The sequence below is a fragment of the Trichomycterus rosablanca genome, chromosome 22 (genome assembly GCF_030014385.1).
Source record: "Trichomycterus rosablanca isolate fTriRos1 chromosome 22, fTriRos1.hap1, whole genome shotgun sequence".
NCBI lineage: Eukaryota > Metazoa > Chordata > Actinopteri > Siluriformes > Trichomycteridae > Trichomycterus > Trichomycterus rosablanca.
Genome location: NC_086009.1, coordinates 13,102,888 through 13,174,976, shown reverse-complemented (window position 1 = coordinate 13,174,976; position 72,089 = coordinate 13,102,888). Strand labels below are relative to the sequence as shown.

Sequence of the window (72,089 nt, the reverse complement as noted above, 5' to 3'; positions counted from 1 at the left end):
ACAGGCCTTACTAGACCTTAACAGACCTTACTAGTTTTTTACAGGCCTTACTGGACCATAACAGACTTTACTGGACATTAAAATACCTTACTAGACCCTAACAGACCTTACTGGACCTAAACAGACATTACTGGGCCTTAACAGACCTTAAAAAACCTTAGTGGACTTTAACAGACCTTACTGGACCATAAAAGACCTTACTGGACATTAAAAGACCTTACTGCACCTTATCAGACCTTACTAAACCTTAAAAAACCTTACTGAACTTTAACAGACCTTACTAGACCTTAACAGACCTTACTGGACCTTATCAGGCCTTACTGGACCTTAAAATACCTTACTAGACTTTAACAGGCCTTACTAGACCATAACAGACCTTACTGGACCTTAAAATAACTTCTTAACAGACCTTAGTAGACCTTAACAGACCTGACTGGACCTTAACAGACCAGACGTTAACAGACCTTACTGGACGTTAACAGATCTTACTGGACCTTAACAGACCTTAATGGACCTTAACAGACCTTACTGGACCTTAACAAACCTTACTGGTTTTTAACAGACCTTACTGGACGTTAACAGATCTTACTGGACCTTATCAGGCCTTACTGGACCTTAAAATACCTTACTAGACTTTAACAGGCCTTACTGGACCTTAAAAGACCTTACTAGTTTTAACAGGCCTTACTGGACCATAACAGACTTTACTGGACCTTAAAATAACTTCTTAACAGACCTTAGTAGACCTTAACAGACCTGACTGGACCTTAACAGACCAGACGTTAACAGACCTTACTGGACGTTAACAGATCTTACTGGACCTTAACAGACCTTAATGGACCTTAACAGACCTTACTGGACCTTAACAAACCTTACTGGTTTTTAACAGACCTTACTGGACGTTAACAGATCTTACTGGACCTTATCAGGCCTTACTGGACCTTAACATACCTTACTAGACCTTAACAGACCTTACTAGACCTTAACAGACATTTACATACCTTACTAGACCTTAACAGACCTTACTGGACCTTAACAAACCTTACTGGTTTTTAACAGACCTTACTGGACGTTAACAGATCTTACTGGACCTTATCAGGCCTTACTGGACCTTAACATACCTTACTAGATCTTAATAGACCTTAAAAGACGGTACTGGACCTTAACAGACTTGACTAGACTTTTACAGACTTTACTGGACCTTAACAGGCCTTACTGGACATTAACAGACCTTACTGGATCTTAACAGACCTTACTGGACCTTAACAGACCTTACTAGACCTTAACAGACCTTACTGGACGTTAACAGACCTTACTGGACGTTAACAGACCTTACTGGATCTTAACAGACCTTACTGGACCTTAACAGACCTTACTAGACCTTAACAGACCTTACTGGACGTTAACAGACCTTAATGGACTTTAACAGACTTTACTAGACGTTAACAAACCTTAATGGACCTAACCGACTTTACTGGGCCTTACCAGACCTTAACAGACCTTACTGGACCTTAACAGACCTTATTTGACCTTAAAAGACCTTAATGGACCTTAACAGACCTTACTGGGCCTTAAAAGACTTTAATAGACCTTAACAGACCTTACTGGACCTTAATGGACCTTAACAGACCTTAGAAGACCTTAAAAGACCTTACTAAAACTTAACAGGCCTTAATTAACTTTAACAGACCTTACTGGACATTCTTAAGAAACCTACACTAGACACTACAGACATTAACAACTACAGACCTGTCTCACTCCTCTCTTTTCTATCCAAAATTCTTGAACGTGCTGTCTATAACCAACTATCTGCCTTTCTCAGATAAAAAACTTTAAGAAATAAAATGTTCACTATAGAAGCACTTCTGTAAGTCGCTCTGGATAAGAGCGTCTGCTAAATGCTGAAAATGTAATAGTAAAAACAAACCTTACTGGATTTTAACAGACCTTACTGGACGTTAACAGACCTTAACAGACATTACAAAACCTTAACAGACTTTATTTGACCTTAACAGACCTTATTTGACCTTAACGGACCTAAACAATCCTTACTGGGGCTTAAAAGACCATAACAGATCATTCAAGACCTTAAAATACCTTACTGGACCTTAACAGACCTTACAGGACCTTAACAGACCTTAATGGACCTTAACGGACCTTAATAGACCTTAACAAACCTTACTAGACCTTAACAGACCTTACTAGGCCTTAACAGACCTTAACAGACCTTAGTAGACTTTAACAGAAGTTACTGGACCTTCACAGACTTTACTGGACAATAAAAGACCTTACTGGACTTTAACAGACCTTACTAAACTTTAACAGGCCTTACTGAACTTTAACAGACCTTACTAGACCTTAACAAACCTTAGTAGACGTTACCAGACCTTACTGGACCTTAACAAACCTTATTGGACGTTAACAAACCCTACTGGATCTTAAGAGACCTTACTTGACGTTAAGAGACCTTACTGGACCTTAACAAACCTTAACAAAGCTTAAAAGACCTTCATGGACCTTAACAAATCTTACTGCACCTTAACAGACCTTACTGGAGCTTAACAGACCTTACTGCACCTTAACAGACCTTACTGAACCTTAAAAGACCATACTAGACCTTAACATACTTTACTGGACCTTAACAGGCCTTACTAGACCTTATCAGGCCTTACTGGACCTTAAAATACCTTACTAGACCTCAACAGACCTTACTGAACTTCAACAGACCTTACTAGACCTTAACAGACCTTAACAGACCTTAATAGAACTTAACAGACCTTAGTGGACCTTAACAGACCTTAATGGACCTTAACAGGCCTTAGTGGGCCTTAACAGACCTTAGTAGATGTTAACAGACCTTACTGTACCTTAACATACCTTACGGGATGTTAAAAGACCTTACTGGACCTTAACAGACCTTACTGGACCTTAAAAGGCCTTACTAGACCTTAAATGAACTTACTGGACCTTAACAGACCTTACTGTACCTTAACAGACCTTAATAGATCTTAACAGACCTTACTAGACCTTAACAGGCCTTACTGGACCTTAAAAGACCATGCTAGACCTTAAAAGGTTTTACTGGAACTTAAAAGGCCTTACTGGACCTTAACAGACCTTACTGGACCTTAAAAGGCCTTACTAGACCTTAAATGAACTTACTGGACCTTAACAGACCTTACTGTACCTTAACAGACCTTAATAGATCTTAACAGACCTTACTAGACCTTAAAAGACCTTAATGGACCTTAAAATACCTTACTAGACCTTATCAGGCTTTACTGGACCTTAACAGGCCTTACTGGATGTTAACAGACCTTATTGGACCTTAACAGACCTTACTGGACCTTAAAAGACCTTACTAAACCTTAAAAGACCTTACTGGGCCTTAACAGACCTTACAGGACCTTAACAGACCTTAATAGACCTTACTGGACCTTAAGAGACCTTAGTAAACCTTAACAGACCTTAATGGACCTTTACAGACCTTAAGAGACCTTAAAGGACCTTTACAGACCTTACTAGACCTTAACAAACATTTACAGACCTTACTAGACCTTAAAAGACCTTACTGAATCTTAACAGACCTTACTGTACCTTAAAATACCTTACTAGACCTTAACAGACCTTACTAGACCTTAAAAGACTTTAATAGTCTATAACAGGCCTTACTGGACCTTAACAGACCATACTAGACCTTAAAAAGACTTAATGGAACTTAAAAGGCCTTACTGGACCTTAACAAACCTTACTGGACCTTAACAGGTCTTACTAAACCTTAATAGACCTTACTAGTTTGAACAGGCCTTACTGGACCATAAAAGACCTGACTGGACTTTAAAATACCTTACTAGACCTTAACAGGCCTTACTGGACCTTAACAGACATTTACAGACTTTACTAGACCTTAAAGCATCTCACTAGACCTTAACAGACCTTACTGGATATTAACAGACCTTACAAGTTTTAAACAGATATTACTAGACCTTAAAAGACTTTACTGGACTTTAAAAGACCTTAGAAGACCTTTACAGACCTTACTGGATCCTTACAGACCTTACTGGGCCTTAACAGACCTTAGTAGACATTAACAGACCTCACTGGACCTTAACAGACCTTAATGGACCTTAACAGACCTTACTGGGCCTTAACAGACCTTAGTAGACGTTAACAGACCTTACTGGGCCTTAAAAGACCTTACAGGATTTTAAAAGACCTTACTGGACCTTAACAGACCTTACTGGACTTTAACAGACCTTAATGGACCCTAACAGACCTTAATGGACCTTAACAGACCTTACTAGACATTAAAAAAACTTACTGGACCTTAGCAGACCTTACTGTACCTTAACAGACCTTACTAGACCTTACTAGACCTTTACAGGCCTTACTGGACCTTAACAAACCATGCTAGACCTTAACAGGCTTTACTGGACCTTAACAGGCCTTACTGGACGTTAACAGACCTTACTGGACCTTAAAATACCTTACTAGACCTTACCAAGCTTTACTGGACCTTAACAGACCTTACTGGACGTTAACAGACCTTACTGGACCTTAACAGACCTTACTGGACCTTAAAAGACCTTACTGGACCTTAAAAGACCTTACTGGGCCTTAACAGACCTTACAGGACCTTAACAGAACTTAATAGACCTTACTGGACCTTAACAGACCTTAACAGATCTTAGTAGACCTTAAAAGACCTTAATGGACCTTAATGGACCTTAACAGATTTTACTAGACCTTTACAGACCTTACTAGACCTTAACAAACATTTACAGACCTTACTAGACCTTAAAATACCCTACTAAACCTTAACAGACCTTACTTGGTCTTAACAGACCTTAACAGATCTTAGTAGACCTTAGCAGACCTTAATGGACCTTAAAAGACCTTAACAGATTTTACTAGACCTTTACAGACCCTACTAGACCTTAACAAACATTTACAGACCTTACTAGACCTTAACAGGCCTTATTGAACCTTAACATACCTTACTGGACCTTAACAGGCCTTACTGGACCTTAAAAGACCTTAATGAACCTTAACAAGCTTTACTGGACCTTAACAGGCCTTACTGGACGTTAACAGACCTTAATGGATAATAAAATACCTTACTAGACCTTACCAGGCTTTACTGGAGCTTAACAGGCCTTATTGAACCTTAACAGGCCTTACTGGACCTTAACAGACCTTACTGGACCTTAAAAGACCTTACTGGACCTTAATAGACCTTACTAGAACTTAAGAGACCTAGTTCTGTACCTAAACAGACCTTACTAGCCCTTAAAAGACCTTAACAGATTTTAGTAGTCCTTAACAGGCCTTACTGGACCTTAACAGACTATACTAGACTTTAAAAGGTCTTACTGGAACTTAAAAGGCTTTACTGGACCTTAACAGGCCTTACTGGACCTTAACAGGCCTTACTGGACCTTAACAAACCTTACTATTTTGAACAGGCCTTAATGAACCATAAAAAAAACCTTACTGGACGTTAAAATACTTTACTAGACCTTAACAGGCCTTACTGGACCTTAAAAGGCCATACTGGACCTTAACAAGCCTTACTGGACGTTAACAGACCTTACTGGAACTTAAAAAACCTTACAGAGCCTTAACAGACCTCAATGGACCTTAAAATACTTTTCTGGAACTTAACAGACATTTACAGACTTAACAAAAACTTAAAAGACCTTACTGGACCTTAACAGACCTTACAAGTTCTTAACAGATATTACTAGTCCATAATAGACCTTACTGGAACTTAACAGACCTTACAAAACCTTTACAGACCTTACTGGACCTTAACAGACTTTGCTGGGCCTTAACAGACCTTAGTAGACATTAACAGACCTTACTGGACCTTAACAGACCTTACTGGACCTTAACAGACCTTACTGGACCTTATTAGACCTTAACAGATCTTACTGGACATTAAGAAATCTTATTGGGCCTTAACAGACCTTAACAGACCTTAATAGACCTTAAAAGACCTTACTGGACCTTAATGGACCTTAACGGACTTTACTAGACCTTAACAGACCGTACTGGACCTTAAAAGACCTTAACAGACCTTACTGGACATTAACAGATCTTACTGGCCTTAAAAGACCTTAATAGACCTTACTAAACCCTAAAAGACCTTACTGGACCTTAACATACCTTACTAGACCTTAACAGGACTTACTGGACCTTAACAGACCTTACTGGACCTTAACAGACCTTACTGGACCTTATTAGACCTTAACAGATCTTACTGGACATTAAGAGATCTTATTGGGCCTTAACAGACCTTAACAGACCTTACTGGGCCTTAACAGACCTTAGTAGACATTAACAGACCTTACTGGACCTTAACAGACCTTACTTGGCCTTAACAAACCTTATTGGACCTTAAAAGACCTTAATAAAACTTACCAGGCTATACTGAACTTTAACAGACCTTACTAGACCTTAACAGACCTTACTGGAAATTAACAGACCTTACTGGGCCTTAACAGACCTTAACAGACCTTAACGGACCTTAATGGACCTTACTAGAACTTAAAAGACCTAAACAGACACTTCTGGACATTAACAGATCTTACTGGGCCTTAACAGACCTTAAAAAACCTTATTAGACCTTAACAAACCTTACTGGGTCTTAACAGACCTTAGTGGACGTTAACAGACCTTACTGGACCTTAACAGACTTTACTGGACCTTAACAGACTTTACTGGACCTTAACAGACATTTACAGACCTTACTAGACCTTAAAAGACTTTACTGGACCTAAAAAGACCTTACAAATTCTTAACAGACCTTACTGGACCTTAACAGACCTTACAAGACCTTTACAGACCTTACTGGACCTTAACAGACCTTAGTAGACATTAACAGACCATACTGGACCTTAAAAGACGTTACTGGACCTTAACAGACCTTTCTAGACCTTAACTGACCTTAACAGACCTTAATAAACATTAACAGATCTTACTGGGCCTTAACAGACCTTAACAGACCTTAATAGACCTTAACAGACCTTATTGGGCCTTAACAGACCTTACTGGACCTAAACAGACCTTACTGGACCTTAAAAGACCTTAATAAACCTTAACAGGCCTTACTGAACTTTAACAGACCTTATTAGACCTTAACAGACCTTATTGGAAATTAATAGACGTTACTGGGCCTTAACAAACCTTAACAGACCTTAAAAGACCTTACTGGACCTTAATGGACCTTAACGGACTTTACTAGACCTTAACAGACCGTACTGGACCTTAAAAGACCTTAACAGACCTTACTGGACATTAACAGATCTTACTGGCCTTAAAAGACCTTAATAGACCTTACTAAACCCTAAAAGACCTTACTGGACCTTAACATACCTTACTAGACCTTAACAGGACTTACTGGACCTTAACAGGCCTTACTGGACGTTAACAGAACTTACTGGACCTTTACAGACCTTACTAGTTTTAAAAGGCCTTACTGTATTATGACAGATTTAACTGGACCTTAAAATACCTTACAAGACCTTACCAGGCTTTACTGGACCTTAACAGGCCTTACTGGACGTTAACAGAACTTACTGGACCTTAACAGACCTTACTGGACCTTAAAAGACCTTACTAAACCTTAAAAGACCATACTGGGTTTTAAAAGACCTTACAGGACCTTAACAGACCTTATTGAACCTGAACAGACCTAACTGGGCCTTAACAGATCTTAACAGACCTTACTGGACCTTAACAGACCTTACTAAACCTTAAATGGCCTTACTGAACTTTAACAGACCTTAATAGACCTTAAAAAACCTTAATTGACATTAACAGACCTTACTGGGCCTTAACAGACCTTAACAGACCTAAACAGACCTTAAAAGACCTTAACAAACCTTAATGGACCTTAACAGACCTTAGTGGACCTTAACAGACCTTACTGGACGTTAACAGGCCTTACTGGACTTTAACAGGCCTTACTGGAAATTAACAGACTTTACTGGACGTTAAAAGACGGTACTGGACTGTAACAGACCTTACTAGACGTTAACAGACCTTACTAGACCTTAAAAGACTTTACTGGACCTTATTAGACTTTACTGGGCCTTAAAAGACCTTAACAGACATTACAAGACCTTAAAAGACATTACAAGACCTTAAAAGACCTTACTGGACCTTAACAGACCTTACAGGACCTTAACAGAACTTAATAGTTCTTACTGGACCTTAACAGACCTTAACAGACCTTACTAGACCTTAAAAGACCTTAACAGACCTTACTAGACCTTAACAGGTCTTACTAGACCTTAACAGGCCTTACTGGACCTTAACGTACCTTACTGGTTGTTAAGAGACCTTAATGGACCTTAACAGACCTTAGTGGACCTTAACAGACCTTACTGGACGTTAACAGGCCTTACTGGACTTTAACAGGCCTTACTGGACTTTAACAGACCTTACTGGACCTTAACAAACCTTAATGGACCTTAACAGGCCTTAACAGACTTTACTGGACCTTACCAGACCTTACTTGACCTTAACAAACTTTAATGGGCTTTAACAGACCTTAACAAACATTACTAGACCTTAACAGACTTTAATGGGCCTTAACAGACCCTAACAGACCTTACTGGACCTTAACAGACCTTTCTGGACCTTAACAGACCTTACTGGACCTTAACAGACCTTACTGGACCTTAACAGACCAGATCAGATGGTGTCCAGCATGTGTGGCGGCGCCCTGGTGAGAAGTACCAAGACAACTGTATCTTGCCTACAGTCAAGCATGGTGGTGGTAGCATCATGGTCTTGGGCTGCATGAGTGTTGCTGGCACTGGGGAGCTGCAGTTCATTGAGGGAAACATGAATTCCAACATGTACTGTGACATTCTGAAACAGAGCATGATCCCCTCCCTTCGAAAACTGGGCCTCATGGCAGTTTTCCAACAGGATAACGACCCCAAACACAACCTTCAAGGTGACAACTTCCTTGCTGAGAAAGCTGAAGGTAAAGGTGATGGACTAAACCCAATTGAGCACCTGTGGCGCATCCTCAAGTGGAAGGTGGAGGAGTTCAAGGTGTCTAACATCCACCAGCTCCGTGATGTCATCATGGAGTGGAAGAAGATTCCAGTAGCAACCTGTGCAGCTCTGGTGAATTCCATGCCCAGGAGGGTTAAGGCAGTGCTGGATAATAATGGTGGTCACACAAAATATTGACACTTTGGGCACAATTTGGACATGTTCACTGTGGGGTGTACTCACTTATGTTGCCAGCCATTTAGACATTAATGGCTGTGTGTTGAGTTATTTTCAGAAGACAGAAAAACTACACCGCTAAACAAGTTGTACACTGACTACTCTAACTTATATCCAAGTTTTATTTCTATAGTGTTGTCCCATGAAAAGATATAATAAAATATTTGCAGAAATGTGAGGGGTGTACTCACTTTTGTGATACACTGTATATATATACAGTGTATCACAAAAGTGAGTACACCCCTCACATTTCTGCAGATATTTAAGTATATCTTTTAATGGGACAACACTGACAAAATGACACTTTGACACAATGAAAAGTAGTCTGTGTGCAGCTTATATAACAGTGTAAATTTATTCTTCCCTCAAAATAACTCAATATACAGCCATTAATGTCTAAACCACCGGCAACAAAAGTGAGTACACCCCTTAGTGAAAGTTCCTGAAGTGTCAATATTTTGTGTGGCCACCATTATTTCCCAGAACTGCCTTAACTCTCCTGGGCATGGAGTTTACCAGAGCTTCACAGGTTGCCACTGGAATGCTTTTCCACTCCTCCATGACGACATCACGGAGCTGGCGGATATTCGAGACTTTGCGCTCCTCCACCTTCCGCTTGAGGATGCCCCAAAGATGTTCTATTGGGTTTAGGTCTGGAGACATGCTTGGCCAGTCCATCACCTTTACCCTCAGCCTCTTCAATAAAGCAGTGGTCGTCTTAGAGGTGTGTTTGGGGTCATTATCATGCTGGAACACTGCCCTGCGACCCAGTTTCCGGAGGGAGGGGATCATGCTCTGCTTCAATATTTCACAGTACATATTGGAGTTCATGTGTCCCTCAATGAAATGTAACTCCCCAACACCTGCTGCACTCATGCAGCCCCAGACCATGGCATTCCCACCACCATGCTTGACTGTAGGCATGACACACTTATCTTTGTACTCCTCACCTGATTGCCGCCACACATGCTTGAGACCATCTGAACCAAACAAATTAATCTTGGTCTCATCAGACCATAGGACATGGTTCCAGTAATCCATGTCCTTTGTTGACATGTCTTCAGCAAACTGTTTGCGGGCTTTCTTGTGTAGAGACTTCAGAAGAGGCTTCCTTCTGGGGTGACAGCCATGCAGACCAATTTGATGTAGTGTGCGGCGTATGGTCTGAGCACTGACAGGCTGACCCCCCACCTTTTCAATCTCTGCAGCAATGCTGACAGCACTCCTGCGCCTATCTTTCAAAGACAGCAGTTGCATGTGACGCTGAGCACGTGCACTCAGCTTCTTTGGACGACCAACGCGAGGTCTGTTCTGAGTGGACCCTGCTCTTTTAAAACGCTGGATGATCTTGGCCACTGTGCTGCAGCTCAGTTTCAGGGTGTTGGCAATCTTCTTGTAGCCTTGGCCATCTTCATGTAGCGCAACAATTCGTCTTTTAAGATCCTCAGAGAGTTCTTTGCCATGAGGTGCCATGTTGGAACTTTCAGTGACCAGTATGAGAGAGTGTGAGAGCTGTACTACTAAATTGAACACACCTGCTCCCTATGCACACCTGAGACCTAGTAACACTAACAAATCACATGACATTTTGGAGGGAAAATGACAAGCAGTGCTCAATTTGGACATTTAGGGGTGTAGTCTCTTAGGGGTGTACTCACTTTTGTTGCCGGTGGTTTAGACATTAATGGCTGTATATTGAGTTATTTTGAGGGAAGAATAAATTTACACTGTTATATAAGCTGCACACAGACTACTTTTCATTGTGTCAAAGTGTCATTTTGTCAGTGTTGTCCCATGAAAAGATATACTTAAATATCTGCAGAAATGTGAGGGGTGTACTCACTTCTGTGATACACTGTATATATATATATATATATACAAATAATTATATACATAAAATCTTATGTATAAGATGTATAAGTATGGACCTTAACAGACCTTACCGGACCTTAACAGACCTTGCTGGACCTTAAAAGACCTTACTGGACCTTAAAAGACCTTACTAGACCTTAACAGGCTTTATTGAACCTTAACAGGCCTTAATGGACCTTAACATACCTTACTAAACCTTAACAGGCCTTACTGGACCTTAACAAGCCTTATTGGACCTTAACATACCTTACTAACTTTTAACAGGCCTTACTGGACCTTAACAGGTCTTACTGGACCTTACCATACCTTACTAGACCTTAACAGTTCTTACTGGACCTTAACAGACCTTACTGAAACTAAACAGACCTTACAAGACTTTAACAAGCCTTACAGGACCTTAATAAGCCTTACTAGACCTTAAATGGCCTTACTAGACCTTAACAGGCCTTACTGGACCTTAACGTACCTTACTGGATGTTAAGAGACCTTACTGGACCTTAACAGACCTTAGTGGACCTTAACAGACCTTACTGGATGTTAACAGGCCTTACTGGACTTTAACAGACCTTACTCGACCTTAACAAGCCTTAATGGACCTTAACAGGCCTTAACAGAACTTAAAAGATTTTAATACTTCTTAAGAGACCTTACTAGACCTTAACAGGCATTACTGGACCTTAACAGACCTTACTGGACGTTAACAGACCTTACTGGACTTCAACATACCTTCCTGGACCTTAACATACCTTACTAGACTTTAACAAGCCTTACAAGACCTTAACAGACCTTACTAAACCTTAGCAGAACTTACTGGACCTTAAAAGACCTTACAGGACCTTAACAGACCTTACTAAACCTTAGCAGACCTTACTGGACCTTAACAGACCTTACTGGGCTTTAACAGACCCTAACAGACTTTACCAGACCTTACAAAACCTTAAAAGGCCTTACTGGACGGTAACAGGTCTTACTGGACCTTAACATACCTTACTAGACCTTAACAGGCCTTACTTGACCTTAACAGACCTTAGTAAATTTTAAAAGACCTTGCTGGACCTTAAAAGACCTTACTGGACCTTAACGGATCTAATTGGCCTTTAACAGACCTTAACAGACTTTAACAAACTTTACAAAACCTTAACAAACCTCACTGGACGTTAACAGGTCTTACTGGACCTTAACATACATTACTAGACCTTAACAGGCCTTACTGAACCTTAAAAGACCTTACGAAATTTTAACAGACCTTGCTGGACCTTAAAAGACCCTAGAGGACCTTAACAAGCCTTACTAGACCTTAACAGGCCTTACTAGACCTTAACAGGCCTTACTAGACCTTAACAGGCCTTACTGGACCTTAAAGTACCTTACTGGATGTTAAGAGACCTTACTAGACCCTAAAAGACGTTTCTAGGCCTTAACAGACCTTAACATACTTAAGAAGAGCTTAACAAGCCTTACAGGACCTTAACAGACCTTACTAGATCTTAACAGGCCTTACTGGACCTTATCATACCTTACTGGACGTTTACAGACCTTACTGGAACTTAACAAACCTTACTGGACCTTAAAAGACCTTACTGGACTTTAACAGACCTTACAAGGATTTAACAGACCTTACAGCGCCTTAACAGACCTTACAGGGCCTTAACAGTCCTTACTAGACCTTAACAGACCTTACTGAACCTTCACAGGCCTTAATGGACCTTAACATACCTTACTAAACCTTAACAGGCCTTATTGGAGCTTACCATACCTTACTAGACTTTAACAGGTCTTACTGGACCTTACCATACCTTACTAGACCTTAACAGTTCTAACTGGACCTTAACAGACCTTACTGGAACTTAACAGACCTTACAAGACTTTAACAGGCCTGACAGGACCTTAATAAGCCTTACTAGACCTTAACAAGCCTTAATAGACCTTAATAGGCCTTACTAGACCTTAACAAGCCTCACTGGACCTTAACGTACCTTACTGGACCTTAACAGACCTTAGTGGACCTTAACAGACCTTACAGGACGTTATCAAGCCTTTCTGGACTTTAACAGACCTAACTGGACCTTAACAAGTCTTAATGGACCTTAACAGGCCTTACTGGACCTTAACAGATTTTACTACTCCTTAAGAGACCTTAATAGTTCTTAACAGACCTTACTGGACCTTATCAGACCTTAACAGATCTTACTGGACCTTAACATACTTTACTAGACTTTAACAAGCCTTACAGGACCTTAAGAGACCTTACCAAACCTTTGCAGACCTTACTGGACCTTAAAAGACCTTACATGACCTCAACAGACCTTAGTAAACCTTAGCAGACCTTACTGGACCTTAAAAGACCTTATTGGACCTTAACAGACCTCACTGGGCTTTAACAGATCTTACTAGACCTTAACAGGCCTTACTGGACCTTATCATACCTAATGGACATTTACAGACCTTACTGGACCTTAACAGACCCTACTAGACCTTAAAAGACCTTAACAAACTTTACAAGAGCTTAACAGGCCTTACTGGACCTTAACAGACCTTACTGGACATTATCAGACCTTAATAGACCTTAACAGGCCTTACTGGACCTTAACATATCTTACTGGACGTTTACAAACCTAACTGGACCTTAACAGACCTTACTGGACCTTAACATACCTTACTAGACTTTAACAGGCCTTATTGGACCTTAAAAGGCCTTTCTTGAAACTAACAGACCTTACTAGACGTTAACAGACCTTACTGGACCTTAACAGACCTTACTGAAACTTAACAGACCTTACAAGATTTTAAAAGACCTTAGAGGACCTTAACAAGCCTTACTAGACCTTAAAAGGCCTTACTGGACCTTAACGTACCTTACTGGATGTTAAGAGACCTTACTAGACCCTAAAAGACGTTTCTAGGCCTTAACAGACCTTAACATACTTTACAAGAGCTTAACAAGCATTACGGGACCTTAACAGGCCTTACTGGACTTTAACAGACCTTAATAGATCTTAACAGGCCTTATTGGACCTTATCATACCTTACTGGACGTTTACAGACCTTACTGGAACTTAACAAACCTTACTGGACCTTAAGAGACCTTACTGGACTTTAACAGACCTTACAAGGACTTAACAGACCTTAAAGCGCCTTAACAGACCTTACTGGACCTTAACAGACCTTACTGTACTTTAACAAGCCCTACTAGACCTTAACAGACCTTAAAAGACCTTACTGGACCTTAACAAACTTTACTGGATCTTAAAATTCCTTACTGGACCTTAAAATAACTTATTGGTTCTTAAAAGACCTAACTGGACCTTAACAGACCTTACTGGACCTTAACAGACCCTACTAGACCTTAACAGACCTTACTGGACATTAACAAACCTTACAGGATCTTAAAAGTCCATACTGGACCTTTAAAGACCTTACTGGACCTTAACGAACCTTACTGGGTCTTAACAGACCTTAACAGACCTTACTGGACCTTAAAAGACCTAACAAAACCTTAACAGATTTCACTGAACTTTAACAGACCTTACTAGACCTTAAAAGGCCTTACTGGACCTTAACAGGACTAACTGGACTTTAACAGACATTACAAGACCTTAACAGGCCTTACTGGACCTTAACAGGCCTTACTGGACCTTAACAGGCCTTAATGGACCTTAACAGGCCTTACTGGACCATAACAGACTTTACTAAACCTTAACAGACCTTACTAGACCTTAATAGGCCTTACTGGACCTTAGCAGACGTTACTGGACCTTAACAGACCTTTCTACACCTTAACAGGCCTTACTGGACCTTAACAAGCCTTACTATAGCTTAACAGACCTTACTGGACCTCAACAGACCTTACTGAACCTTAACAGACCTTACTGGACCTTAACAGACCTTACTAGACTTTAACAGGCCTTACTGGACGTTAACAGGCATTTCTGGACCTTAACCGACCTTACTGTACCTTAAAAGATTTTACTATTTCTTAACAGACCTTAACAGGCTTTACTAGACCTTAACAGGTCTTACTAGACCTAAACAGACCTTAATGGACTTAAACATACTTTACTGGACGTTAACAGACCTGACTGGACCTTAAAAGACTTTACAGGTCCTTATCAGACCTTACTGGACGTTAACAGACATTTACAGAACTTAATAGACTTTAAAAGACCTTACTGGACTTTAACAGACCTTACTAGCACTTAAAAGGCCTTACTAAACCTTAACAGGCCTTAATGGACCTTACCATACCTTACTTGACCTTAACAACCCTTACTGGACCTTAACAGACCTTCCTAAACTTTAAAAGGCCTTACTGGACCGTAACAGGACTTACTGAACTTAAAAAGCCTTACTGGACATAAAAGACCTTACTGGACAATAACAGACCTTACTGGACCTTAACAGACCTTACTGGATCTTAAAAAACCTTACTGAACGTTAACAGACCTTACTGGACTTTGACAGACCTTAATGGACCTTAAAAGACTTTACTGGTCCTTAACAGACATTACTGGACCTTAAAAGACCTTACTGGACCTAAACAGACTTTACTTGGCCTTAAAAGACCTTACTGGACCTTAACAGACCTTATTTGACCTTAAAAGACTTTACTGGACCTTAAAAGACCTTACTGGGCCTTAAAATACCTTAACAGACCTTACTACACCTTAAAAGATTTTACTGGACCTTAACAGACTTTACAGGACCTTAACAGACCTTAAAAGACTTTACTGGACCTTCATGGACCTTAACAGACTTTAATAGACCTTAACAGACCTTACTAAACCTTAACAGATCTTACTAGACCCTAACAGACCTTACTGGACCTTAACAGACCATAGTAGACTTTAACAGACCTTACTAGACCTTAACAGACCTAACTGGACATTAAAAGACTTTACTGGACCCTAACAGACCTTACTAAAACCTTAACAGGCCTTACTGAACTTTAACAGACCTTACTAAACCTTAACAGACTTTACTGGACCTTAACAGACATTAATGGACATTAACAGTTCTTACTGGACCTTAACAGACCATACTAGACCTTAAAAGGTCTTACTGGAACTTAACAGGCCTTACTGGACCTTAACAGGCCTTACTGGACCTTATCAGGCCTTACTGGACCTTAACAGGCCTTAATAGTTTAAACAGGCCTTACTGGACCACAACAGACCTTACTGGACCTTAAAATACCTTACTAGACCTTAACAGGCTTTACTGGACCTTAACAGGCCTTACTGGACGTTAACAAATCTTACTGGACCTTAACACACCTTACAGGACCTTAACAGAACTTACTGGACCCTAACAGACCTCAAGTTCTTAACAGAACTTTCTATACCTTAACAGACCTTACTGGACCTTAACAGACCTTTACAGACCTTACTAGACCTTAAAAGGCCTTACTGTACCTTAACAGACCTTAGTAGACCTTAACAGACCTTACTGGACCTTAACAGACCTTACTGGACCTTAACAGACCTTACTGGACCTTAACAGACCTTACTGGATGTTAACAGATCTTACTGGATCTTAACAGACCTTACTGGACGTTAGCAGACCTTACTGGTTCTTAAAAGACCTTATTGGACCTAAACAAACCTTAATGGACCTTAACAGACTCTATTGGGCCTTAACAGACCTTACTGGACCTTAACAGACCTTATTTGACCTTAAAATACGTTACTGGACCTTAACAGACCTTACTGGGCCTTAAAAGACCTTAACAGACCTTAACAGACCTTACTGGACCTTAATTGACTTTAACAGACCTTACTAGACCTTAAAAGACTTTAATAAACCCTAACAGGCCTTAGTTAACTTTAACAGACCTTGCAAGATTTTAACAGACTTTACTGGACATTAACATACCTTACTGGGCTTTAACATACCTTAGTAGACCTTAAAAGACCTTACTAGACCTTAACAGACCTTAGTAAACGTTAACAGACTTTATTGGACCTTAACAGATTTTACTGGACGTTAACAGACCTTACTGGACCTTAACAAACCTTACAAGACCTTAACAGACCTTAACAGACCTTAATAGACCTTAATAGACCTTAATAGACCTTAATAGACCTTACTGAACCTTAATAGACTTTAACAGATTTTACTAGACCTTAAAAGACCTTATTAAACCTAAACAGGCCTTAATGAACTTTAACAGACCTTAGTAGACCTTAACAGACCTTACTGGGCCTTAACAGACCTTAAAAGACCTAAGTAGACTTTACAGACCTTACTGGACCTTAACAGACCACAAGTTAACAGACCTTACTGGACCTTAAAAGACCTTACTGGACGTTAACAGATCTTACTGGACCTTAACAGACGTTACTGGACATTAAAAGACCCCACTGGACATTAACAGACCTTACTAGACCTAAACAGACCTTACTAGACTTTAACAGACCTTACTGGATGTTAACAGACCTTAAAAGACCTTATTTGACCTTAACAGACCTTATTTGACCTTAACGGACCTAAACAGACCTTACTGGGCATTAAAAGACCTTACCAGATCATTTTAGACCTTAAAAAACCTTACTGGACCTTAACAGACCTTACAGGACCATAAAAGACCTTACTGAACCCTAATGGACCATAACAGACTTTACTAGACCTTAACAGATCTTAATAGACTTTAACAGAACTTACTAGACTTTAACAGACCTTACTGGGCCTTAACAAACCTTAACAGACCTTAGTAGACTTTAACAGAAGTTACTGGACCTAAACAGACATTACTGGAAATTAAAAGACCTTACAGGACCTTAATAAACCTTAATAAACCTTAACAGGCCTTACTAAACTGTAAAAGACCTTACTAGACCTTAACAGACCTTAATGGGCCTTAACAGACCTTACTGAGCCTTAACAGACCTTAGTAGACGTTAACAGACCTTACTGGACCCTAACAAAACTTACTGGACGTTAACAGACCTTACTGGACCTTAAGAGACCTTACTAGACCTTAACAGACCTTAATGGGCCTTAACAGACCTTACGGAGCCTTAACAGACCTTAGTAGACGTTAACAGACCTTACTGGACCCTAACAAAACTTACTGGACGTTAACAGACCGTACTGGACCTTAACAGACCTTACAAGACCTTAACAGACCTTACTGGACCTTAACAGACCTTACTGGACCATAACAGGACTTACTGGACCTTAACAGACCTTAACAGGTCCTACTGAACCTTAACATACCTTACTGGATGTTAACATACCTTACTGGACTTTAAAAGACATTTACAGATCTTACTAGACCCTAAAATACCTTACTGGACCTTAACAGACCTTACTAGATCTTAAAAGATCTTAATAGACCTTACTAGACCTTAAAAGACCTTACAACACCTTACAAGACCTTAAGAGACCTTACTAGACTTTTACAGACCTTACTAGACCTTAACAGGCCTTAATAGACCTTAACATACCTTACTGGATGTTAACATACATTATTGGACTTTAACAGACATTTACAGATCTTACTAGACCTTAAAAGACCTTACTAGACCTTAAAAGACCTTACTAGACCTTAAAAGACCTTACTGGACCTTAACAGACCTTAATAGACTTTTACAGACCTTACTAGACCTTACCAGGCCTTACTAGACCTTAACAGGTCTTACTGGACCTTAACAAACCTTACTGGACCTTAACACACCTTACTAGACTTTTACAGACCTTACAGGACCTTAACAAACCTTAATAGACCTTAACAGACCTTAATAGACCTTAACAGACCTTAATAGACCTTAACAGACCTTAACAGACTTTACTAGACCTTAACAGGTCTTACTGGACCTTAACATACCTTACTGGATGTTAACATACCTTACTGGACTTTAACATACCTTACTAGCACTTAAAAGGCCTTAGTAAACCTTAACAGGCCTTAATGGACCTTACCATACCTTACTAGACCTTAACAATCCTTACTGGACCTTAACAGACCTTCCTAAACTTTAAAAGGCCTTACTGGACCGTAACAGGACTTACTGAACTTAAAAAGCCTTACTGGACATAAAAGACCTTACTGGACCTTATCAGACCTTACTGGACCTTAAAAAACCTTACTGAACGTTAACAGACCTTACTGGACTTTAACAGACCTTAATGGACCTCAAAAGACTTTACTGGTCCTTAACAGACCTTACTGGATCTTAAAAGACCTTACTGGACCTAAACAGACTTTACTTGGCCTTAAAAGACCTTACTGGACCTTAACAGACCTTATTTGACCTTAAAAGACTTTACTGGACCTTAAAAGACCTTACTGGGCCTTAAAATACCTTAACAGACCTTAACAGACCTTAAAAGACTTTACTGGACCTTCATGGACCTTAACAGACTTTAACAGACCCTAACAGACCTTACTGGACCTTAACAGACCATAGCAGACCTTACTAGACCTTAACAGACCTAACTGGACATTAAAATACTTTACTGGACCCTAACAGACCTTACTAAAACCTTAACAGGCCTTACTGAACTTTAACAGACCTTACTAAACCTTAACAGACTTTACTGGACCTTAACAGGCCTTAATGGACATTAACATACCTTACTGGACCTTAACATACCTTACTGGACCTTAACAGGCCTTACTGGACCTTAACAGGCCTTACTGGACCTTATCAGGCCTTACTGGACCTTAACAGGCCTTAATAGTTTAAACAGGCCTTACTGGACCACAACAGACCTTACTGGACCTTAAAATACCTTACTAGACCTTAACAGGCTTTACTGGACCTTAACAGGCCTTACTGGACGTTAAAAAATCTTACTGGACCTTAACACACCTTACAGGACTTTAACAGAACAAACTGGATCTTAAAAAACCTTACAGGACCTTAACAGAACTTACTGGACCCTAACAGACCTCACAAGTTCTTAACAGAACTTTCTATATTTTAATAGACCTTACTGGACCTTAACAGACCGTACTAGACCTTTACAGACCTTACTAGACCTTAAAAGGCCTTACTGTACCTTAACAGACCTTACTAGACCTTACTAGACCTTAACAGACCTTACTGGACCTTAACAGACCTTACTGGACCTTAACAGACCTTACTGGATGTTAACAGATCTTACTGGATCTTAACAGACCTTACTGGACGTTAACAAACCTTACTGGTTCTTAAAAGACCTTATTGGACCTAAACAAACCTTAATGGACCTTAAAAGACTCTATTGGGCCTTAACAGACCTTACTGGACCATAACAGGACTTACTGGACCTTAACAGACCTTACTAGACCTTAACGGGTCTTACTGGACCTTAACATACCTTACTGGATGTTAACATACCTTACTGGACTTTAAAAGACATTTACAGATCTTACTAGACCCTAAAAGACCTTACTGGACCTTAACAGACCTTACTAGATCTTAAAAGATCTTAATAGACCTCACTAGACCTCACTAGACCTTAAAAGACCTTACAAGACCTTAACAGACCTTACTAGACTTTTACAGACCTTACTAGACCTTAACAGGCCTTACCTAGACCTTAACAGGCCTTACTAGACCTTAACATACCTTACTGGATGTAAACATACCTTATTGGACTTTAACAGACATTTACAAATCTTATTAGACCTTAAAAGACCTTACTGGACCTTAACAGACCTTACTAGATCCTAAAAGATCTTAATAGACCTTACTGGACCTTAACAGACCTTACTAGACTTTTACAGACCTTATTAGACCTTAACAGGCCTTACTAGAACTTAACAGGTCTTACTGGACCTTAACAAACCTTGCTGGACCTTAAAACACCTTACTAGACTTTTACAGACCTTACAGGACCTTAATAGACCTTAATAAACCTTAACAGACCTTAATAGACCTTAATAGACCTTAACAGACCTTAATAGACCTTAACAGACCTTAATAGACCTTAACAGACCTTACTAGACCTTAACAGGTCTTACTGGACCTTAACATACTTTACTGGATGTTAACATACCTTACTGGACTTTAACAGACATTTACAGATCTTACTAGACCTTAAAAGACCTTACTGGACCTTAACAGACCTTACTAGATCCTAAAAGATCTTAATAGACCTTAATAGACCTTAAAAGACCTTACTGGACCTTACTAGACTTTTACAGACCTTATTAGACCTTAACAGGCCTTACTAGAACTTAACAGGTCTTACTGGACCTTAACAAACCTTGCTGGACCTTAAAACACCTTACTAGACTTTTACAGACCTTACAGGACCTTAATAGACCTTAATAAACCTTAACAGACCTTAATAGACCTTAATAGACCTTAACAGACCTTACTAGACCTTACTAGACCTTAACAGGTCTTACTGGACCTTAACATACCTTACTGGATGTTAACATACCTTACTGGACTTTAACAGACATTTACAGATCTTACTAGACCTTAAAAGACCTTACTGGACCTTAACAGACCTTACTAGATCTTAATAGACCTTACTAGACCTTAAAAGACCTTACTGGACCTTAACAGACCTTACTAGACTTTTACAGACCTTACTAGACCTTAAATGGCCTTACTAGACCTTAACAGGCCTTACTAGACCTTAACAAGTCTTACTGGACCTTAACAAACCTTGCTGGACCTTAACAGACCTTACTAGACTTTTACAGACCTTACAGGACCTTAACAGACCTTAAAAGACCTTAAAAGACCTTAAAAGACCTTAAAAGACCTTAATAGACCATAACAGACTTTACTGGACCTTAATGGACCTTAGCAGACCTTACTATACCTTAACAGACCTTACGAAACCTTAACAGGTGTTACTGAACTTTTAAAGACCTTAGTAGACCTTAACAGACCTTACTGGACATTAACAGACCTTACTGGGCCTTAACAGACCTTAACAAACCTTAACAGACCTCATTGGACCTTAACAGACCTTAGTAGACGTTAACAGACCTTACCGGACTTTAACAGACTTTACTGGACGTTAACAAACCTTACTGGTCCTTACCAGACCATACCGGACCTTAACAGACCTTAATGGACCTTTACAGACTTTACTGGGCCTTAACAGACCTTACAAGACCTTAACAGACCTTACTGGACCTTAAAAGATCTTATTAGACCTTAAAAGACCTTACTGGACCTTAACAGACCTTACTAGATCCTAAAAGATCTTAATAGACCTTACTAGACCTTAAAAGACCTTACTGGACCTTAACAGACCTTACTAGACTTTTACAGACCTTATTAGACCTTAACAGGCCTTACTAGAACTTAACAGGTCTTACTGGACCTTAACAAACCTTGCTGGACCTTAAAACACCTTACTAGACTTTTACAGACCTTACAGGACCTTAATAGACCTTAATAAACCTTAACAGACCTTAATAGACCTTAATAGACCTTAACAGACCTTAATAGACCTTAACAGACCTTACTAGACCTTAACAGGTCTTACTGGACCTTAACATACTTTACTGGATGTTAACATACCTTACTGGACTTTAACAGACATTTACAGATCTTACTAGACCTTAAAAGACCTTACTGGACCTTAACAGACCTTACTAGATCCTAAAAGATCTTAATAGACCTTACTAGACCTTAAAAGACCTTACTGGACCTTAACAGACCTTACTAGACTTTTACAGACCTTATTAGACCTTAACAGGCCTTACTAGAACTTAACAGGTCTTACTGGACCTTAACAAACCTTGCTGGACCTTAAAACACCTTACTAGACTTTTACAGACCTTACAGGACCTTAATAGACCTTAATAAACCTTAACAGACCTTAATAGACCTTAATAGACCTTAACAGACCTTACTAGACCTTAACAGGTCTTACTGGACCTTAACATACCTTACTGGATGTTAACATACCTTACTGGACTTTAACAGACATTTACAGATCTTACTAGACCTTAACAGACCTTACTAGATCTTAATAGACCTTACTAGACCTTAAAAGACCTTACTGGACCTTAACAGACCTTACTAGACTTTTACAGACCTTACTAGACCTTAAATGGCCTTACTAGACCTTAAATGGCCTTACTAGACCTTAACAGGCCTTACTAGACCTTAACAAGTCTTACTGGACCTTAACAAACCTTGCTGGACCTTAACAGACCTTACTAGACTTTTACAGACCTTACAGGACCTTAACAGACCTTAAAAGACCTTAAAAGACCTTAAAAGACCTTAATAGACCATAACAGACTTTACTGGACCTTAATGGACCTTAGCAGACCTTACTATACCTTAACAGACCTTACGAAACCTTAACAGGTGTTACTGAACTTTTAAAGACCTTAGTAGACCTTAACAGACCTTACTGGACATTAACAGACCTTACTGGGCCTTAACAGACCTTAACAAACCTTAACAGACCTCATTGGACCTTAACAGACCTTAGTAGACGTTAACAGACCTTACCGGACTTTAACAGACTTTACTGGACGTTAACAAACCTTACTGGTCCTTACCAGACCATACCGGACCTTAACAGACCTTAATGGACCTTTACAGACTTTACTGGGCCTTAACAGACTTTACTGGGCCTTAACAGACCTTACAAGACCTTAACAGACCTTACTGGACCTTAAAAGACCTTATTTGACCTTAACAGACCTTACTGGACCTTAACAGACCTTACTGGGCCTTAAAAGACCTTAACAGACCTTACTGGACCTTAAAAAACTTTACTGGACCTTAACAGACCTTACAGGACCTTAACAGACCTTACTTGACCTTATCAGATCTTACTATACCTTACCAGGCCTTATTGAAACTTAAAAGATCTTACTAGATTTTAACACACCTTAAGGTCTAGTAAGTTCTAGTAGGCTCTAGTAGGTTCTAGTAAGGTCTACAAAGGTCTAATAAGGTTTAGTAAAGTCTAGTAGGGTCTAGTACGGTCTAGTACGGTCTAGTAGGGTCTAGTAGGGTCTAGTAGCAGCTCACATCAGACAACAACAACTTATTGTATACATATAACATTAACTTACAGTGTAAAGCAAGCAATAAGAATAAAAATGTACAGTATGGTACTATATACATGTAAACTTTTTATGGTGTATGCATAGCATACAAAATTAGTATTTATTGAGGTATGTAACCATTGGTTTAATGGTGCATGCAGCATACAGAAGTAGGTATTTCTTATAAATGATTTATTTGGATTATTATGAATTGTTAAACAGTCTGATAGCAGTTATAAGAAAAGATTTTCTGTAGCGTTCAGTTCTGCATTTAGGAGGAATGAGTCTGTGACTGAAGGTGCTCTGTCGAAACACCTCCAGGGTATGAAGTGGGTGTGAATTGTTTTTGATAATCGAGTTAAGCTTTGTGAGCATTCTTAACTCTGCTACCTGCTGAACTGAGTCCTGTTCAGACCCCACTATGGAGCTGGCCTTTTTGATCTGTTTGTTTATTCGGTTTGTGTCCATTGTTCTAGCACTCTCACCCCAGCAAACCACTCCAAAGAAAAGAGCACTGGCCACCACAGACTGATAGAAGGTGCACAAAAGGGGCCTGCTGATGTTAAAAGAGTTTAGCCTTCTTTAGAAGTACAGTCTGCTCTGCCCCTTTTTGTACACAGTCTTCATGTGTGTAGACCAGTCCAGCTTGTTGTCCAGCTGAACTCCAAGGTACCTGTAGCTGGGTACAAGTTCCACCTCAGTGCCTAGGATAGTAACTGGCTCAGGGTCACTCCTCCTTCTAAAGTCCACCACCATCTCTTTGGTTTTTGTGATGTTAAGTTGTAGGTGGTTGTTGCTACACCAGTCCACAAAGTCCTTAACCATGCCCCTGTATTCCTGCTCACATCCTGCCCTAATACAACTGACTGCTGAATCATCTGAAAACTTCTGAAGAAAACAGTTGTCGGAGTTATACTGAAAGTCCGATGTATACAGCGTAAACAGGAAAGGGGACTGGACTGTTCAAGGTTTTTACAGAGACACAGTTTTTAAGTCGCACAAACTGTGGTCTAGAAGATAGATAGTCCAAAACCCAGAAGACTAGAGCTGTTTCCACATTCATCTTCAACATCTTTTCACCTAGCAGTGCAAAATACAAACAATGTAGTAGGGTCTAGTAAGGTCTAGTAAGGTCTAATAAGGTCTAGTAAGGTCTAGTAAGGTACAGCAGAGTCTAGAAAGGTCTAATAAGGTCTAGTAGGGTCTAGTAGGGTCTAGTAGAGTAGTAATATCTAGTAGGGTCTAGTAGGTTCTAGTAAGGTCTAGTAGGGTCTAGTACAGTCTAGTAACGTCTAGTAGGGTCTAGTAAAGTCTAGTAAGTTCTAGTAGGGTCTGCTAAGGTTTTGTAAGGTCTAGTAATGTCTATTAGAGTCTAGTAGGGTCTAGTAGGGTCTAGTAAGGTCTAGTAAGGTCTAATAAAGTCTAGTAAAGTCTAGTAGGGTCTAGTAAGGTCTAGTAGGGTCTAGTAGGGTCTAGTAGGGTCTAGTAGGGTCTAGTAGGGTAGTAATGTCTAGTAGGGTCTAGTAGAGTAGTAATATCTAGTAGGGTCTAGTAGATTCTAGTAAGGTCTAGTAGGTTCTAGTAAGGTCTAGTAGGGTCTAGTAAGGTCTAGTAGAGTCTAGTAAGGTCTAGTAGGTTCTAGTAAGGTCTAATAAGGTCTAACAAGGTCTAGTAAGTTCTAGTAGGGTCTAGTAAGGTCTAGTAGGTTCTAGTAAGGTCTAGTAGGTTCTAGTAAGGTCTAGTAAGGTCTAGTAAAATCTAGTAGGGTCTAGTAAGATCTAGTAGGGTCTAGTAAGGTCTAGTAGGTTCTAGTAAGGGCCAGTGATAGCTCAGTGGTTAAGGTACTGGACTAGTAAACAGAAGGTTGCCGGTTCAAGCCCCGCCACCACCAAGTTGCCACTGTTGGGTCCCTGAGCAAGGCCCTTAACCCTCAATTGCTCATTGTGTAAGTCGCTTTGGATAAAAGCGTCTGCTAAATGCTGAAAATGTAAATGTAAATGTAGTAAGGTCTAGTAGGTTCTAGTAAGGTCTAGTAGAGTCTAGTAAGGTCTAGTAGGTTCTAGTAGGGTCTATTAAGGTCTAATAAGGTTTACTAAAGTCTAGTAAGGTCTAGTAAGGTCTAGCAGAGTCTAGTAAGGTCTAATAGGTTCTAGTAGGGTCTAGTAAGTTCTAGTAGGGTCTGCTAAGGTTTAGTAAGGTCTAGTAATGTCTATTAGAATCTAGTAGGGTCTAGTAGGGTCTAGTAAAGTCTAGTAAGGTCTAGTAAGGTCTAATAAGGTCTAGTAAGGTACAGCAGGGTCTAGAAAGGTCTAATAAGGTCTAGTAAAGTCTAGTAGGGTCTAGTAAGGTCTAGTAGGGTCTAGTAGAGTAGTAATATCTAATAGGGTCTAGTAGATTCTAGTAAGGTCTAGGAGGTTCTAGAAAGGTCTAGTAGGATCTAGTAAGGTCTAGTAGGTTCTAGTAAGGTCTAATCAGGTCTAATAAGGTCTAGTAAGATCTAGTAGGGTCTACTAAGGTCCTGTAGGTTCTAGTAAGGTCTAGTAGGCTCTAGTAAGGTCTAGTAAGGTCTAGTAAGATCTAGTAGGGTCTAGTAAGATCTAGTAGGGTCTAGTAAGGTCTAGTAGGTTCTAGTAAGGTCTAGTAGGTTCTAGTAAGGTCTAGTAAGGTCTAGAAGGGCCTAGTAAGGTCTAATAAGGTCTACTAAAATCTAGTAGGGCTAAGTAGGGTCTAGTAGTGTCTAGTAGGGTCTAGTAAGGTCTGGTAAGATCAATGAAGGTTGAGTAAGGTCTAGTATTGTCTTGTAGTTTCTAGTAAGATCATGTAGGGTGTAGTAAAGTCTAGTAAAGTCTATTAAGGTCTAGTAAAGTCTATTAGGGTCTAGTAAGGTCCTGTAGGGTCTATTAAGGTCTAGTAAGATCTAGTAAGATCTAGTAGGGTCTAGTAGGGTCTAGTAAGATCTAGTAGGGTCTAGTAAGATCTAGTAGGGTCTAGTAAGGTCTAGTAGGTTCTAGTAAGGTCTAGTAGGGTCTAGTAGAGTATTAATGTCTAGTAGGGTCTAGTAGAGTATTAATATCTAATAGGGTCTAGTAGCATATAGTAATGTCTAGTATGGTCTAGTTGGGTCTAGTAGGGTCTACTAAGATCTAGTATGGTCTAGTAAGGTCAACTAACGTCTTTTTACGGTGTATTGATGTCTTAAGGTCTAGTAAGGTGTAGTATGGTCTGTTAAGGTTTACTAAGGTCTTTTAAAGTCTAGTAAAGTCTACTAAGGTCTACAAAGGTCTAGTAAGGTCTTGTAAGGTCTACTAATGTCTGTTTTGGTCTTTTAAGGTCTAGTTAGGTCTGTTAAGGTCTAGTAAGGTCTGTTAAGTTATTTTAAGGTCTTTTAAGGTCTCTTAAAGTCTAGTAAGGTCTGTTAAGGTCTAGTAAGGTCTCTTAAGGTCTAGTAAGGTCTGTTTAGGTTTAATAAGGTCTAGTAAAGTCTGTTAAGATTTAGTAAGGTTTGTTAAGGTGTATTAAGGTCTGTTAGGGTGTAGTAAGGTCTGTTAAGGTCTGTTAAATTCTAGTAGGTACTTTTAAGGTCTGTTAAGTTCTAGTGAGGTCTGTTTGAATTTAGTAAGGTCTAGTAAGGTCTGTTAAGGTCTGTTAAGGTCTATTAAAGTCTGTTAAGGTGTAGTAAGGTCTGTTCATTTCTAGTAATGCCTGTTAAGGTCTAGTAAGGTCTGTTAAAGTCTGGTATTGTCTGTTAAGGTTTGCAAAGTTCTGTTAAGGTCTAGAAAGTTCTGTTAAGGTCTGGTAAGGTCTGTTAAAGTCTAATAGGTTTTGGTAAGGTCTAATTAGGTCTTTTAAGGTCTAGTAAGGTCTGTTAAGGTGTAGTAAGGTCTGCAAATGTCTAGTAAGGTCTGTTAAGGTGTGTTAAGGTCTGTTTAAATTTAGTAAGGTCTAGTACGGTCTGTTAAGGTCTAGTACGGTTTGTTAAGTTCTGTAAAGGTCTGTTAAGGTGTAGTAAAGTCTGTTAATGTTTAATAAGGTCTGTTAAGGTGTAGTAAAGTCTTTTAAGATCTAGAAAGGTCTGTTAAGGTCCAGTAAGGTCTATTAAGGTCTGTTAAGGTCCTGTAAGGTCTGTTAACGTTCAGTAAGGCCTGTTAAGGTCCAGTAAAGCCTGGTAAGGTCTAGTAAGGTATTGTAAGGTCCAGTAAGGTCTGTTAACGTCCAGTAAGGCCTGTTAAGGTCCAGTAAAGCCTGTTAAGGTCCAGTAGGTATGTTAAGGTCCAGTAAGGCCTGTTAAGGGCTAGTAAGGTCTGTTAAGGTCTAGTAAGGTCTATTAAGGTCTAGTAAGGTCTGTTAAGGTCCAGTAAGATGTTTTAAGGTCTAGTAAGGTCTGTAAAGGTCTGTAAAGGTCTAGAAAGGTCTTTTAAGGTCCAGTAAGGACTGTTAAGGTCTAGTAAGGTCTGTTAAGAATTTGTAAGGTCTGTTAAGAATTTGTAAGGTCTGTTAAGGTCCAGCAAGGTCTTTTAAAGTCTAGTAAGGTCTGTAAATTTCTGTTAAGGACCAGTAAGGTCTGTTAAGGTCCATTACGGTCTGTTTAGGTCCAGTTAGGTATTTTAAGGTCCAGTAAGGTCTGTTATGGTCCAGTAAGGCCTGTTAAAACTAGTAAGGTCTGTTAAGGAACAATAAGGTCTGTTAAGGCCCAGTAAGTTTTTTTAAGATCTAGTAAGGTCTGTTAAGGTCTGTTAAGGTCCAGTAAGGTCTGTTAAGGTCCATTAAGGTCTTTTAAGTTCCAGTAAGGTCTGTTAAGGTCCACTAAGGTCTGTTAAGGTCCAGTAAGGTCTGTTAAGGTCTGTTAAGGTCCAGTAAGGTCTGTTAAGGTCCAGTAAGGTCTGTTAAGGTCCAGTAAGGTCTGTTAAGGCCCAGTAAGGTCTTTTAAGGTCCAGTAAGGTCTGTTAAGGTCCAGTAAGGTCTACTAAGGTCTGTTAACGTCTGTTAAGGCCCAGTAAGGTCTGTTAAAGTCCAGTAAGGTGTGTTAAAATCTAGTAAGATCTTTTAAGTTTCAGTAAGGCCTGGTAAGGTTTATTAAGATCTGATAAGGTCTATTAAGGTCTGTTAAGGTCCTGTAAAGTCTGTTAAGGTCTTGTAAGGTCGGTTAAGGTCCAGTAAAGTCTTTTAAGGCCCAGTAAGGTCTGTTAAGGTCCAGTAATGTCTGTTAAGGTCAAATAAGGTATTTTAAGGTCCAGTAAGGTGTGTTAAGGTTTTGTAAGGTCTGTTAAGGCCCAGTAAAGTCTGTAAAGGTCCATTAAGGTCTTTTAAGTTCCAGTAAGGTGTGTTAAGGTCTTGTAAAGTCTGTAAAGGCCCAGTAAAGTCTGTAAAGGTCCATTAAGGTCTTTTAAGTTCCGGTATGGTCTGTTAAAGTCCAGTAAGGTCTGTTAGATCCAGTATGGTCTGTTAACGTCCAGCAAAGTCTGTTAAGGTCCATTAAGGTCTGTTAAGGTCCATTAAGGTCTGTTAAGGTACAGTAAGGCCTTTTAAGGTCTAGTAAGGTCTGTAAAGGTCTAGTAAGGTCTGTTAAGGTCCAGTAAGGTCTGTTAAGGTCCAGTAAGGTCTGTTAAGGTATAGAAAGTTCTGTTAAGAACTTGTGACGTCTGTTAGGGTCCAGTAAGGTCTTTTAAGGTCCTGTAAGGTCTTTTAAGATCCAGTTTATTCTGTTAAATTCCTGTAAGGTGTGTTAAGGTCCAGTACGATCTTTTAACGTCCAGTAAGGCCTGTTAAGGTCCAGTAAAGCCTGTTAAGGTCTAGTAAGGTATTTTAGGGTCTAGTATGGTCTGTTGTGGTCCAGTAAGGCCTGTTAAGGTTTCGTATGGTCTGTCAAGGTTTAGTAAGGTCTGCTAAGGTCCATTAAGGTCCAGTAAAGTCTTTTAAGATCTATTAATGTCTTTTTAGGTCTATTAACGTCTGTTAAGGTCCTGTAAGGTCTGTTAAGGTCTGTTAAGGTCTGTTACAGTTCAGTAAGGCCTGTTAAGGTTTAGTAAGGTCTCTTAAGGTCCTGTAAGGTCTTTTAATGTCCAGTAATGTCTTTTTTAGGTCCAGTAACTTCTGTTAAAGTCTACTAAGGTCTGTTAAGGTTTTTTAAGGCCCAGTAAGGTCTGTAAAAGTCTAGTAAGGTCTGTTAAAGTCTAGTAAGATCTGTTAAGGTCTAGTAAAGTCTGTTAAGGTCCAGTAAGGTATTTTAAGGTCCAGTAAGGTTTTGTAAGGTCTAAAATGATCTGTTAAGGTCTTTTAAGGCCCAGTAAGGTCTGTTTAGGTCCGTTAAGGTCAAATAAGGTCTGTTAAGGTCAAATAAGGTCTGTAAAGGTCTGTTAACAACCAGTAAGGTCTGTTAAAGTCCAGTAAGTTCTGTGTAGGTCCAGTAAGGTCTGTTAATGTCCAGTAAGGTCTTTTAAGGTCCAGTAACGTCTGTTAATGTGTGGTCTGTTAAGGTCCAGTAAGGTCTGTTAAAGTCTACTTAGGTCTTTTAAGGTCTGTTAAGGCCCATTAAGGTCTGTTAATGTCCAGTAAGGTCTGTTAAGGTCTACTAAGGTCTGTTAAAGTTCATTAAGGCCTGTTAAGGTTTAATAAGGTCTTTTAACGTCTAGTAAAATCTGTTAAAGTCTTTTAAGGTTAAGTAAGGTCTATTAAGGTCTGTTAAGGTCCTGTAAGGTTTGTTTACGTCCAGTAAAATCTGTTAAGGTCCAGTGAAATCTGTTAACATCTACTAAGGTCTGTTAAGGTCCAATAAGGTCTGTTAACGTATACTAAGGTCTGTTAAGGTCTAGTAAGGTCTTTTAAGGTCTACTAAGGTATGTTAATGTCTGTTAAGGCCCAATAAGGTATGCTAATGTCCAGTAAGGTCTGTTAAAATCTTGTAAGGTCTGTTAAAGTTAAGTAAGGCCTGTTAAGGTTTAGTAAAGTCTTTTAAGGTCTAGTAAGGTCTGTTAAAGTCCATTAAGGTCCAGTAAGGTCTGTTAAGGTCTGTTAAGGTCTTTTAAGGCCCAGTAAGGTCTGTTAAGGTCCAGTAAGGTCTTTTAAGGTCAAATAAGGTCTGTTAAGGTCCAGTAAGGTCTGTTAAGGTCTGTTAAGGCCCAATAGAGTCTGTTAAGGTCCATTAAGGTTTGTTAAGGTCCAATAAGGTCTTTTAAGAACCTTTAAGGTCTATTACCGTCCAGTAAGGTCTGTTAGATCCAGTAAGGTCTGTTAACGTCCAGCAAGGTCTGTTAAGGTCCACTAAGGTCTGTTAAGGTCCAGTAAGGTCTGTTAAGGTCCAGTAAGGTCTGTTAAGGTCCAGTAAGGTCTGTTAATGTATAGAAAGTTCTGTTAAGAACTTGTGAGGTCTGTTAGGGTCCAGTAAGGTCTGTTAAGGTCCTGTAAGGTCTTTTTAAGATCCATTTTATTCTGTTAAAGTCCTTTAAGGTGTGTTAAGGTCCAGTAAGGCCTGTTAAGGTCCAGTAAAGCCTGTTAAGGTCTAGTAAGGTATTTTAGGGTCCAGTAAGGCCTGTTAAGGTCCAGTAAGGTATGTTAAGTTCCAGTAAGTTATGTTAAGGTCCATTAAGGCCTGTTAAGTTCCAGTAAGACCTGTTAAGGTCTAGTATGGTCTGTTAAGGTCCAGTTAGAACTGTTATCGTCCAGTAAGGTCTGGTAAGGTCCAGTAAAGTCTGTTAAGGTTTAGTAAGGTCTGTTAAAGTTCAGTAAGGCCTGTTAAGGTTTAGTAAGGTCTGTTAGGGTCCAGTAAGGTCTTTTAATGTCCAGTTAGGTCTGTTAAGGTCTAGTAAGGTCTGTTAAAGTCTACTATGGTCTGTTAAGGTCTTTTAAGGTCCAGTAAGGTCTGTTAGGGTCTAGTAAGATCTGTTAAGTTCAGTAAGGCCTGTTAAGGTTTAGTAAGGTCTGTTAAGTTCTAGTAAGGTCTGTTAAGGTCCAGTAAGGTCTTTTAAGGTCTGTTAAGGTCCTGTAAAGTCTGTTAAGGTGCAGTAAAATCTTTTAAGGTGTAGTAAGGTCTGTTAAGGTATTTTAAGGCCCAGTAAGGTCTTTTAAGGTCCAGTAAAGTCTTTTAAGATCAAATAAGGTCTGTTAAGGCCAAGTAAAGTCTGTTAAGGTCCAGTAAGGTCTGTTAAGGTCCAGTAAGGTCTGTTAAGGTCCAGTAAGGTCTTTTAAGGTCTGTTAAGGTCCTGTAAAGTCTGTTAAGGTGCAGTAAAATCTTTTAAGGTGTAGTAAGGTCTGTTAAGATATTTTAAGGCCCAGTAAGGTCTTTTAAGGTCCAGTAAAGTCTTTAAAGATCAAATAAGGTCTGTTAAAGTCCAGTAAGGTCTGTTAAGGCCAAGTAAAGTCTGTTAAGGTCCAGTAAGGTCTGTTAAGGTCCAGTAAGGTCTGTTAAGGACCAGTAAAGTCTTTTAAGGTCCATTAGGGTCTGTCAAAGTCCAGGAAGGTCTGTTAACGTTCAGTAAGGTTTTTTAAGGTCTAGTAAGCTCTGTTAAGGTCCAGTAAGGTCTGTTAAGGTCTACTTAGGACTGTTAAGGTCTGTTAAGGCCCAGTAAGGTCTGTTAATGTCCAGTAAGGTCTGTTAAGGTCCAGTAAGGTCTGATAAAGTTCAGTAAGATCTGTTAAGGTTTCGTAAGGTCTGTTAAGGTTTAGTAAGGTCTGCTAAGGTCCATTAAGGTCCATTAAGGTCCAGTAAAGTCTGTTAAGGTCTATTAAGGTCTGTTAAGGTCTTTTAAGGTCTGTTAAGGTCCTGTAGGTCTGTAAAAGTCTAGTAAGGTCTGTTAAGGTCCAGCAAGGTTTGTTAAGGTCCAGTAAGACCTGTTCAGGTCTAGTAAGGCCTGTTAAGGTTTAGTAAGGCCTGTTAAGGTCTAGTAAGGTCTGTTAATGTCCAGTAAGGTCTGTTAAGGTCCAGTAAGGTCTGTTAAGGTCCAGTAAGGTCTGTTAAGGTCCAGTAAGGTCTGTTAACGTCTACTAAGGTCTGTTAAGGTCCACTTAGGTCTGTTAAGGTCCAGTAAAGTCTGTTAAAGTCTACTAATGTCTGTTAATGTCTGTTAAGGCCCAGTAAGGTCTGTTAAAGTCCAGTAAGGTGTGTTAAAATCCAGTAAGATCTTTTAAGTTTCAGTAAGGCCTGGTAAGGTTTATTAAGATCTGATAAGGTCTAGTGAGGTCTGTTAAGGTCTTGTAAGGTCTGTTAAGGTCCAGTAAAGTATTTTAAGGTCTAGTAAGGTCTGTTAAGGTCTTTTAAGGCCCAGTAAAGTCTGTTAAAGTCTGTTAAGGTCAAATAAGGTCTTTTAAGGTCCAGTAAGGTCTTGTAAGGTCTTGTAAGGTCTTGTAAGGTCTTGTAAGGTCTTGTAAGGTCTTGTAAGGTCTGTTAAGGCCCAGTAAAGTCTGTAAAGATCCATTAAGGTCTTTTAAGGTCCGGTATAATCTGTTAAGGACCAGTAAGGTTTGTTAACGTCCAATAAGGTCTGTTAAAGTCCGGTAAGGTCTGTTAATGTCTACTAAGGTCTGTTAAGGTCTACTAAGGTCTGTTAAGGTCTGTTAAGGCCCAGTAAGGTCTGTTAATATCCAGTAAGGTCTGTTAAGGTCTACTAAGGTCTGTTAAAGTTCAGTAAGACCTGTTAAGGTTTCGTAAGATCTGTTAAGGTTTAGTAAGGTCTGCTAAGGTCCATTAAGGTCCTGTAAAGTCTGTTAAGGTCTATTAAGGTCTGTTAAGGTCTATTAAGGTCTGTTAAGGTCCAGTAAGGTCTGTTAACGTCCAATAAGGTCTGTTAAGGTCCAGTAAGGTCTGTTAAGGTCCAGTAAGGTATGTAATTGTCTACTAAGGTCTGGTAACATCTGTTAAGGCCCATTAAGGTCTGTTAAAGTCCAGTAAGGTGTGTTAAAATCTAGTAAGATCTTTTAAGTTTCAGTAAGGCCTGGTAAGGTTTAGTAAGATCTGTTAAGGTCCAGTAAAGTCTTTTAAGGTCTATTAAGGTCTGTTAAGGTCAAATAAGGTCTTTTAATGTCCAGTAAGGTATTTTAAGGTCTTGTAAGGTCTGTTAAGGCCCAGTAAAGTCTGTAAATGTCCATTAAGGTCTGTTAAGGTCCGGTATGGTCTGTTAAGGACCAGTAAGGTTTTTTAACGTCCAGTAAAGTCTGTTAAAGTCCGGTAAGGTCTGTTACCGTCTACTAAGGTCTGTTAAGGTCCAGTAAGGTCTGTTAAGGTCTTTTAAGGTCTGTTAAGGCCCAGTAAGGTCTGTTAATGTCCAGTAAGGTCTGTTAAGGTTTACTAAGGTCTGTTAAGGTTTAGTAAGGTCTGCTAAGGTCCATTAAGGTCCAGTAAAGTCTTTTAAGATCTATTAAGGTCTTTTAAGGTCTATTAAGGTCTGTTAAGGTCCTGTAAGGTTTGTAAAAGTCTAGTAAGGTCTGTTAAGGTCCAGCAAGGTTTGTTAAGGTCCAGTAAGACCTGTTAAGGTCTAGTAGGGCCTGTTAAGGTCTAGTAAGGTCTGTAAAAGTCTAGTAAGGTCTGTTAAGGTACAGTAAAGTCTTTTAAGGTCTAGTAAGGTCTATTAAGATCTAGTAAGGTCTGTAAAGGTGTATTAAAGTCTGTTAATGTCTAATTAGGTCTGTTAATGTCTAATTAGGTCTGTTAAGGTGTAGTAGAGTCTTTTAAGGTCTAGAAAGGTCTGTTAAGTTCCAGTAAGGTTTATTAAGGTCTGTTAAGGTCCTGTTAGGTCTGTTAACGTTCAGTAAGGCCTGTTAAGGTCCAGTAAAGCCTGGTAAGGTCTAGTAAGGTATTTTAAGGTCCAGTAAGGTCTGTTAACGTCCAGTAAGGCCTGTTAAGGGCTAGTAAGGTCTGTTAAGGTCTAGTAAGGTCTATTAAGATCTAGTAAGGTCTTTTAAGGTCTAGTAAGGTGTTTTAAGGTCTAGTAAGGTCTGTAAATATCTGTTAAGGTCTAGTAAGGTCTGTAAAGGTCTAGAAAGGTCTTTTAAGGTCAAGTAAGGACTGTTAAGGTCTAGTAAGGTCTGTTAAGAATTTGTAAGGTCTGTTAAGGTCGAGTAAGGTCTTTTAAAGTCTAATAAGGTCTGTAAATGTCTGTTAAGGACCAGTAAGGTCTGTTAAGGTCCAGTACGGTCTGTTAAGGTCTAGTAAGGTTTGTTGAGGTCCAGTAAGGCCTGTTAAGGTCTAGTTAGGTAATTTAAGGTCCAGTAAGGTCCGTTATGGTCCAGTAAGGTTTGTTAAAACTAGTAAGGTCTGTTAAGGTACATTAAGGTCTGTTAAGGTCCTGTAAGTTATTTTAAGATCTATTAAGGTCTGTTAAGGTTTGTTAAGGTCCAGTAAGGTCTGTTAAGGTCCAGTTAGGTCTTTTAAGGTCCATCAAGGTCTGTTAAGGTCCAGTAAGGTCTGTTAAGGTCCTGTAAGGTCTGTTAAGGTCCAGTAAGGTCTGTTAAGGTCCAGTAAGGTCTGTTAACGTCTACTAAGGTCTGTTAAGGCCTAGTAAGGTCTTTTAAGGTCCAGTAAGGTCTGTTAAGGTCCAGTAAGGTTTGTTAAAGTCTACTAAGGTCTGTTAACATCTGTTAAGGCCCAGTAAGGTCTGTTAAAGTCCAGTAAGGTGTGTTAAAATCTAGTAAGATCTTTTAAGTTTCAGTAAGGCCTGGTAAGGTTTAGTAAGATCTGATAAGGTCTAGTAAGGTCTGTTAAGGTCCTGTAAGGTCTGTTAAGGTCCAGAAAAGTATTTTAAGGTCTAGTAAGCTCTGTTAAGGTCTTTTAAGGCCCAGTAAGGTCTGTTAGGGTCCAATAAGGTCTGTTAAGGTCAAATAAGGTCTTTTAAGGTCCAGTAAGGTCTTGTAAGGTCTTGTAAGGTCTGTTAAGGCCCAGTAAATTCTGTAAAGGTCCACTAAGGTCTGTTAAGGTCCGGTATGGTCTGTTAAGGACCAGTAAGGTTTGTTTACGTCCAGTAAAGTCTGTTAAAGTCCGGTAAGGTCTGTTAACGTCTTCTAAGGTCTGTTAAGGTCCAGTAAGGTCTGTTAAGGTCTGTTAAGGCCCAGTAAGGTCTGTTAATGTCAAGTAAGGTCTGTTAAGGTCTATTAAGGTCTGTTAAGGTCCTGTAAGGTCTGTAAAAGTCTAGTAAGGTCTGTTAAAGTCTAGTAAGATCTGTTAAGGTCTATTAAAGTCTGTTATGGTCCATTAAGGTCCAGTAATGTATTTTAAGGTCTGTTAGGGTCCTGTAAGGTCTGTTAAAGTCCAGTAAGGTTTTTTAAGGTCTAAAATTATCTGTTAAGGTCTTTTAAGGCCCAGTAAGGTCTGTTTAGGTCCGTTAAGGTCAAAAAAGGTCTGTTAAGGTCAAATAAGGTCTGTTAAGGTCTGTTAACGTCCAGTAAGGTCTGTTTAGGTCCAGTAAGGTCTGTTAATGTCCAGTAAGGTCTTTTAAGGTCTAGTAACGTCTGTTAAGGTCCAGTAAGATCTGTTAACGTCCAGTAAGGTCTTTTAAGGTCCATTAAGGTCTGTTAACGTGTTGTCTGTTAAGGTCCAGTAAGGTCTGTTAAAGTCTATTTAGGTCTTTTAAGGTCTGTTAATGTCCAGTAAGGTCTGTTAAGGTCTACTAAGGTCTGTTTAAGTTCAGTAAGGCCTGTTAAGGTTTAATAAGGTTTTTTAAGGTCTAGTAAAATCTGTTAAAGTCTATTAAGGTTCAGTAAGGTCTGTTAAGGTCCTGTAAGGTTTGTTAAGGTCCAGTAAGGTCTGTTAACGTCCAGTAAAATCTGTTAAGGTCCAGTAAAATCTGTTAAGGTCCAGTGATATCTGTTAATATCTACTAAAGTCTGTTAAGGTCCAATAAGGTCTGTTAACGTATACTAAGTTCTGTTAAGGTCTAGTAAGGCCTTTTAAGATCTAGAAAGGTCTGTTAAGGTCCAGTAAGGCCTGTTAAGGGCTAGTAAGGTCTGTTAAGGTCTAGTAAGGTCTTTAAAGGTCTAGTAAGGTCTGTTAAGGTCCAGTAAGGTGTTTTAAGGTCTAGTAAGGTTTGTAAATGTCTGTTAAGGTCTAGTAAGGTCTGCAAAGGTCTAGAAAGGTCTAGAAAGGTATTTTAAGGTCCAGTAAGGACTGTTAAGGTCTAGTAAGGTCTGTTAAGAATTTGTAAGGTCTGTTAAGGTCCATTAAGGTTTGTTAAAGTCTACTAAGGTCTGTTAACATCTGTTAAGGCCCAGTAAGGTCTGTTAAAGTCCATTAACCCCATCGCTGTCCTGGCCTCGTATATGGGCCCAAAAATGAACAAGAGTTTTTCATCGTCAACATATCCCTTGCTGGTGAAGGGGGTACCTTTTGATAGCTTAAAATATCTACTTTTTAGCAACGTAAACATTGGGCTCATTTTGTTTATAAGTTATCCTAAAAACACAAAAGAATTGTAGGTCTGATAAATTCTTAATGGACAAAATCCCGCCTTAAAAAGATGATCTATAAACATACTTTAATGAAACTGGTCATTTGTTAGCTAGCCTGTCACTTATACCTTTACAGCCAATGAAGAAACAGTTTTTCATTACCAGATCATCTAAGTGATGCCCATTGGAGAAATGCAAAAAATATTAGCATATCTTGCTTTGGATTGGAGGAACAACTAAAATCCCGCCCAAAAATTGTGTTTGGAAGCTCTGATTTGTGTAAACAGCTGTTTATCAGTGACTGGATCTTTGAAAGGATCCATTGAATCGTTTACGCACGACACCATAATGTAACAGAGTGAGCAAAACGAATGAATTTTGACCATAGATAAGAGCACAGCTCCCTGATTCGATTCCAACGAATAATTCGTTTGAAAAGAGTAATTTTGGACTTAATCAGTGAAACAGTGATGCATTTTCACAGACTGGCAGGCAGCGAAGAGGAACTTGCCAAGCTAGTGAACAAAATCAAGGAAGCATCCTTGCAGTTTGGCATGGCGATCATTGCAAAGAAGACCAAGCTGATGACAAACAGCGAGAATCCGATCACAACCAAGATCACTCTGAATGGCCAGGAACTTGAAACGGTGACCCATTTCAAACACTTGGGCTCCATTATCAGCGAGGAGGCATCAAGAGCAGAAATTTATCGCATACGAGGGATCATGGATCAGATTCAATATATCAGAATACTTGAGGAGATCATGTTGCCCTATGTCAAAGAAGAAATGTCCTTAAAATGGGTGTTTCAACATGACAATGACCCAAAACATCTTGGTTACAGACAAACAAGATTGAGGTAATTGAGTGGCCAGCACAATCCCCTGACTTCAATCCCATAGAGAACTTGTGTTCTGACATCTGAAACACGTTTTTTTGAGGCAAAACCCAAAAATTGCAGAAGAACTGTGGAATGTAGTCTAATCATCCTGGACTGGAATACCTGTTCAGAGGTGCCAGAAGTTGGTCGACTCCATGCAACACAGATCTCAGAAACAATTGTTATGCCACTAAATATTAGTTATTATTAGTTAAATATTAAAGTAAAGTGAAACCTCAAACATTTTTTTCAGTTTATAGATACATTTTTTGAGTTTTTAAAGAAAAATGCTGGCACTGCTATTTTTTTGAACAGCCTAATATTCATTTTTCTTTCTGTAAAGGATTAACACAAACTGGCTAAATTTTGTTAATGTTTTGAATTAGAATTGAAAGTGGAGTATTTTCAGTGCAATTGCATTTATGGAAATAAAAGTTATCATAATGATTTTGTGCTTTATTCACTTTTTTAAAACCACTGCTATTTTTTTTAACACTACTGTATATATATATATATATATATATATATACATACTGGTGCTAGTCATAAAATTAGAATATCATGAAAAAGTTGATTTATTTCAGTAATTCCATTCAAAAAGTGAAACTTGTATATTATATTCATTCATTACACACAGACTGATATATTTCAAATGTTTATTTCTTTTAATGTTTGATGATTATAACCGACAACTAATAAAAACCCCAAATTCAGTATCTCAGAAAATTAGAATATTACTTAAGACCAATACAAAAAAAGGATTTTTAGAAAAGTATGAACATGAAAAGTATGAGCATGTACAGCACTCAATACTTAGTTGGGGCTCCTTTTGCCTGGATTACTGCAGCAATGCGGCGTGGCAATGAGTCCATCAGTCTGTGGCACTGCTCAGGTGTTATGAGAGCCCAGGTTGCTCTGATAGTGGCCTTCGGCTCTTCTGAATTGTTGGGTCTGGCGTATCGCATCTTCCTCTTCACAATACCCCATAGATTTTCTATGGGGTTAAGGTCAGGCGAGTTTGCTGGCCAGTTAAGAACAGGGATACCATGGTCCTTAAACCAGGTACTGGTAGCTTTGGCACTGTGTGCAGGTGCCAAGTCCTGTTGGAAAATGAAATCTGCATCTCCATGAAGTTGGTCAGCAGCAGGAAGCATGAAGTGCTCTAAAACTTCCTGGTAGACGGCTGCGTTGACCTTGGACCTCAGAAAACACAGTGGACCAACACCAGCAGATGACATGGCACTCCAAACCATCACTGACTGTGGAAACTTTACACTGGACCTCGAGCAATGTGGATTCTGTGCCTCTCCTCTCTTTCTCCAGACTCTGGGACCTTGATTTCCAAAGGTAATGCAAAATTTACTTTCATCAGAGAACATAACTTTGGACCACTCAGCAGTCCTTTTTGTCTTTAGCCCAGGCGAGACGCTTCTGACGCTGTCTCTTGTTCAAGAGTGGCTTGACACAAGGAATGCGACAGCTGAAACCCACGTCTGTGCGTGGTGGTTCTTGAAGCACTGACTCCAGCTGCAGTCCACTCTTTGTGAATCTCCCCCACATTTTTGAATGGGTTTTGTTTCACAATCCTCTCCAGGGTGCGGTTATCCCTATTGCTTGTACACTTTTTTCTAACACATCTTTTCCTTCCCTTCGCCTCTCTATTAATGTGCTTGGACACAGAGCTCTGTGAACAGCCAGCCTCTTTAGCAATGACCTTTTGTGTCTTGCCCTCCTTGTGCAAGGTGTCAATGGTCGTCTTTTGGACAACTGTCAAGTCAGCAGTCTTCCCCATAATTGTGTAGCCTACAGAACTAGACTGAGAGACCATTTAAAGGCCTTTGCAGGTGTTTTGAGTTAATTAGCTGATTAGAGTGTGGCACCAGGTGTCTTCAATATTGTACCTTGTCACAATATTCTAATTTTCTGAGATACTGAATTTGGGGTTTTCATTAGTTGTCAGTTATAATCATCAACATTAAAATAAATAAATATTTGAAATATATCAGTCTGTGTGTAATGAATGAATATAATATACAAGTTTCACTTTTTGAATGGAATTACTGAAATAAATCAACTTTTTCATGATATTCTAATTTTATGACCAGCACCAGTATATATATATATATACACATATACTCATACTCTACAGTGCATAATATCATTAAACGATTCAAGGAATCGGGAGGAATTTCAGTAAGTAAAGGCCCAGGGCGCAAGCTTAGGCTGAACACCCGTGATCTTCAATCCCTCAGAAGGTACTGCATCAAGAACCGCCACTCAACAATAGCTGATATAACCACATGGGTGAGGGATTACTTTGGCAAACTTTTGTCAAGCACTACAATACAGAGTTACATGCACAAATGCCACTTAGATGCCGCTGTCCAGAAGTGGTGTCAACTTCTTTGGGCTCTGAGGCATCTAGGATGGACCATCACACAGTGGAAAAGTGTATTGTGGTCAGATAAAGCAGCATTTCAGGTCTTTTTTGGAAAAAAATTGACGCTGTGTGCTCCAGACCAAAGAGACCATCCAGACTGTTATCAGCAACAAGTCCAAAAGTCAGGATATGGGGCTGTGTCAGTGCCCTTGGCAAAGGTCATTTACACTTATGTGATGGCAGCATTAATATAGAAAAGTACATTGAGATCTTAGAGCAACATGTGCTGCCTTCAAGACAACATCTTTTCCAGGGACGTCCATGCATTTTTCAACAAGACAATGCAAAACCACATGCTGCACACATTACAAAGGCATGGCTGCATAAGAAGAGGGTACGGGTACTGGACTGGCCTGCCTGCAGTCCTGACCTGTCCTAAACAGAGAATGTGTGGAGAATTAAAAAAAAAAAAAAGTGACATGACGACCCCGTACTGTTGCACATCTTAAGATGTGTTTGCAAAAAAAATGGGACAAAATAAAGCCTAAAATACCATATCACTTGGTATCCTCTGTGCCAAAATGTCTTTTAAGTGTGGTGATTAGGAATGGCAACATTACAAAGTGGTAAATACTGTTCCAACGTTTTTGTAATGTGTTGCAGGTCTGAAATGCAGGAATGGATGTTTATTAATAAATAAATCTTTTGTTGACCAGACAAAAAATGAAATATCTCAGGTTCATACTGTCTGCAATGAAATAAAAGTCCGAGTAAATGTAAGAAACTGATGTTTTTTTTTATTATTTGTGTTTTCCATGCTGTCCCAACTTTTTCTGATTTGGGGTTGTATAATACAGAAAGCGCAGGTTAAACAGATTGTCGATACGGAGTCCAGAATGAGCATATATTACTGCCCTCGGAATAGTGGAGAGCTCTGTTGTGGTATCATCTCTAGCCCAGGTGAACAAAACAACATTGGGACAGATGGAGTCAATAAACCTAAGTAAGATTCAGTAAAGGTGTGTAAGACTCACAGAAGCAGAGCAGTGTAGCAGCAAAGAATTTTGCCACACAGGGCCTATGAGCAGTGTAGCAGCACAGCAGCGGTGAACGCAGAACACAGTCTGAAGCAGGAGTGCAGAAGTGGAGAATGCAGCCACATACAGCTGTAGAGGAAAACAGCATAAAATCAGTGATAGTAGCTCTTGTTAGGATCCAAAAATTTACAATCAAAACAACCAACCAAAACAAGCAAAACAGAAACACAGAGACACGGAGAAAATCGGCAGGCGAACAGATGGATGCAAGCGATAATCTTACCCAGAGCTGACATCAGACAGATGCATCAGACACACATAAAGACCAAGTTAATTAATTGATTTATTAATCATGTTATCGGTTTATTAATCTTTTAAAACTTTCCAGCAATAAATAAGACAGGATTCCTTTTCAGAAATTCAGAAATACATACTACAACTACTACTACTACCACTACCACTTTTCTACAGTACTACTACTAGACCGAAACTAATACTAATACTAACACTACTAATTTATACTTTATCTACTGGTCATTCCTGGAATTGGGTGCTTTTTGGACCTTAAACCTTTATGATGAAACACTGTTTTCATTTGTTTTTCATGTTTTATTATAAAAAGGACGTTATACTTTGCCAAACCAATATTGGTCAAGCTAAATTAAACATGCACCTCATTTACACTGTGATGTCCAGCCTGTTACATATTAGATCGTAACAGGGTGGACCACAACAGGGTGGACATTCTGACATAAAATTAGCCATTAGCTAGCAAGTGAGCAAAACCATGCTAGCATAAAAGTGAATTCAGACAAAGAATTCTCTGCTTTTTAGTATGATAATTTTTAAAATGATCAAATCATGTTGCTTTTTCTCATATATACCATAACAGGGTGGACATGTTATGGTTTACCATATACGTTTTTAGGATAAAATGTGGAAAAAACAACATTAAAATTTGGAGTTTAATAAGCCACTCATCTTCCAGAGTTGTTTTCCCTCTAAAAAGATCATGTGAACTCCAGGAAATGATGTCAGTATGCAAAACAGTCGTGATTTTAAGAAACAGTAGTAAGAAATAACAGGGTGGACAGCAACTTGAGGGATGTGTGAAAAACCCTTATAATCAGCAATAACATGAAACTCATTAAGAAAAAAAATCCAAGGTTTAGAGGGACATAAGCAAACCTTTTAAACAGTACTGAAAGAGTGAGATATTTTCATGATTAAACCTCATATATCCATCACTAAATCAGAATGTACAGCACTGGGGACGTGGGAAAACCTCTGGTATCTTCATTTTATTTTTGGAGGGTAGAAAACATTGTGTTTAGTATTTGAAAGTGTTAATTATTTCAGTAAGATGTTTAGAAATTGTATTGTTTAAAACTGTATTTAATAAATACAGTGATCAGTACTGGGGACACAAAAGGCACCAAATTGTAGGAATGACCCTACTGCAATTTTTACATGTCAAGTCAAATTTATTTATATAGCGCTTTTTACAATAAACATTGTCTTAAAGCAACTTTACAGAATCCAGGACCAACAGATCAAAAACCCTTATTGAGCAAGCCAAAGAGCGACAGTGGCAAGGAAAAAACTCCCTTAAAATTACAGGAAGAAACCCTGAGACAAACCAGACTCAGCAGGGACCCATCCTTCAGGGGTGGCCTGGAGGATACTTTAAATAAATAGAATTTACACAAATCATACAAAGACAAAATTAAATTGAACTGAAAGTTATAACTAGCAAATTAATAATAATAATAATAATAATAATAGTTATTATTATTGTTATTATTATTATAATTATAATAATAATAATTATTATTATTATACGTAATAGGAGTCCAGTCTGTGATAAAGTTCGTTGTAAGTTCTGAACATTTTTGGTGCAAAATGGATGTTGTTTTTCCACTTGTGATTTGGTAGAAATCATCATCTGTACATCATAGATTCATACAGGAATGGGTAAATGAATTAAATAAATGGTTAATGGATAAATACATACTGGTAACAAAGCAATAATAATAAAGAAAAAAATAATAATCAGTGGTGTCTCTGACACAGAAAGCCTGGTGGGGCCAATAAACTCTGTGGGCAGAATCTAAAACTACACACAAACTTTCAAACACAAACACACCTCATCAATAGAGTCACAAATGCACAAATTAACATAAAGCAAGAGTTAGCAGAAGTGGAATGGGAGTGACATCACCAATGTAGGCATTTGATATCACACAACTGGTGTATTACCTGGTATAGTCAAGGGGTGCGTTTCCCAAAACGTTCATAACGCTAAATACTTTGTAACCTCGGATTTAAGAACATTCTTAATAATCCTTCATAATAAACATAGTACCTAAACATACGTGTATACAGGTGTTTTAAGACCATAGTTCCACCGAACGTTCGCAAACTACTGTGGTTAAGTTGTGTACTTCTAACTACACCTGTAGCCCTGTGGTTAGAAGCGTGGTTCCTGGTGGCTACGTCATCGATGACGTAGGACGCAGTTAAAGGACGGTATTTATGTAAATATAGTTGCATTTGTCGAATAATATACATATATACATACATACATATATATATATATATATATATATATATATATATATATATATATATATATATTATTTTAGTAAACTTTTTTTAGTTCTGAATAAGGAGAACATGGTTAATGGATAAATGAATAAATTAAATAAATAGTTGAATGAATACATGAATGAATGAATGAATGAATGAATGAATGAAACGGTTGTAAAATAAAAGTTAAAAAAATGATATGTAAAATTATAAAATGTATAGAGGAAGAAAAAGCTGTGGTTTAAAAAAGGGGGTGTGAGAGGGTGGGTTGGGGTTATGGGCCAAACATACTGTATTTTCTTAATTGGTGACGTGTTTCATGTCCTGCAGGATGCTTTGTTTCACATTGCTTAATTACTACATAACTCAACCAGAGGTAAAAGGACTAAACAGAGCATGAAAAAGGACAACATATAATTTAGCCTTTAAATTGTATGTGTAAATGTGTTTTTATTACAAAAAATTCAGAAGAGACAACATAGAAATCTTTACAGTTGTTTAATGAATCAATTGTTCATCAATGATTTTTTTAGCCATTATAAAAAAGATATTAATATATAAGACTACCACTTTCTGGGATTCGAACCCCCGCTTACGTAATCGAGTAAATCCTCGTTCCAAGGCGGAGAGCCATAATCATATAAATGGAGGAAGGCCCAGGAGATGACCCAGGACTGCTGCAAAGTGAAGGTTTCACAGTGGATATGGACTGAGGTGGGGTAGATGGGAACTCAAGTAAACATACATCTGCTCCCCAGATTACCTTCAGTTGCTGTTGGGCATAGTATTCCCAGGGTATCTTTCTTTTCCACAGTAAGGATTGTTGCAAATAACTGACCTCCACCTGTCTTCGCCCTCAGTTGTGCCATACATTGTGCCATCACATATTTTTGTGATATAATAATAAGAAATTGTATGGTAGGTGATTCCCTTTCGTGATGCCTTTCCAGCGGAGATGTAGATGTGGCGCGGTACCAATGGTGGGATAGATTACAATTTTACCATAAGGAAACACTACATACAACGCCACACTGGGAATTTCACCCAGAGAAATAATTACCCCAAAAAAGGGAAGGCACTCAGGTTCGTATAGCAAAATCAGCAAGAGGCGTGCGTTTATAGAAAAATAGAACACTTTATTTCTTTAAACCAGTATTATCTAGACAAGTCATAAAAAAATCATCTTTAAAGATACAGTACAATTAAACTTGGTACAAAGCAGGGCAATAAATGTTATTACTGAGATAAGCAAAAGCCCCAATATTTTGATTGCAGGTTACAGGACACCAAGAGCACTCCTACAACTAAACAAACTAAATAAAGAAGAATAATTACTACAATGAAACCTACCAAAATAAATCCAAGTGGTCACCCAAAGTACAACACCAAATATATACGTACGTGCCGGCACAGCAAACCACATCACAAGTGTTACTCCACTACACATTTTAGTTTGGTAGGCTAGATAATAACAAAATAGAGATAAAAATAAAATTAAATTATTAACCAAATAATACTAATATCAATATTAATACTGATACCAATAACAACAACAATTAAGACAACTGGAGAAAAGAAATAAAAACAAAAATAGAAGCAAAACTAACTTGGAAACAAAAGTAAAAGACAAAACAGCAGCGCTCAATGGGAATGCGTCAACTGGATAGGACTGGCAACCCAAAAAGCAGCAGAGGGAGGGAATGAAATAACGCTCCACCCCCAGCCACCTGTAAATAAAACAAATCTATTATAACTCCATTTAATATTACATTTAAGTGGAATTACGTCTCCATGCACAACGAGTATACATACCAAGAGGAAGGGCTCACGGCTCACACACAGCACCAAACGCCCACACTAAATAGTAGCAGCAGCTATTATTCTGGCAGAAATCCAACTGACACAGACCACAACGCTACGTAGAAGCACAACGCTACGTAGAAGCATGACGTCAGGTTATTCAGTGCCAGGTCTCACAACACACGGGGGGTGGCTCCTTTACCGGGAACACCTGTTAGCCGACTCACCTGTCTTTAAATACTCAAACTCAAACTCATACTCAAAAGAAGCTTTATTGGCATGACACATAAGGACATTTGTATTGCCAAAGCTCAGTTACAGAGAAATAATAAAAATAACAATAAGAACAAAAATACACAAAATAGTTACAAAATAGTTACAAGTACAGAAAATACAATAGAATAAAAACAGTGCAAATAACAATAAAAATGGTGACATTTACATTAATTAGGTAGTAATAAACATTTGTTGTGTGCGTGTGTGTGTGAGAGAGGCATGGTCACCCACTGTCCCTCACCTGGTGGCAGGTGTGTGTGTGTGTGTAGAGTGCTGCTAGTGTGCAGCTCTCTCTGTGCTCCCCCAGTAGGTGGGGCAATTTGTCGGGGTGTGGGAGGGAGTTAAACTCGGTGATGATGTTATTAAATTTAGGGAAGAATTAAATACTCTATAAGCGCCTACGTCATACTCACTAATTACCCAATCCTCATTCACACTGTCAAATGTAAACAAACCCTCAGCAGGGAGACATCGTGTTTCACCTGTCACATAGAGGTGGAGTCAAAAAAGAACTACGTAAACCTCGTTCATAATTTCGGAGACTTAAATGGCAAAACTGGCGTTCTTAAAGTTACGTCGTTCTTAATGTTGGTTCGTAATTTCTAAGATCAATCGCTATCAGAAAACTCACACTTGAACTTCTCATACAAATCAAAGTTAAAGAACAAACCAGAAAACATAACTACGTGAACACGACGTTGTTATAAAAAAATACATTAATAAATAAAATAAATAAATAAAATAAAAAGCATTAAGAAAGTAATCTTCGTGGTTAGAGTCTCTCGTGTTATAAGAGTCTAAAACGCATAACGAGAACAACACACCTTAACGTGGCTTAATGTACTTAAACAATGACCTAGGATGATCCTCAAATCCACTTAGTTATTACTATACGAACACCAAACCTTTCTTAGTTACTACGGCTCATACAATTGTTTAGTTAGTACGTACATTCCTGATTTACAAAGTCGAATCAAAAGCCCAATTACATTTACATTTGCGGCATTTTACAGATGCTTTTTATCCAAAATGACTTACATTACTGTGACATTATACAGTCTGAGCAATTGAGGGTTAAGGGTCTTGCTCAAGGGCCCAACAGCAGCAACCTGGCAGAGGCGGGACTTGAACCAGCGACCTTCTAATTTTCAGTACCTTAACCACTAGGCTACAACTGCCCAATTAAATAAGTATGTATTATTATATGTATATATGTATAATTATTCCACAGTTGTGGGGCCATGCATGAGAACATCCTTTACCCTGCAGTAAATCTATTAATTCTAGCAGCTAAAAGTATCCCTGTTAAGCTATATTTTGTGGAGACGGGCCATGCACCGCTTTATAGGTTAGTAAAAGTATTTTGTAATCAAAACGAAATGTAATTGACAACCAATGCAAACATAATAGAATATACCTATTATTATTAAATATTCTCGTTCTAGATGGTCGTTCTAGTCGGTCGAGTTGCTGCATTTCGAAACAACTGGAGCTTGTTTGTGGATCTAGGACACAGTGGAAAAAACGCTGCAACAATGTAGCCTCGAAGTTATAAACCAATGAATAAGTTATTACAAATATTAACAGCATTATTATTTAGTTAGCTCTGGCGTTATACAGATTAAAGAAAGCACCTCTCGTAATATTACTGATGTATGCATCAAATGAGAGGTGTTAATCAGTAGTGATGCCCGAGTTTTTTTTTTTTTAATTGAACGTGTCTGTTACAGAGAAAGCATCAAGGTGTAGCACCAGAGCAACTTGGCCCTTGTGGTCTTGGCTCTGTTAATAATCTAAATTAAATAGAAGAAAGTTACATGACATACAGTCATTTATTTTACAATCCAGAGTCTTATTAACCGGATGACTTGCGGATGACATTAGGTTTGGCTAATGTTGCTGCAACGTTAAAACATATTATTTCCTTTATTTAATTGATATATTATACCTGTTAGCAATTGATGCAGCTGAAACACATGAATTTAGCACATAAAACGTGTGTTTTACGTCTCTCGTCTGAGAATATTAGTAGGTCATTAACAAATGCAGTTTTAGTACTGTTTAAATGTTTAATAATTACAGTTTCTGTGCAGATAAGAGCATAACTGTGGGAAATAGCTTTGTCTAGAAAATTTTTATTGAAGATTAAAATAAGTTTTGATATTGGCCTGAAATTAGACAAAATAGGTACATCAGGATTAGTTAGTCAGTGGTTTATTGAATGCACATTAAAAGATTTAGGTACATATCCAGTGCTGAGGGACATAGTAATAACAGTAAGCAAGGGCTCAATGATGGCAGATGGTACACTATATTCAGTTTCTGTATTTTTAGTAAGTTTGGATACTGTTTTGGAAATTAATCTAGGACTTTTGTTTTTATTTTAATAAAAGGAGAACGATATAAAGACTGAGCTTTGATAAGTGTATGTATTTCTTTAGCCATATTTCCTTGCTATCTAATACACTTTTAATAAACTGCTGCTAATTGTCAGGCGTTTTGTTTTAAAGCGGTGCAACATTATACTGTTGTAAATTTTCTACATTTTGCGTTGCCTGTTCAAGCTATTAGACCTCTGATGACGACGCCTTATATTCTGGCAGGTTATCAATGAACGTTGGACTAAAACAATACGACGAGTCAGTATTAAATTTAAGGCATCTTTACAGCAGTGAAAGTTTTAATACAAGTTGGGTGATACCCATGGGTTATTAAATAGACTGGATTGTGATTACTTTCATAATGACTACTAAATTCTTCAACATTTAATGACTTATGTAACAATACAACTGTGTTGCAACATTTGTCTGCTTCTTTAACTTAATATTTGTTATATAATATATAACTTAACGATCCTTAATATTTGTTGTTCATTTTGAATGACATGCTAAAATGACAAAATGTGAGAGACACGCATGCATTTTTTAATTATTTGTTGATTTGATCGGCCGATTTAACCCGACACAACTGCCACTTTGTTTTAATATTGTTCACATTTGATGAATTACGTGTAAACCAAAACTAAGACATTTTTAAAACAGACATAATATCAAAAGGAATGTTTTCCCTACACGCTAAATAAATGTTAATATGTATAAATGTATAAATTAAAAGTATATTAATTATTAGTATAAAACTAATTACACTTACATTTTGACATCAAAACAACATGCACTCAGAAATATAATAAAAAAACGTAAGGTAACAATTTGAAACCCTTGTGGAATTATTGCAATTTGTTAAAATTAATATATTTATTTACATTTATTTAAATTTGTACAACATTTGTAAAATTACAGAAACACTTCGAATTTCGTAAACTGTCTTGCAATTTTCGGTTGTTTTGCATTTTGTTACTTTTTGTGTGATTTTACCAAATGTACACGTACCATAGATTTAAATAAAAATTAAAAATAAGTATTGCACAAAAAATGATTTCAGGTTGATTGTTTATACTGGGATGGTGTTACATAAATCAACAAATAACAGTCAACAAGCAAAGCCAGGTACACACTTTCAAAATTAGTTATATTAATATGAATTATTTTTATTTGAATTTTAGATGATTTATTTGTGCCATCACACAAATAATGTTATATTTTTTATATAAAGTGGTTTTAAAAGGTAAACCATAATGTTTGCAATAACGCTCGTAAGAAGTGTAAGAACGTTTTGCATTCCTAATCTAGATAATTAGTATGATCCTTTATTATCTTAATATTATTATTAGAAGTAATATTGCTCATAGTGGAAGTTGTAGTAATAGTAATAATGTTTATAGTTATAATATAATAATTATTATACTATAATCGCAAAGAGTGGATGAATGTAGTATGAATGAACCTTGGTTTGTTTACTGCCTCAACGTGCACTCGTTAAATTTAAGTATTCTTTAAACTTTTATAACATGATTTTTATCTTAATTTTAGGACGTTGATCTAGTGACGACAAGCAATACAGTTTAAAACACCGTTAATTGTGCAAATAATATGAACGTTATACATTTACTTGTAGCTTTGTCTAAATAAGCTTTACGTTTTAAAATGGTCATTTTTAGACCCCTCGGTTCCCAGAGCCATTGGCATTGCACCTTGAAGCAGAAGGGGGTCGTTTTTATTACCATTCTAGGCTGTTAAAGTGAAAAGGCCGGATGTTCTTGTAAATTTAAATTACTTTATATCGTGCAATTGCTTACAATAAAGAAGAAATAATCTTATATTAGTTGAGCATCATATAACTTTTATCCATGCTGGCAGACGCCAGGAATTTCGTCTTTAAATGATGACAAAGGACAAACAATAATACAATTTAGGTAGTTACTGAGCTCCATATTTAATAACAGTCTTAAACTGTCTCAGTGCCAACAATGAAGACTTGATAGTACTTGGTGATAATATCATGGATTAAAAGTATGACTACAATCAAGCAAACACATTTACTAACTGTTTAAAACTCGTATTTTAAGTCTCATAGTCATTATTATTATTTGTGTAGTATATAACAGATTAATGCCTACAATGAAGACCTATTTTGTAGTTATAATTATGCATATACGATATATTCTATAAATTATATTCTATACATATATATATATATATATATATATATATATATAAATATATCTCCACATATTGCATGGGATATTACTATTAAAACAGGTAATATGTAATCTTAGAATGGTGCAGTACATTAGATTTCCCAAAAATAACGCAAAGACCAAATGCATAATTTTACATGAATAAATATATTGCGCAAACACTATTGTGGCTTTTACATTTTTTGGGCAACAGCTGTTATTGTTAACTTTCTACTAACACCTTTTAAATGCAAGAATTTGGTGTCAGTTTTATGAAACAACACAAACAGCATCGGTTTAGCAACCAACATATGTCCAGTAGGCCGTTACATGTGAACATGTACATATTAATTCGCACATGCGCCGCTGAACATAAACTTTTATTACTGTCGTATTCACGGTTAAAAATAATAATAACAACAAAAACAGCAATAATAATAATACTAATAATAAAAGAGTAGAACGAATCTTTGAAAAAGATTCATCTTAAATATGAAAAAGAAATGAATGTGTTTAGATTTTAGTCGACACCACATCATAATGTGCATTATATAAAAGCAGACAAGAAATAATTTATTTTAATATACAAAGACCTTTAGAACTGCCGTAAATAAAGATTTATAATTATGTTGTGTGTATGTGGTTTTGTGTGTGCATTTTGTCGTTTTCTAGCTTTTCGGAGCATATGTCACACAAACCAGGATCAGCATTTTAAAGCCAACATAAACATGCAATGTTATAGTTTTTATCCAGATACATTGCTAACATGTCTGTTTAAAAAAGCATAAAAACAAGCAAGTAATACCATTAATCGTTCAGGAAGGAATTGTTTTTTATTTGCCAAGCCATTAAATAACGGTGTGATTTCACGTCGAGTATTAGCTAGTTCTCTGTATTATAATAGAAAAGTACACTACATCGCAAAATTTATAAAATAAAAAAAAGCAAAATTGAATTAAAATTAATCTATATCTTGCCTAATTTTTTACTGAACGCGTGCGTAAAATGATCTTACTCGTTTAAGGTCATCTCCACCGGCTGTATATCAGGTCTATAAAATCAAACCTGTCTGATATAGTATTTTATTGTAGTATTAAATAATCAAAGGCTCAAGCTGTTTTTTTTTCTATAATTACGACGGGATTGTCGTTGGCTACTATTTAAAAAATCTCGTTTAGAATGTTGCAATCTTGTCCAATGATTTAAGGCAAAATTGGTCTACATAAAACAAAAAATACATACGAAACTTTGATATTGAAGAGCAAACAGTGAACTAATTAGACACATTATGTATTTTTATACCACCTGAATCCACTTTGTATAATGCAGAAAAAGATGTGTATTCATGTATTTGTTTGTGTGGTGGAATATTCAAGAGGAGCTAATCTTCGCGTAGCCTTTGGGTGAATTGATTTACGCCCCATTGACTCTTTATCAGGCTCGGGGAAAGGTCTGACCAATCATTTTGCTCGAAGCACACTGCATATCAGTCCACTTCTACATTGTTGGCTGGCGAGCGAAGAAACCGTCGTGGAGAGAGGGAAAATTCATTTCCGTGGCATTTATTTTTACATCAATGATTTGAACATAGTATAATGTCCAAGAATGTCCATTTCAGGAACACTAAGCAACTACTACGTCGATTCCATCATAAGTCATGAAGGGGAAGATCCGAGCGCTATCCGATTCTCCAATGTACAGTATTCCGCCCCCAGACAACCAGGAACCGGGGAACATCCCGAATACCCTTCATGTAGCTTTCAGCCTAAGCCTCCCGTGTTTAGTTCATCATGGAGTCCTTTCACTCCTCATACATCAAACGGTTTACCATCGGTCTACCATCCCTACATCCCAACGCAGCCTCTTCCTTCGACGGACACCCGATACATCCGCACATGGCTCGACTGTGCTCCGAAAGCCGAGCCACTGTCCGGCCAAAACCAAGTTAAGATTGAGCCACCACTGGGACACTTCGGGGAGCTTTCACAAATTGGAGGACAGCACGAATATGTTTTGGAGTCCCCCTCGGCTCGAGAGATGAATCGCAGCAGTGTCGCGGGTTTAAAAGACAGCAAGGATATTTGTGAAGGCGGAGATGACAAAGAGGAGCCAGATAAAAGTAAGTTATAAAATGAGGAAGTAAACAGTCTGCAAACGCTGTTGTAAAAAGTGAACAAAGCAACTGACAACCAATGCATTCGTACCTACTTTTCTATTATGGATAGCAAAGTTCGAGAGCAATTGCGTTTTTGTAGACTTACAATATGCACAACTAACCTTTTTTGTACAAAAATAGAGTTAACCAAAAGCCTTCCTGTTGCATATTGTGTTACCCCTAAGTGCAGAAAAGTTGTGACTTTATAGATCATCCTGTTAATCCTGCATTGTGTGTGTGTGTGTGTGTGTGTGTGTGTGTGTGTGTGTGTTTGGGGGGGGGGGGGCAGACAGACAGACTCGCACAGACAGACAGAGAGGGATAGTTTTTCACGCAGCCTTTAATTTTATATGCTTACCCAAATGGGGGGAATGAAAAAAAATCCATACATCCCTCTTAGCCCATCTAACACAGTAAAGTACTTTAATTTAAGTTCTTTAATAATCGACGGGACACAGATTTTGGCAAACAGTTGTTTTCAACTTTAGGAGACATTCTGTGACAGGCATTGGTTCAAAGTTGAAAAACTTGATTAACTCAAATAAGAACAGAATTGTGCGGAACGCCGTATAAGTGTATGAACTGTAAAGAAAGGAGGTCAGTCCTTCGCTTGCCGCTACCCTTGAGAAAGAAAGAACGTTACCCCCCCCCCCCCTCCCCCTTTATGTTGATCAAAAAACCAACAATCTTACCTATCAATTGCACTATGCAGCGCCCTTGGACATACAGTACAGAAACTTATTTTTTAAATGAGATAAAATAAAACCCCAGCGATATTATAGGGCTTTCAAAAGACATAGCACGAATATGACAGCAAACTTCTAAATGCACATAATCATAATTTCTTAGCTTTTAATATTTAACAGATCAAAAAGGCTACGTTGTCACGATGCTTATAGCTCTGACGCATATTTAGTTTTTCGTTATTAGCCTTTTTTGTATTTTGTGTGTATTGGGTTGATGTTTTCATTGGTGGACGAATATGGATGGATGCTCGTCGGATTTACCAGCCTTTTAAGCAGGCCATGCTCGTAATTCTTAAACCATCAGGACCTAGTTAGGTTTTAAAAGCTATAACACACTTATACTTAAAATGAATAAATGGTAAATAGTAAGTCTTACTTGGTAAAAAGTAAATTAATGAATTGTTAGTGTACATTCAACAAGTGGTTTGTTTGTGGGTACAAAGCCTAATTTAATCAGGCTGCATTTGCAAAATAATAGTTGAAGCTAGAACACGAAGAACACGCAAGAACACGAAGGTGTCTGTAAAATACTACAGACGTTTAAGAAACAAAGCTGAAAGAAACACTAAGATGGTTTGTGTGGAACCCATGATATGCTGTTATATATTTTTTCTTTTATTCTGTAATAATTTTGCTTAATTTCTTAGTGTAAACTATAGCAAACTTATACGTCAAACTGTGTTGAAACACCTGAGTTTCACTGTCATTATTTTACCCTAAAAAACTAATTGTTTTTTTTTTTTTATTCTTTCTACATTTGCAGATGATCCATCGGCCAACTGGTTACACGCTCGCTCGTCAAGGAAGAAGCGTTGTCCATACACTAAATATCAAACGCTGGAGCTTGAGAAGGAATTTCTCTTTAACATGTATCTCACTCGAGACCGACGGCACGAAGTAGCACGCTTGCTGAACTTGACTGAGCGACAAGTTAAAATCTGGTTTCAAAACAGAAGGATGAAAATGAAGAAAATGAATAAAGACCACTCCAAGGATTGAAAAGGAAATGTTCTGTGTCCAAACCTTACCTCCTTTTATAACTACGGTTATCGCTGGACGTTTTTTTAAATTTATATTCTGATATGCAGACCTTGTACTTAAACATTTTTATTGGCTATTATTATTAGGCTACTTATTTACTTGCAGTGAAACTACAGAAAAGTAAAAGCACGAAAATACAATATATCCTTTGTTACCCATTTCTGTTTTTACCATGACTTAGTAACAGATTTAGAAAATAATATTCGGCGATAAATACACAAAGAAAACTAATTTATCAATTTATTTTATCTTAAGGCAACTGCATTTTAAAAACTATGGTTAATTTATTATTATTATTATTATTATTATTATTATTATTATTATTATTATTATTATTATTATTATTATTATTATTATTATTATTATATAGCATACTCCTGTTATATATTTAAAAATTATGTGTATATTATTAGTCTTGATAAAATAAAAATATAATTATATTAGAAAATCAATCTTAGGTTATCCTGTGTGTTATTGAACTACAAACATACCCTAAAATATCTAAGCGGAAATTTATTTTGCATTTTATTTATAGTAGTTAATACGTGTGCTTTACATGTAGGTGCATTTTGCAATCGAGTACATTCCAGTTTAAAAGTAAAAAAGTCAATTTATTTTGATAAATGTCTTTATATGTTCGTAGGTTTTGCCAATAACAAAATGTTTTTAGGTTACGGTTGAAAAACCTTACGGTTGTAAAAGTTTATATACTTTAGCGTGTCTTGTAAAAATGTACTTTTCATATGATTTTTAAAAAAAGCTTGGTTGTATAATAAAATACTGTTACGTGTGTTGTTAGGCTTATAATTTTATTTATTGTATACGTTAAAAAAAGTATTTTCAGTACAATGTGTTTAGGTTGTTTTAAAAAGAATGAGAATGAATCGATCTAACATCTTACTTGAATATGATGATGAAAGTTTGCTTTTTCTACTCTCATACATTGTTTACATAATGTCCAGACTGTATAAAGCTTTGTGCTAACAGAGATAAATTGAACTCTAATGTATTTTTGTTCTGGATTTTACTGGTTTGTTTTGACTGGACTAAAGTGGCCCATGTTTTTTTTTGTTGTCCATATTCTACCTTTTGTCAAAAAGATGCTTGAGACGGTTGCAGGCCTTTTTGCATTTTTGCCTTGGAGTGAGGATTTTGTCCAAGGAGTGTGAACAGCATTAATCCTCTGAACATCTAGACAGACAGACACCCACACTCACGGACGATATTAAAGGTTTACATTGTAAAACATTGTGTCCTTGGCGTGTCTTTTGACGTGTATTTATTTATTTCATATATATATATATATATATATATATATATATATATATATATATATATATATATATATATATATATATATATATATATAAAAATATATTATAACCACTGTTCTTATTTACTGTAGTCTATGTGCAAAAACATGCTCCGTTTTCGAACAAAGACAATACCAATGTATTCGCAAATTGGTACAGCAGTTGTGTACAGCAATATATCAATATTTCATTATAAAAAAGTAATAATAATAATAATAATAATCATCATAATAATAATAATAATAATATCATCCCATTTTTAGTTTTAAGGAGAGCAGTTGTCACCGTTTTTAAAGGAAAAGGAAACCTTAAAATATTGAATTCACCAACTTTTTAGAGCATGTGTAAATTTATTTTGGGTTTGGTTTTTGATTTGGGTAGACATTTATTCATAAACCTAAATTCTGGCACTAAGATTTGAGCGATTTAAAAGATAACAGACTACTACAACGGATGTGAACTCGGACATTGTATTAGGGAATAGAAAGTCGACAATCATTAAAAAAAGAAATCGCATTTTAGTGTGCTGCAATAAAGTACTATGGCTGTAATAAAATTTTATAGCGTATACATTTCTGAAAGGTTAAGAACTAAATGGTTGTACACGTCTATAATAACCGAATATAAGTTAATCCTTGAAAATGGTTAGATTCGTGTTTCCAGCCTGGGAAATCCGTTTTATATCTTTTTTTACGTTTGTTGTTTTATTGTTGACAGCGTTTGTTGTTTATTCCTTTAAATTCCTGGCAGAGTAGGGGGCTAGAGCAGAGAGATCTGCACCTCCAAGATGAGAAGCCGCAGTCCAGTTAGCTTTACGCCCACCCTTTGTTCCATTTCCGAAGCTCAACACAATCGCCTCATAGCGGGAGCCATAAAATGACACAAAAAGGATTTCTGGCGAGACTTGTAGGATGGTCAGCCTTAATTTGTTTACAGCCCTTGTGGCCAAGCTTGATTTCATTTTGTGTTCTCACATCCGACTGTGTCGTGGCGGGACCTGATACAATGGACAGCTGCTAAAGAAAGCATTTATCTTTTGAAATCATTTAAGGTCATCAGGCCGTTGCCTTACGTGGATAAGCTGAATTTGTAAAAAGGCAAAACTGCAGCAGATTGTGACATTAGCATTGTGACACAGACTGCAAAACAACATAAAAACCCTTGTTTTCTTTTTCTCCCTACCCCCCCCCCCCCCTTAGAAAATGTATACATTGCACATGTGTGTGTGTGTGTGTATATAAATATATATATATATATATATATATATATATATATATATATATATATATATATATATATATATATATATACATATATATATATATATATATATATATATATATATATATATATATATATATATATATATATATTCTAAGATAAATATTTGTATATTTAAAATAAATAATTTATAAAAACTCATTTAAACATGCAAGTAACAACATTATCATAGTACATTGTGTAACACGTGTATGTTTTACTAGAACTACATAGTGCTCGTTGCTCAGCTGTTAAGCTACCGTCTTTGCTAATAGTAAAAAAATATTAACCCCAAGTACAACAGTGAATTTAAGTGCTCGGATTGGGCTAATTTCTTGTTTATGTTGTTGTTGTTCGTAAAACCGTTATTTCTTGCCCTTTTCTTGCCTTAAAGGCCAAACAATGTACTAACATAACAGCCCATGGCCACATGGTGGCAATGTTACTCCATCCAAAAGAGACTACTGCCCCCACCCAAATTCACTAAGCTATGGAGCATGTTCTTTACTTGACTAAAATAAGATTCGCTGCAACTATGTGAAAAGACAAACGGTTTGATATTTTTAAGGCAGATATATACTGATTTAAATTATATACTCACACACACATGTGTTTTTGTAAAAGGATTACATGACTTATTGTAACAAAATGTAACATTATTACTGACCTTGCAGCAAATATATATTGAAAAAGTAAACTGGATACCTCAATTTGACCATTTTTTTGTTGTTATTTACTGTTTAATACTCTTTATTATGCCAGTTTATTGGCTCGTTTTGCAGAAACGCATTAGTCAGCAGGCATATTTGCTTATTAAATAATATGCTTAATATGCTTGTAATATATATATATATATAAATATATCTAAATGCTCTCGTGTAAATTAATTGTTCTGCACAGCATAAATGATGGACCGGTTTATTGTATTGCTTTGTTTGTTCGGTCATTAAAGAAGATATAATATCTAATGTTCTTTGTCGTCGAACATTTTATATTTAACAAAAACATGCCTATCACGACCACTTCGTTTACTTCGATGCGAGTCAATAAGGTACAAAATAATGGTTTAACAAATTGTTTACAAAAGGTCTTAAGGTTTATTGTACCTGGTAAATCTGATACCAGGTGAAGTGTGTACCTGTCTATGGCTGCTATTTTTAAAGCAAGACAAATAATCTATGTCAGAACTTGGGTTTTAATTTTTACATTTGTTTTTCTTCAGTATGTGAAAACATCCAAAATGCACCTTAGAGTGGAAGGTTTGGGCTGGTTAGACTGTATAAGGGAGGGGTAAGCGCAATGTATTTGATCTGATGCAAAGCGACAGATTTCTCATTAACTCAGCCGCTTGAATATATTAATGGGTATATTCTCCCCTCCTCTCTCATAGCCCCCCTTCACTTCTCTGCTCCCTCGCTCCCCACCGTACCCTCTCTTTCTCCTTTACTCTCCTTTTTATTCACTGACTCCCTCCATTTCAGAAGCGCGCCGAGCAGTGGCCGTGTGGGGACGCAAGAAGCCAATGGGATGAGGATTCGTTAATAGATGCAAATTATAGTGAAAGGACATAGCGAAATATGAAACAATTTATTTGTTGCAGAGTAAATCACAGAAAACTGTTTGGGAACTGGCACTTTACCCAGGAATTGTGATGCTGGATCTCCTAAGCGTCGCGTTTCAGTGGAAGCTGAATAGCTGTGGCTTTAAAGAGGCTGTTTGAAATATACAAACAAAAGTTATTACGCGAACGATTACGATTACTGTGGTCTGTGCTTCCTTTTCTTCAAAAGAACCGGGTTTGTCCCTGGCCATAACAGTGGCACCATACAGTCAAAAACAAGTACCCTGTCAAAATCAACATCGCAAAGGATGAGCTCCTACTTTGTCAACTCTCTCTTCTCCAAATACAAAAGTGGAGACTCTTTACGTCCTAATTATTACGAATGTGGTTTTGCGCAAGATCTGGGCACCAGACCTACTGTCGTGTACGGTCCAGGCACAGGGGCAACTTTTCAGCATGCTCCACAGATTCAGGAATTTTACCACCACGGCGCGTCCACGCTCTCTGCAGCTTCCTACCAGCAAAGTCCATGTGCCGTGACCTGTCATGGAGAACCGGGCAACTTCTATGGCTACGATGCTCTACAAAGGCAAACACTCTTTAGTGCTCAGGACGCCGACTTGGTCCAGTACAGCGACTGCAAACTTGCCGCTGGAGGGATTGGCGATGAAACGGACAACACGGAGCAAAGTCCTTCCCCTACACAGCTGTTCCCCTGGATGAGACCTCAAGGTCAGTATCGGCAAACAGACCATCTTAATATGTCTGTAGGTTTGTGTTGGTGTGAGTGTTGTTTAACGTAGTATCTCATGGCAGTTTAGTTCTGGAGCTAGGTTTCCAGAGCGCCGGAGATAGGAGAGTTTTATTATTTTACGGTGTCGAGAACTGTCGAATCAGTTTACAGTTTAATTACCCTGCTATATAAAGCGAAACTAAGAGATAAAAATAAGCGAGTGCGATATACAACAGAAGTCCTATTTTTTCTGTCCACATGTCAGAGACTCTGGCCCACAGCTGAACTTTTACTACTCACCCAGTCAGTTTTACGGCAGTTTTTTACGACTTATAGTAATACTGGGATTTGTATTACACAGGTTCTGTCTTTATGAAGCTTTACATGATGTGGTATAGTCTTTGATGTCTGTACTATTATCAAACCATGCCATTATTGTATATAAGTAATTGAACTAAATATTTAATACTGAACATTTGTTAACAACCATCAAAGAAAAAACACTTATATGGTTTATTAGCAAAGCTTTTAACGATGATAATAAACAGTAGAAACGGATCTATTATGTTGCTGTTGCTACATTTTAAATATTAAACTGTAAAGTGATTGTTCATCGAAACTAACTTGATTGACCTTGTTTTTGTCAGTAGCTGCCGGACGCAGGCGAGGCCGCCAGACCTACAGTCGTTACCAGACACTCGAGCTGGAGAAAGAGTTCCTTTTCAACCCATACCTGACACGCAAACGGCGCATCGAAGTGTCGCATGCCTTAGGACTAACTGAACGGCAGGTCAAAATTTGGTTTCAAAACCGCCGCATGAAATGGAAAAAAGAAAACAACAAGGACAAGTTCCCCAGCAGTAAGTCAGAACAGGAGGCGATTGAAAAAGAGAAGCGGGAGAAGGAGCAGACGGTTGGAGCACAGTCGGCAGATGAAAACTGCGATAAAGCTCAACAAATATAGATGGACGACTGATTAATAAACGGCAATCAGGAGAGCAAATGTATATATACATATATACGTATTAAAAGGTTAGTCGAAGAGACATTTAGTCCACGTCGACTAAACAAATAGCAAAATATATGAGAAACGCTGGAGAATAAAAACTCTAAATCTATGTGACCATGAAAATTCATGATGACAAACGTTAAGCATTTCTACCTTTTCATAATCCTTAAGAGAGTAGGCTTATGTCTAAACTAGCCTTCTTACTTTGTGAACTAAATATTGTGAAAACTTGATTTTTATTATTAGAATTTAACCATTTTTGGCAGCTGTATAGATTTTAAGTTAAATTGTGCACTTTTTAACTGTTCTCCCTTATATGTTATGATGATGACGTAGCGTTTAATGACTTCCAACAACATGAAACTGCCTATTTATGCCGTAGGATATCTTTTTACACGCCTTTAGTTCATTTCAAATTGATGGTATTTTGTTATATTTTTTCTTGGATTAAGCATGCGCACAGAGTATGAAATATTGAAAATAAAATTAAAAAAAAGAAGTTATGTGACCCATTGTTTACTGTGAAACAGATTTTTGTACTGTATTTGTGCATTGCTTTTTAGGATCTTAACAATATGCTTTCATGGTTCTTTATCAGTTTGTTCTATTGTCTTAACCTGAAAGAAAACAAATAAAGTGGGCACAATAAAGTTTACAAGAATAAATGTGGTTTTCTGCTTTCTTTGCGCTTAAGGCGTACAGATAAGGAAGACAGTCCCATCACTAAATGACAAAACACATATTTCCAGATGTTTTACTTAAAAACATAAATGGTGATACTGACGACTAGGAAATCAAAGCTTTATTATTTATTATTAGAAAAGGACAAGCTGTAGTATGGCATACATTTTTGTTAATTGGTTATCTTAACAGCAAACACACAGATTATATATATATATATATAATGAACAATGGAAATTAATTTGTAATTTGTGATATAATAAACCCACGACAGCGATTTTATGCGCGTTCTAAAACAAAGAAACAAAGACAAAAACATTTAAAGCTATTCGACTAAACTGGGTTTCTGATCAGCTGTATACACAAATAATTTATTTTTTGTGCTTTGATTACATAAACAATGTATAAGATTATATAAATAATTCTGTGCAGCCACATATTTCATATCTTTAAGGTTCATCACAATAGTTCATCATGGGTGCACAGTTTGCTTAATACAAAAGTGCAAAGAAAACAGTTGTCCATCGATTGTATTATTTTAATGTGCTTTTCTGCTGATTGTAGTTATTCTTATTTCTATATTAATAATTTGACCACGCGTTGAATGGCATGTAACATATAGATTTTTTCCATGTCAGGAAAAGCTGCGAGAAATCTGACGGTCATTGGAAGGCCAGGACAACAGTCACGTGCCAACCGTCACGTGGTAATTCTGGGGAAAAAGTTTATTTTTTGCCTATTTTCAATAATATATCATTAATGCTCCTAAAACAAACTTAATAACCCAGATTATGAATTCTCCGCATTAGACTAAATCATTTTTTCAACACCAACGGTTATTCGGTGTGTCAAAACTGGGTGTTACGTGAACAAACGGTGCTTTTGCGTCCTTTGTGCCATTTTACACAGTCCACTCTGTCACTGTTTGACTATTGGACTTGTGAATTAACAGTGGTAGTCAATGCTTGTACATAGTATCGAAAAGAACTGCGGTTGAGGGCAGCGGTGGACGGTGACATGCGCCTCAGATCCCAGGAAGCTTTCGTATTTACAACAAGAATGTCATCCTATATCTGTAATAAGAAGTATGGGTCTGCAAAAACATTTGATACAAAAAAGAATGATTATGTGCATCCTATACGACGATCAAAAGAGATCAAAAATTGTGAAGAGATCTATTTAACGTTAGTATGGCAAGGTAACCATTAACCCTTAAGGAACACTTTACACGCTTTTAGTTTTTGTACTGATATACTAGTATATACTGATATACTAGCCGTGCCTATATGTGAATTATTGTAATAAAAAACTAAAAATATTTAATAAATGGAATGTATTTAATTTAATATTTAATTTAATATTTATTATCTATAGAAAATAATTATAATTTAATATAATTATATTTACTACACAAGATGTAACTTTTTCTATAATACGTTTTATATATTTTATTACACACACATACACTGAATATATATATATATATATATATATATATATATATATATATACAGTGTGTGTGTAATTAAATATCATAAATATCAAAAAACATAAATTGTTTATATTCAAGAAAATAAATTAACAATGAACAATACATAATAAGGCATAAATAAAAAGTAGCAAAAAATAAAATGTAGTAGAAACTTATTTTTTATTTAAAAAAAATAACATATAGGCACGGCCACAATTCATGAAACTCATTTTAAGAAAGAAAAATTGTGAAAATGGAGCAGAGGAGACCACACTTTTGCGTTGTGTTTTATAACAGAAAGCTATAATGTATTTGATACAGATGCCAATTTATTACCAAGTTATCCCTGTTCTATAATAATTCGGTTTAATAATGTTTTGCTTTATCTATTCCTTTTTAACACTTTGCTTTCCAACGCTTTTGGATCTAGTTTGCCCCAAACTGGTGATTTTATTACATAGTAACACGTCGCCAGAGACGGAAATTATACCCCACTGCAATAAAAAGTTTAAATAGCACACAATTGTAAAGACTCCATTTGCTCAAAACGGAAACAGAAGAAATGCAGCATGGGTTTTACTGGCGATACCCTAAATCACACAAATATACTTCAAATGTAGTGTAACGCTTTTCATTAAGCCTTACCAAAATGTATTCAAAGAAAGCTGTAGTGTATCTTTGAAGACGGAATAGATTGTGTTGTTGACTGCGTTGTTAATCGAAGGAAGGATTCAACAGCTAGTTTGTGTTTTTGCATTTTTCTTTTTCTTCTTCTTCTTCTTCTTCTTCTTCTTTTCCTTCTTATTCTTCTTCTTATTATTATTATGGTTGTTGTTGCTATTGCTGCTGTTTTTACTGCTGTTATTTTTGTAATAACATTCAAGAGGAATTCAAAAGCATAAAATAATAATGAAGAATACAGTTATATATTGTCTGTATATCTTCCTGTAAATTGCTCAAATATTTTTATTGTTTATTTTTTTATTTTATCTTATCTTTATTCACTTTTATTGTTTATTGTTTTATTGTCATCTTTTGCTTCTTTTGTAATTCTGTTATTATCGATGCTTTGGCAACATTGTTTCCTACAGTCATGCCAATAAAGCTACTTTGAATCTTGAATAATTATAATAACAAATATGAAAGTTTAATATCAGGGTTTTCCAAAACGGTTGTTTCAATTCTTGTCCTTTGCACTTCACTTTTCAAAATTGCAAATTTTCCTTTTTGCAAAATTTTCATTTTGTAAAGAACGAAGAAAAAAATAGATTGGAAATCTATGATTGCTTATCTGAGCATATCGTAATTGTTGATTTTTACCCAATTTTAGTGAGGCATACCTGTATATCTATCTTCTTTTATTTGGTTATTCTTTTTATAGAGGTCTTCTTTTTATTTGATTTTTAATGTTTGTTACCATCTCTTATTTGTAGGTAGAATGCAAAGCCGTCAAACGTTGTTAGGCTCAAAAGGCAGTTCTGCTTTAATTGGTATCTGAAACGAAGACAGCACGTAGGGATAGCACCAGGTATTAGCCATACAAAACGAGATATCAACATTTAGTCCAATTACAGGCAGATAAAAGGACCAAAAAGAGTAAGACCCTGACCTCTACAGCTTTTGTTGCGAAAAATACGTCTAAGAGGAAAACGAGCAGCAGAAGATGTATCTGCATTAAAACATGGAAAAGAAAACCCCACATTGAGTGATCCTAAGTTAACAAATTGTACATACAGTATAACGTTAAATAACTTTAGAGTATAAGTCATTTTGTTAGCAGTAGAGGGCGTTTTTATTTTATTTTATTTTTATTTATAGAATATACAATGTGAAATGTGTAATATTTTGATACTTCTATTTATAATAAATACTTACTGCTTTTCCCAATCCGTATGTTGCACAGCAGCTTCCCTACTATCTAACAATACTAATATAACAACGACAGTAATTATTATTATTATTATTATTATTATTATTGTTATTATTATTATTATTATTATTATTATTATTATTATTATTATTATTGGCAAAGTAATCTACACATTAGTCAGCCATTATACTATTATTATTACCTTTTGCCTGCTTGTGTCGTAATCAGTTAAGCAACTGATTTCGTTGCGAGACCAAAAGAGTGCAGTTACACGAAAGGCTGTAAACTAATTAGTTTAGTGCATCAATAAACCGGGCCGGAAAACACCATAAAATGAACAAAAAGAGGCCTGTGGAATGGGAAGTAGGTATTTCCATTTTGAAGCCAATCTGTGTAGCACTGGGATTACATTGAAGTTCGTGGTAAGTTTAATTTTTAAACAATCAAAATGTAGACGATACCAAGTTTAACTTAGACGGTTTTGTTATTTTTCCTTTTTAAAACTTCAGTGTTAGTATTGCGAATTAATAAGAATAAATGAAAACTGATATATAAAGTTGACGCTTGTATAATAAGCTCTTTGAAATAAAAAATACAATTATAGATTAATTGCAGTATTGACTTTTTTATATACTGACAAAATTTAAAATTATATTAAATATTTCGATGTGCGTCTTTATTAAAATTTTATATTTTGCATTTGTATGATTTCATTATTATTCGTCCTTAATATGACTAATTTTACAGATAAAATGTTTACATTTTATTTTCAGTTAGGGTTTCTGTTGTTATCCTGCAATGTTGCTTGTCTTCTTAACTAATGTAATGCATTTAACACTGGTCCTAACGATTGATGTGCGTTTACACTGTATTTTAATGTCATAAATAGAGTAAAGCAAGTTTTTTCGTTGTACATTGGTATATATTGTATATATTGGTCTAATGAACCATATATATACATATTATATAAATATATAAACGTATATAAATTATATATGTATATATATATATATATATATATATATATATATATATATATATATATATATATATATATATATATATATATATATATATATATTAATTAATATATATATATGTGTGTGTGACATTAAACAATGCTGACATTTGTTTTAATTACTCAGTAAAAATCGAATCTACAGAAAGTATTTTATGAAACACTTTCTTGTATATTTCTGTTTTCCAAGCTTTTGTGAAAGATGGCGTCGACAGAGGCGGTACTGCCAAAGGAGCCTAGAAGAAATGCAATAAATTTCTTGTTGTTTTATGAAAATTTACAACTTTGTGATAGAACTTTATGAGTGCTTGGGTCCTGGGATTGGCCGAGGATGGTCATGTGGATGGGTAACCATGAACGTGAACTTTTTATGATTTCCCAAGTGGTTATATTGCAGCATTCTTTTGGAGGCAGCACTTCACGAAGCTCTGCCATGTTTTGTCCTCGTAATATATACGTATTATATCGGTAAATATAAACTGCAGACTTCGTTTTAGGTGGATGTTCTGTCTCCTTGTAACAGTACAAGGAGACCAACCCTTTTGGCGCTTGCTACACCAATGAAGCTTACAATGACTAGGATTACATCTACGATTGAGAAAATGACTATGATCTGGGCACGCATTAGTGTTTTATCATTGTTTTTACGGGAAACCTACTCTCGGTGACCACTGTAAAAGGGAAAAGGGATTTAATCAATTGGCGCTGCTGTCATAGACAGCTTTTCAGTAATGGCGCGACCGGACATGGACCTCCCTAGCACACACGGTGAAGGAGTTTTAATACTGTACTGGAATGACACATTATCATCAAAGGTAAGGCATGCTTTAAAAATGTTGCTTTTTCGAAGGTGCAAACTAATTTAATTAGTCATGTCTTTTTCAAATTGTAATCGTTTTAAGCATATTTAGCTTGTTTTAGGCGTTTTGGGGATTTTTCATTGTATAAGTCAGATAAACACCAAGCTTTTTTATATTTAGTTTCGTGACCTCAGTTGTTAATGTATGAAATGAGAGGTCCGAGATGCTGTGAGATTGGTCTGATGAACCAGCTTTATTGCCTTCAAGAACGTAGCATTTTTTGCTTCTCGTTTACTATATGAAATGCTTAAGAGCATTCGTTGCACGAGGCTGTGAGACAGTACACCACATAAGACGCAAATAAATACAAAAAAAAGAAAAAGAAAAGGTAAACAATGACTATGATACAATTACCAACTAAAAACCACGAGCAGGAAATGTTAAAGCTAAATAATTGGTCGATCGGTTCTGCGGCAATATGTATCATTCCTATTTTGTATGATGGCTAACAATTCAAGATTAAACACAAAAATTCTACAAACCTTGGACATTTAATCTGTACATGAAGGGCCGGTGTGGCTGCAGGTATGTATACCAGTCTAAAGCTTTATGTGTTAAAACTGAACAGCCGTTTAAAGACCAAGGCCAACTGACTAAACAAGGAACTTCAGGTGTATTTTGTGACTGGCTTGTAGGTAAACCTGCTGGTAGGAAAACCTTCAGAATAACAAGTGTATAACTGGCAGGTTTAATGCTTACCTGAAGAGTTTACGGCTATACATTTTCACTTAAGCCAAAAGCATAAACATTTCATTTACAGACCATGGATGAAAACAGTAATATTAATACACGTTTCATGTCATCTAGACTCTAATCTGTAAGTAATATTTTGATTAATAGTGATTGCAAGCAAATATTTACAGGCCACGTATGTTTTGCAAATACTGATAACAGCTGCTGGACAAACGGTCTCAATAGCTCACTGACTTGTCTTATTTTAAACCATGGTTTGTTAAAATTCGAGTTGGGCAGAAGTAGCAAAGCGGTTAAGGTACTATGCTAGTAATAAGAGAGTTGCTGACCCCACAACTGATAGGTTGCCACCCGAGCAAGACTCCTAACCAATTAATTGCTTGGATTGTATTAGGGCACAACTGGGATAAAATCGTCGGCTAAATGTCATAAATGTGTAGTCAAATACATATAATATACAATATGAACAAAAAAACAGTCTATATTAAAAGTCCTTCCTTGTTGACCATATATTTTTCTATTATATCAACTTACATTACAAAAGCAAATGAGCATAATGATTGCAAACAAATAAGAATTGACATCTTTTGGTATCTTTTGTTTTTGTACTGAACCGCGTATTATATATTTAAACTGCAAATGAAGAGGGTTTATATGCAAATTGCAATTAATGCATTGCATATTTCAGATCAATTAAAGTCTGCAGTTTGAGCTCAACACCGCGTTGCCTTTGATGCAGTTTTGTGCCTGAACGTTTTACCGATATTTGGTGCTATCTAGTGGTCGGTTTGTAATACTGACTGCGGCAAAGGAGGGGGTGAGTAGGGGAGTAGGGCGGTTAGCTTGACGGCAGTTGAACGCAAAAGAATGCAGAGGCTGTAAATTCTCAAGAACGTTGCTGCCACCCTTTGAAGTGTGTGCATTTAGCATTCACTCCAGAGTCTTCGTATCCATTTTCGTATCCAAAAGAGTTCTAAACGTCAGCAGATTATTATTCTTTTTTTTATTTTTTTTTCCCAAGCTGCCTATAGGTGACCGTACAACGCGGATACCACCGAAAACATACGTCAAAGACAGAGCACTAATTTATTAATTTAGTTTACTAATTCCTTAATTTCCTTCGTGATTAATAAAGTATCTATCTATCTATCTGTCTGTCTGTCTGTCTGTCTATCAAAAACTGGAGTGGTAAATTGGTTAATTGGAGTGGTACTGGGCATAGCAGCCGAAAAGGGTGCGGCGTAGAGTAAAAAAAAAAAAGGGGGGGGGGCGCGGGTGAGAGTTTGCAGGGTACACGAGGCCTTTAAATACAATTTATATTTTTTCAGTATTATTACAGAACTTTATACATATCTGCTTGCGGGCTTAATGGCAGATAGTAGTATTTATTTAATTTGTATAGTCTATTACTAAGCCCTGTAAGAAGAAAATACATTGTACACTTTTAAATACAGCAAAAGGCTTTTCCTATATATAGTCCCCTCCCTCTAGCAATTCAAACGTAAGTTTAGCTAATTAATTTTTACACGAATTAAGTTTTTCAACACGAATATTTTTTTATTAGTCATACAAACAAATTTTCAAATATTTCAGTAGCATACACATAAAACAAGCTTTCAGAAAGTTTTGTTTTTGCGACATTTTAACTACAATGACAAACTTTTTGTAATAAAAATCATTAATAAAGATATTTTATTAACACCAATCTTATTTTATCTAGACGAATAACTACACACTACATAAATATTTAGACAAATAACTACATACAAAATTTGCTCTACACTACATTGGCCATGGTGCTTTAAATCTTTATATTTTTACAAAACAAATTCAATAAGTTTTCTCATTTTAAAATACAATTTCGAAACATTTTTAACATTCTATATTAGTGTCGTTTTGCACATGTTTACTATTTACTTCAATGAACTTAGGAGTTCATGATCTTTTAAGTTATAGCAATAAAGACATGAGACAGGTTACCAGTGCAAAGGTCATGGCATGAAAGCATGGCATGAAATATATTTATAATTCACGACACAAACAGTATTCCAACATGTGTTTACAAATAGCAAAATAGACAACACGAAACAATAACACGAAGCGTTAATGTATGGATCATCGTACATAAGTTGTCAACATATCAATTAGTCATAATACTCATAAAGGCATACTTATCATAACGGCATACTCACATACAAAGATCATAGGATCCTAAAGAAATGTATGGCACACTTGACTGAAAGTGTATGGTACTACCGCATCTTGTCCAAGTCCAAAGGTGGAAATCATTACCATACAAATACGATTTAAAACAGTTTTAGTTATTTAATTAATGAGAATGAGAACAAATCAGGTATTCTCGGTATTTCTCCACGATTTGATGCCAGCTATTTCTCCCCTGAAGTAAAATATCTGTAAGAAAACAAAGACATATTACAAACACTTGTTTATAATAGCACAAATTAATTAACATTAAAAGTCATTATATTTTAATAACATATAAACTTACAAAAATAAAAAAATAAAGGTGTAACACCAACTTTAAATTTTTTTTACGTAGACCTACGTACCTATGTTTCCTCTTGATTTTTCATACAAGTGGATACACAATAGATGCTTTCCACTTACAGAAAACCAAGCAATGTAAAAGAAAGGGCAGCATCTTTATAATGCTAAAATTACATCGACATTTAAGTAAAATACACGCAACCCTCACCCACGGTCACCTTCGAAAATATCCAATTTGGGATTCCAAATGGTTGGATGGTTGGATGGTTGTATAACGACAGAACTCATGCCACAATAACTAAACTCTGGTTAATGGAGATCACACACCTAGACGACTTGTGTGGTTAAAACTCGACAAACGCAGAAATGTTGCTAATTTATGTTATTTATACACATAATATGATTTAAATCGTAACATTTCTGTATGAAATAATTTCGGAAATGTTTTATGATTAGAAAAGACAGGTTTCTTAATGAACTAACATTACCAGAATATAATCTAACAATCGTGACAGTAAACATAAGCAAACATAAACACAAGTTAACTACTTTAGATCAATAAATGTCATTAGGTGTAAAGTATACATTTTGCCCACAAAGCCCACTAAATATTTTATAAAACTGTATTTTACTTCATACAAAGTAATATGTTTGAAAGAGTACTTATTTAAAATATAAGCATGTGCTGTCTGTTGTAAGCTGTGCAATGTGTATGTAAATATAATTTAATAAATAATCTGAAAACTGGTAAAGTTTTGTTTTTGGCACCTTTATTTTTTTGCGAATCGACCAGCAAATCCGTTTATTCAAAATAAAAGGTGTCGATACTTTGGTGTAGCGTTCTAATCGTCTGTGTGATACGTAGTGAGCAACGTCGTTGGTAAAGGCGTAACAGTGATACGCTGAAAAAAATATTGCTCTCTGCTTTATTCCAATGTCCCTCGGCGCATGCTAATACAGCCCCCTCAAGGGTGCTGTTTTACAGACATGGTCGCGTACGATTGGTCAGTGGTCGGTCAGATGGTATGATTTCCCTCTGTCCCGCACTGGCACATGGCCACCCTACACCCCCCCCTCCAACGAAAACCCAATCTCCGATAAACTAGCTAAACCACTTGGACTGTAAAACACAACAAATCATAAACCAAGGAAAAGAGCCGTACCCACCAAATGAGTTCCTATTTTGCAAACTCTACATTCCCAGTGACTCTGGCAGGAGGACAGGAATCGTTCTTAGGACAGATACCCTTATACTCCGGATACACAGATCCATTACGAAACTATCCCACCATTGCTTATGGAGCTAACTGTGTACAGGAGAAGGCATACCCTTCTTCATTTTACCAACAGACTAACAATGATTACGGCAGGGCGACTGCCCTCGGTGCCTGCAATTACCCGGCGGCCAGCTTTTACAGAGAAAAAGACACCGCTTGTGGCCACTACAACATGGAAGAACAACCCGTTGTCTCAAGTCAGGACCATCGGACAGCTGACTGCACAGGTTCGACAGGGAAACTCATCTACACTGAAGTCGACGAACACAAGTCATTAGTACCAGTTTACCCGTGGATGCAACGAATGAACTCATGTAATGGTATGTTTATGTTGTGTTATTTAGTGCACGTAGTTATAGTAAGCCATTGTTGATATACAAAGCAAAGCATAAACAATATGAACATGACACCGTTACAATCATATGCTGTAGTATATAAGTATGGTAACTTATACTGTAGTGAGCTTATATATTCAAATCGTTGATTTATATTAATTTGCTGATAAAGTTCTAATCGACAAGGTAGTCCTCTGTCGTCTAAATAAATAATAAAACAATATAAAAACAATTTTAGTTTCTTGTTAATGTTTATACGATCACATTATCATACAATAACGAATAGGTTTAAAGAAAGGGTTGAGCACTGGTGCCAAATATAGTGGCTTTACTGGTTTAATAAAACATTATAATTTTTACTTGACTTTTTAATAACATGATGTATAACCCAGTGCTCCACCACTCAACTCTAATATACAAATGTCTATTTATTTTTATTCGCTGCCTGTCAGTGCCACATCTGTTTGTTTTTGATGTTGTTTTGTTTTTTACTGTTAGATTACAGGTTTTAGTTACAGTCTATATTTAAAATTATTTAATTGTTTTATTAAATATAATGTACTAGCG

The 72,089-nt window shown here is 37.0% G+C and overlaps 3 protein-coding genes across 4 annotated transcripts in view; all 3 read left to right on the top strand.

The window, feature by feature from the left end:
- Positions 1-52,596: 52,596 nt before the first annotated feature.
- Positions 52,597-54,891, top strand: hoxb9a (homeobox B9a). Its single transcript, XM_063018556.1, has 2 exons — positions 52,597-53,110; positions 54,656-54,891. The coding sequence occupies exons 1-2, from the start codon at positions 52,597-52,599 to the stop codon at positions 54,889-54,891; spliced, it is 750 nt and encodes a 249-aa protein (XP_062874626.1).
- A 4,484-nt stretch (positions 54,892-59,375) lies between these two features.
- LOC134335838 (homeobox protein Hox-B8a) lies at positions 59,376-60,764 on the top strand. Of its 2 annotated transcripts, none has more exons than XM_063018447.1 (2): positions 59,376-59,799; positions 60,451-60,764. In XM_063018447.1, exons 1-2 carry the CDS (start codon positions 59,376-59,378, stop codon positions 60,762-60,764), a joined length of 738 nt encoding a protein of 245 aa, XP_062874517.1. The 2 variants fall into 2 exon arrangements, with proteins under 2 accessions (XP_062874517.1, XP_062874516.1); XM_063018446.1 differs by having other exon boundaries at positions 60,448-60,764.
- Positions 60,765-71,017: 10,253 nt separating this feature from the next.
- Positions 71,018-72,089, top strand: part of LOC134335812 (homeobox protein Hox-B6a-like) — a 1,746-nt gene continuing 674 nt past the window's right edge. Inside the window, exon 1 of the mRNA XM_063018411.1 lies at positions 71,018-71,507. Coding sequence (XP_062874481.1) covers positions 71,081-71,507 — 427 coding nt within the window. The 5' untranslated portion in view covers positions 71,018-71,080. The remainder of the gene's footprint in view (positions 71,508-72,089) is intronic.

Bases quoted from the DNA above. Each gene is read 5' to 3' on its own strand.
- hoxb9a (XM_063018556.1), top strand. From the start codon at position 52,597: ATGTCCATTTCAGGAACACTAAGCAACTACTACGTCGATTCCATCATA. The intron at 53,111-54,655 runs GTAAGTTATAAA...CTACATTTGCAG, and splicing joins CAAAGAGGAGCCAGATAAAA to ATGATCCATCGGCCAACTGG.
- LOC134335838 (XM_063018446.1), top strand. From the start codon at position 59,376: ATGAGCTCCTACTTTGTCAACTCTCTCTTCTCCAAATACAAAAGTGGA. The intron at 59,800-60,447 runs GTCAGTATCGGC...TGTTTTTGTCAG, and splicing joins CCCCTGGATGAGACCTCAAG to TAGCTGCCGGACGCAGGCGA.